This window comes from Phoca vitulina, unplaced genomic scaffold (genome assembly GCF_004348235.1).
Source record: "Phoca vitulina isolate PV1807 unplaced genomic scaffold, GSC_HSeal_1.0 scaffold4, whole genome shotgun sequence".
NCBI classification, from domain to species: Eukaryota; Metazoa; Chordata; class Mammalia; order Carnivora; family Phocidae; genus Phoca; species Phoca vitulina.
In genome coordinates this window covers 26,443,897-26,515,985 of record NW_022589707.1, presented here as the reverse complement: position 1 = coordinate 26,515,985, position 72,089 = coordinate 26,443,897, and the positions used below count along the sequence as shown (strand labels likewise).

Below are 72,089 nucleotides of genomic sequence, written 5' to 3'. Positions count from 1 at the left end.
AATATGATGGAAATTTTATTGCACAATTTACTTTTCACATATCCAAAAAGAACATGCTGGCCTTATTTGGAGAATCTCTCACATCATTATTTTGACTAATCCATTTGTTTAAATGATAGGTGCCTAGAGTTACTACATCCTCTTATGGTAGAAGCAAATGCCTTTCAGAGGAATGCTAGGCTAGGTTTTTATCCAGGGATTAAAAGCCTGAGTTTTAAGTGAACAAAATCTACATCTCTTTCAAAACTATAATTGATTTTCCTCTTTACCCAGCTATTATAGTAAGCACTACACTAAAATAGTCACCAAAAGACTGGTGCCATCCCTTTTTAGGACTGATTCAACTTATGAAAAATAAATTAGTAGGTTTTGTCCACACTGAGACTTACCAGAGACTCATATTTATATTACAGTTAAGAGGCAATCTTAAAAGTACAACATTTCCATTAGCAGTAACATATTGGGCTCTCAGGAAATGGTATACTCAAGAAAAAGCAGTTTAAAAATGCAATCTTACTTAAATTGTTAAAGTAAGAAAATTTATTAAATGACAATATAATGAATAGAAGAATGTTTTACTGTAAAGTAAAATTACAGTTTCACTATTAAGTAGTAATTAAAGCAAGGTGTCCTGTTATAATTAATGTGGAATTAAAATGTCTGTGAGCTTTGAGTTTGTAGGAACTATACATAGCACTCTGTCTCACATACAAGTCAACTTCTCCTTTTCTGCACTATAACACTGTACCGACTACTTACTGGAAAACCATAATTATGTTGTTTAGAAAACAAATTGCTACAATAGCTAAAAGAATGTAAGATAGTGACATTTGCTTCAACTTTGCAGTGCTTATCTTAGTCCTTTCCAGCTGCTGTAACAAAAATACCATAGACTAGGTGGCTTAAACAGCAATTTATTTCTCACAGTTCTGGATACTGGGAAGTCTAAGATCAAGGCATTGGCAGATTAGGTGTCTGGTGAGAACCTGCTTTCTGGTTTAGAGTTGACAGTTTTTTCTTGTGTCCTCCTTACACGAAGGGAATTCTCTGGGATCTCTTTTGTAAGGACACTAATCCCATTCATGAGGGCTCTGTCCTCAGGACCTACTCACCTCCCAAAGGCCCCACCCCCTAATACTATCACACTGAGGGTTAGGTTTCAACATCTGAGTTTTAGGGGGACACAGACATGCACTGTGTAGCAGTGCTCATGGTCCTTTATCCACAGAATGTTTCCATAGCTGTTTTGATTACTGAGCAAAACCAAAAAAGCCCTAACTGCTTAACTGCCTAAAAGGTATCCTTCTACCCAGGGAGCATGCTGCATAGACATAATTCCACAAATATCACTCAACACTCCCTGCATTTGCCCACAAGAAAATATTTGTTTTAGAAATGATGTGAAATTCTCCATTCCAAGACACACAGGGCTTCCTAGCCAATTACCTCAATAAACTGCAATGCTATAATGTCTCATACTTTTATTTTACGATCCTATCTTTTACATCACATTTTCCTTGTTTGCCTAGGAAAGCAGTGAGCATATACTTAACATTATTGTTAACATTTCACAGTGACTTGTGCAGGAAACAGACAGTATCTTTTCTTTCCGCTGTTTACGTCATTTCTAAATTCATCCAGCAATTCAAAAGGGATTATTCAGTGCTCTACGCTTAGGTTAAACATAAATCTAACTACATTTTGGTGCAGTATTATGGAGTTTTCTCAATCAAAATAACAAAACAACAAAAGTATTGTTCCTTGAATATAAAAATGAGTATTTTGTGCCAGTATTTGCCTTAAGATTATAAGGGACAGAAATAAATAAGGATACCTTATGTCTCCTCATTTTAGTAAAAAGAGAAAATTCGATTGATCATAGATCACGCCCAGGGTTTTTCAAACTTGAACTTGTAAAGAAGAACCTTCGTTTATTTGGTTACGAAAAATGTGACCTGGAACTCTCTGTAGGCACGTCCTCCATGATATGGAGAAACTGAGAGAATGAATCTGAAGTGCTACCAGAAGGAGAGAGAGAGAGAGGGAAAGAGGAAAGAAGAGGAGAGGGAGAAGAGAGAATTCTAATAGAGTCAATAACCCAACAGGTTTGAACTAGTTCAGACTGTGTTTCTCCCATATGCAACTAGATAATGACAAGACACTGAGAAGTTACTATCTGGAAGTGTGTGTTGCAAAGGAAAGACCTTAGAATGTGATTCTGTTGGTTGAGGGAGTCTATGATGAGAAAGCAATCGTTTGAAAATGTTATTAGGAGCCTTGGTTAAATTTCTTTCCAGTTTTCTGTTAGGACACAGCCCATGTACAACAAAGCTATAACTTAGGAAGATTCCACAGCAAATGTCAGGGTGTTGGAGGTGTTGGTGACTTCTTACAGCCCCCAATAAATTATAAGAGAGAGAGAGAAAAAGCCTAAGATCCAAGCTGGCTAATCTGAGAGGAAAAGGGTCCATTGGGATCAATCAACAGTTTTGTTAAGAGAAGCCCTTTCCACCAGTAGCCAGAAATACAAAGTAGTAGAAGGTCTGCTGATTACAAAGAATGAACACTGTCTTTTACTAAATGTAGTATGTTGGTTTGGACTGGTGCTTTCAGAAGGAGTCAGAGAGATGCGGAAGGTATAATCTCCTGTGATTCACCAAATTATCTGCTGTGTACTCCCTGCCTGACCACCTCTCCAAACCCCTCATTTCAAAATAGAGTAACCTGGGATCAGCTCAATGGCAGGGTGAAGGTTTTACTATCTCTGGCTATTTTAGGACAGTGGCCTACAGCAGGCAATTAAATTGAGGATGGATAAGGTAAAGACCCAACTGGTTGCTATGGTTTAGAATTTATGCCTATGGCAGATTGTATTTTCTAAAGATGGCCACAAAAATATCTTCCATACCACATTCTTACTATGTGATATTGATGTTTTTCCTATTGCACAGTGAGGTCTATGTCGCCTTAGACCTCTGTGACTACCTTAACTGACAGAATTTGGTGATAATTATGCCATGAGACCTAGGAGGCTAGTTCAGAAAATGCCATTGACTGGAGGCCTGGGTGGCTCAGTCGGTTGAGCGTCTGCCTTTGGCTCAGGTCATGATCCCAGCATCCTGGGATGGAGCCCTGCATCAGGCTCTGTGCTCAGCGGGGAGCCTGCTTCTCCCTCTCCCTCTACCTGCCTGTCTGCCTACTTGCGATCTCCCTCTCCCTCTCTCTCTGTCTGTCAAATAAACAAATAAAATGTTTAAAGAAAAAAAAAAAGAAAATGCCATTCACTTCCACCTTGCTCTCTTGGGATACTTATTCTTGGAACGCAGCTACCATACATGAAGCAGTTCAAGCTAACCCAGGCTGAAATAATACATGGAGAAGCCATTTGTAGATGTTCTTGCTGGTAGTCCTGGTTAACAGCCATCACCAACCAGACATATGAAGGTAAATTCAGATGATTTTAGCTCCCAACCATTGAGCCACCCCTAGGTTTCAGGTCTTCTAGCAAAAGCTCCAGACATAATGGAGATTTATGAAGCATAATCTTAAGATCCTTAGGGGCCTTCTGTCTGTAAAAGTTATATATGAGTCACTCCTCTAGCTCTTTCTGAAATCTCAACAAAGGCTCCTACACACCACTCTAGATTTAATCTTTTTCTAGAAGTCTTCTTCTAATTCTTAATTTAAAAGTCATTTGCCTTATGGAAATGCTGGGTACAAGAAACAGTTTTACTTTTCAAGCCAGAAAGTACCAGTCCTTTTTAATATAACAGTGTCAGAATTGTATAGTTCATCTCTCCTCTCACATTTTATCATAGGCAGTAGAAAGAAGCCAGGGGGAATTTTCGATATTCTGCAGTCATCAAGTTCTAAGGATTTTGTATTTTCTACCTCACTTCAGACAAGTCTTGGCAACCTATCTGCTACTACTTAGCAATTGCTTCTTCTTCTCCAGCTTCTAGTAACATGTGCATACTTTTCTTTGAGCCCTTCTGATAGCTTCCCTAAAGTCCTTCAATTTCAGCTGTCTCCTAGAAGCCCTTTAGATTTTCAACTAGTATCCTCAAGTCCCTTTGAGTTTCTTCTCACTTCTGCCCAAAGCCAATGCCACGTTTTAGATTTTTGTTGTTGTTTTTGTTTGGCAGCACCCTACTCAAAAGCTGTTGTAGTATTTATTGTTTTATAACAAACCACCCTGAAGCTAGTTGCATAAAACAGTCATTTTATTAGGCTTAGAAATTGTGTGGACCAGGAATTGGGACAGATCATAGTGGGAGAGTCCTGTTCCATGACACTGGGGCTTTAGCTGGAAGTCTTGAAGGTTGGGGATTACAAAGTGGCTTGTGATCAAAATCCTCTGGAAGTGTCTTCACCATGTCTGGTTGGGGATAGCTGTTGACCAGGACTATCAGCAAGAACATCTACATATGTCCTCTCCATGTGTTTTTTTCTGCATGGGCCAGTTTGAACTTCCTCACAGCACGGCAGCTGAGTTCCAAGATTGCAGAGAGCAAGGCGGAAATGCATGACATCTTACTGAACTAACCTTCTGCTCAGTAGAGGGATAAACCAGCAGACCTGGGTTGTTCAAGACTTGTGCATCCCAAATGTAAGACTGGTTCTAACTGGACACTAGGAGAGACTTCTAAACCCTTGATTTACAAGTAATTATAAAAGCTTGGACGGAAGGGACAGAGTTAGTGCAAAATGCAAAGAGGGTTTTGGACTTCCAATTTTTGCATGTAGGAAGCAGGTTGAGAAAATGACTCAGATGCAAACATGAAGTGGTTTTGATGGAAAAGGAAGAATGATTCAGAGAGCAGAACCAAGATCACAGAGAGTGGAGCCAAGATCTGTGAACAAAGAATAGAAATGAGTCCTAATCAAGAAAGGAAGAACACGTAGCTAGCTGAATTTCAGAATTGCTATGGAACAGTGGCTTCCTGTTTTACTCATTTTTGAAAGGGATTGTCTATAGCAGATATTCTAGGACTTCCCCCACTATATGTTGCTTATGTGTGAGAGAGAGATAACTTTTTTCTTTAGTCCAGAGTCTTTCAGACCAAGACGAATAAGTATTCAAAGAGCTGCAACCATTTAACCACACCTGAGGAGCATCATCCACATCTGGACTTAATTTAGGTGAGAGATACTAGACTTTGAGGAGACTTGAAGATCCTAGAGGGTGAAATTATTATATTTGGCATGTGGAAGGGATGTGAATTTTTGTGACAGTAGGGCAGGTGGTAGAAGATTATATTTTCCAAAGATTGCAACAGTATCTCCCATCCCACATACTCTTCTTAAATTGTGATTTTTGACACTCCTCTCATCAAAGTGGGGTCTATCTCTCCTGCCTTTAAACAAAAGTAGATCTTTTTGACTACCTCAAATAATAGAATATGATGGGAATGACACTACATGACTTTCCAAATCAGATCATCAAAATGTCATAAATTCCACCTCATTTTCTTGGAACACTTGTTTTTGTTGTTGTTTGTTTGTTTATTTTTAATTTTTTAATTTGAGTATAGTTGACATACAATGTTACATCAGTTTCAGATGTACAACAAAGTGATTCAACTTTTTTTTATATCTTATGTTGGGCTCATACAACTGTAGGTACCATCTGTCACCATACAACGCTATTGCAATATCACTGACTATATTCCCTGTGCTGTACCTTTTATCTTCATAACTTATTCACTCCATAATTGGAAGCTTGTATCTCCCACTCCCTTCACCCATTTTGCCCACTCCCCATCCCCCTTCCCTCTGGCAACCATCAGTTTGTTCTCCGTATTTATAGGTCTGATTCTCCTTTTTGTTTATTCATTTTTGGTTTTTCAGATTCCACAGATGACTTTTTGAAACCCAGCCAACATACTGTAAAGACGTTCAAGCAGCTAAGAGAGGCCTACCTAGAGAGGAACTGGGGACTCCCACCGACAAATATTATTGGGGTCCCAGCTGACAGCCAGCACCAACATGTCAGTGATGAAGCCATCTTGCAGTACCCCTGTCCAGCCATCTCAGCTGAAGTTATATGCTGCAGAGACAAAGGATCCTTGCCTTTCCTGCTCAAATTGCTGATTTGTAAGCAAAATAAATGTTTTTTGTTGTTCGAAGTCACTAAGGTTTGGGATGGCTTGTTAGACAACAGTAGATAATATATTGCTGGAATCATTGAAAGCGGTAGTTCTCAACTGAGAATGGTTTAGCTCCACAGAAGACATTTGGCAATGTCTGGAGACATTTTTGGTTGTCACAACTGGGGCAGAGTGGTACTGGCATCTAGTAGGTGAAGACCAGGAATACTGTTAAACATCCTGCAATACACAGGATAGCCCCCTACAACAAAGAATTATCTGGGCCAAAATGTCATTTGTATCATGATTGAGAAATACCGATTTAAAATTCCCCTGAAATAAGCCTGGCAAAAGTGCCCTATCACTCCTTTCTTTATGTTATCCCAAATACCCCAATCCTCCAAAAGGGTGCTCTTATGGTAGGACAGCTCTCCAGAAAGAATATCTCAATTAATGCCTTTCTAGAACTTCACCTTAGGGGACAATGGATAAGGAAGATCTTCCCCGAAGTAACAATCCGGTGTATCTAAAATGAAAGGTAAGTTAAAGTTACTACCAGTAAAGTTAGTTTTTATATTCCCAATTCTGCAGGAATAGTGTTTGCTGTGGAACAATGACCACAGATAGCTTCTGCTTGTCTGTTTGTTTTCCAAGTAGGAGTGTTATTGTGGCCATGTTGCTTTTGTTGCCCCACTTCACTAGGTCAAATAGTGTCCCTCCAAAATTCATATCCACCTGAAACCTCAGAATATGACCTTATTTGGAAATGGGATTTTTGCAGCTATAATTAGTTAACATGAAGTCATACTGGATTAGGGTGGGCCCTAACTTCAATGACTGGTCTCTTCATAAGAGAAGGAGAGGGAGATTCAGACATAGACACACACACACAAACACACACACAGAAAACAGCCATGTGAACATTCCTCAGGAAGGGCTCACGAGAACTATATTTCCTGAATTCTATGTTGCTAAAAAGTTTGTGCCCTTTAAACTTGAAAGTCGCTTCATATAAAATCCTTGGCTCACACTATCTTTCTTGAATATCTTTAATATGTTACTCTTTCTTCTGATCTAGATTACTGTAGAAGAATTCTGATGATAATATAATTTTCTTCTTCTTAAAAGTCATGTGTTTTTTAAATCTAGATGTCCAAAGGACTCCACCCCCACCCCATTCTTCAAAGTCCAGCAATTTTACAAAAATATGTCCCGGTGTTGGTTATTTTGAGTCAATTTAGGGACATATTATGATCTTTCAGTATCTAGTTCCAAATATATATTTTTGAACTCAGGAAAGTTTTCTTGAATTATAGTTTTTAGTATTTGTTCCTCTGATCTGATTTTCTTTGTCAGGGACTCCTCCCTTTCATATGTCCATCATTTTATCCTATTTTCAATATTTTTTACTGTCTCTAGAATATTTTCTCTTTTTTCCTTCATTTCCTTTTGAATTTTTAGGAAAAAAAAACTTTTTTTACCTATTTTTCTCAGGCATCAGTTTTGCCCTTGTATTTTTGTTCATTTAGTCTTCATTTTTGTAATATTGTTTTCTTCATTTCTAATTCTTTTCTAAGTTCTATCACCTCTCTCCTCAGTTTTTCTAATTCTGCTTTGTGTGATTTTTTTCCTGACATGTGTTAACTTTTTAATGTCTTTTAGCTTGTTTTGAAATAATTGCTTACAGTTTTGTTTTGTTTTGTTTGTGGACACATCTTTCTGATGTTCTTTCATTATCTGTAGGGAAGTTATTCTGTTCCATTTTCTTTTTTTTATGATTTCTTTTCTTTTTTCTTATAACTTTGTATTTAATTTGACCTTGATAATTTACTGTTGCTCATTTTTATGTGATATTAATTTTCCTAAACTTTTACAAACAGGCAGTTTTCAGAAAATTGTGCCCCAATTCAGAGAGCTCCATCTTTCCTTGTTTTTATGAAGCATTAAAAAATACAGTAGTGCTTTTGGATTTCCTGATTATGTTCCCCTCTCTAGCTGTTGAGCACTTAAAATATGGTTAGTGTGACTGAGGAGCTGAATTTTAAATTTTAATTTATGTTAATTAAATTAATTAACATTTAAATAACTACATGTGGTTCCTGGCCAGCATGTTAGAGAGTGCTTCTCCAGCTTTTCACTTTTCAATATCTGTTCTGCCCCATCTTACTCAATTTTGATTTTCTTCAGTGTAGTTTCTTATTGTGGGTCCTTCTACAAGGGAGTCCTTGAGGGTCAGTTTTGAAGTATCATGAGGGTGAGATTGCTTCAGCCCCTTTAATCATTCTTACTGTGTCAATTGCTGTTATAAAAGCCCTGCCACGTTTTAAAATGAATAACTGGAAAAAAATAAAATGAATAAATGGAGAACATCTTGAGTTCTTTTGTCCATCAGACACCACCCTATTGTTCCCTCCCTCCCTCCACAAAATTGTTTATACATACATGTCTTGTGGCTCTTAGTGGTTTGTCCTCACTGCTTGTATTTTGGGGTTTATGCAGGTACCTTATCACCTAGTTTTATTGCAAAGGTTGCCCATGGGCTTTTGGTTTGCTAACTAATTTGTTTTTTGTTTTGTTTTTTAATGTGAGTTTTCAGAGAGATTGAAAATTACTCTGTCACTGTCCCATCTTCCTAAAATGCTCTGAATAACATTTTTAAAGAAGGTTTTTCCATTAAGAAATATGTCATGCTCATCATGGAATATTTTTTTTAAAGGAAGGAAGGAATCCCCACGGACCCACCAATCAAAGACAAACCACTACTGACATTTTAGTGTATTTTCCTCATGTTCCTATTCTGTGCAAGGTATTTTTGCATAGTTGTGAGCATAGTGTATATATATTTCTATATTTTATTTTGTTCCCACAACATAATTGTTCACTATTACAAAAATTCTTAAGTATTATAATTTAGAACCTCTAATAAATCTATCATATGGATCATCCATTACTAACTTAGTCAATGCCCAATGTTTGGTCAATTTAAAAAATTTTATACTTAATAGTTTACTCTGAGATATGTTGGTATATCCCTGCAGAACAATGTGTAATCCTATACAAGCAGCTAATGAGCAATGATAGCCATACCAGTAGTACAGGAGTTCCTCTAACGTGTGTTAATAAATGATTGACATTTCTAAAGAGGACTTCTGGGACAACATGAATAATTGAGGAGAGAGGTGTAATCATCTCCATCTTGAAATTTTACCTCACTTGTGTAGAAAACTTTCCTTTCCCTAGTGTTTATAGTATGCTTACTGTGTGTGCTGGTTTATATGCATGTATGTATATGTATATATGTATGTGTGTATGCCTGTGTATTTATAATCAGCCATCTGAATCTCTAGCCCACATCTTTCTTTGGATCACCAGACTCAATCCAACTGCCCTCAAAAAATCCACATACAAAATGCCCATTATCTTTCTCAATCTTCCTTTTTTTCTGTTTCTTACCTTATTGAGTGAGTTAGATCTACCATACTGTTCACCCAAAACAGGTTCCTAAGAGTCATTCTAGACTCATCTTCCCTCCTTTCAAACCAATCAATTCCAATATTCTCTACCTCCTTACTATCACTCATTACCCTTTCTAACTCTCCATACCCTTTGCTACTGCCTTACTTTGGCCCTCATCCTGTTTCAAGTGTGATATAGCTAGCATTTCCCAAGTTTGCCAATGATTTTCTTTTTGTTAAATCCAATGGGGATTCAACCCTCCTCTACAATTTGACATTGTTGACTAATTCCTTCTCGAATTTCCTCTCTTGGTTGCTGGAACTCTACTTGAAATTTTTTTCTTACATTCTAATTGGCTCTCATCTCCTTTCTGTGCTTCTCTTGCTCAGCTTTGCTCAATTGTAGTCATTGATACTCTCTTTTATTTTGCCATCTCCCATGCTGATCTTACTCTATCCATGGCTTTCAGTGATTTAACTATGTAGGCTATTGAGTCCTAAATCACCATTTCAGTCCAGCTCTCATCTCTAAGATTTGTATTTGGATACTTTGCTTCATTTCCCAACCTCAAACCGCCAATATAGTCAGAACTGAACCCTTTATCTCCACCATCCCCCAAAGAAAGCACAACTAAACAAAACCCTGACCTTCATCATATATTTTATCTTTTCCTGAACCATCTCCATAGGTGATCAAACCAGAAACATGTGTGCTGTTTTCTATTCATTTTTCTGTCAGTTACATTTAGTCAAGAGTGCCAGTTCTAACTCTTTAAAATCTCTCTAGCTTAACACTTGAATTGCTAAATGAAGACTCACAATCTAATCCTCCTAACTTAATGCTTACCCACCTCTATTTTTAGCTTTTATAATATTGGCACAGTAGATTCCAGATAGAAATCAACTTACATCCTTGCTAGTGATACAAACACAAAATGAGGCTGGGAGGGCTGGGAAGAAAGAGAAGAAGGCAGAATTTGATGGCTAAAAAAAAAAAAAAAAGTCTCCAGATCTTTTTCTTAGTGTCATCTCTGAAATCCCACCAAATAAGCCCAAAATTTATGTCATGACATTTGTTTGATGCCTTATTTAAACTGTTTTATTGGACATTTTCCATCTCTTAAGCTCCCTGAAAGAGACCAAATTCCCTTGTCAGAGCTAAGCTTCCCGTTCAGGGAGCTTATGCCCAGTAAACGTTGTAGGGGCCCAAATATTTTAGGATGGTTTGGGAAAATGGGATGGGAAAGTTTTACTTCAACTGAGAATGAAAAATTCACGATCCATTTTGGTCATTCCATTCTTAGTTTATTAATAGGATGAGGAAAATATGCACAGTATAAATCAATGCTCTGTTGAACGATGCTAACAATCAGCCAAGTGAGCAAAGGGTTGAAAGTGTTGACCAACATGAGTTTTGGCTGCTTTCAGTTACTAAATTTTCAGAGGTAAAGTAAGAGACATCTGTACCCAGATATCTACATTTGTGGGGAATTTCTTTTTAAAAATAGATGCCAGATTAAGTCACCTCTTGTCTGTGCATTATACTTTTTTGTCATTACCACAAACTGGAAAATAAATGGACTCTTCTCTCTCTTCTCTTTTACTTAGTCAATACAATGTGTCTATGCTCCCAAACATGCTGGAGGCACTGCCTAGACTCATGAGCACTAGCTCACTAAGAAATCGGACAGATCTCTACACCTCTGGGGTCCTCCGTTTCCAGAAAAATGAGAAAGCTAGACTCAGTAATCCCTAGGATCTCTTCCAGACCCACCAATCTGACGGTATTCATTGTAATCGCTCCAGAATGAGGCCATGAAATGGATCCTAGCTCTGGTGCTGCTTGTTACGCCTATGAAACTTCATCAAGGCACGAGAACATGAGTAGCAGCCTCATACCATTTCACATAGCAGGGACAAAGGACAAGCCTCTACTTCCAAAGGAATGACACAACCTGTCTCTGAAGTGATTCACATCATCCCTGTTTTCGAACATTTGAATGCTCAGAAAACATGTATAAACTTGTTTATAGAAATTAAGTCTGTGAGATGAGGTTCTTTGCCAGTGCTTGGGATTATGGAGCAAAGCATTTGAGAAACGGCCACCTCTACAACTCAATAGTGAAACTGGGGGTGCAATGACCATCACAGAAATCCTTAACAGTCTCCACAATCTCATGTCTTTCTCTTTGCTCTGAAAATAAACCAAGAAGCTAACGCAGTGAGATAAGGACTCCCCAGGACACATATCTAAGGTCCCAGGCAAACACAGGTACGAGCTGCCAGAATGGAAAGGGTTCTTCCTCATCTCCAGCTGGAGGCTGGGTGGGTTTCAGTTTCTTCTCGAGAGGCTCTGCAGACGCACAGGGCATGGACGGAGACCAGGTCTGCGTTACCAGAACGCGACTCCGCCCCTCACCTTGCCTGCGACCAGCTCGGGCCGCGAAGGTGCGTGCGGTGCGGCGCTCGGTGATTGGCGGCTGGCCGGCGCTGCCCCGCTGCCATTGGCTGCCTGGGCCTCTTTGTTCCCGGATCCCCGCTGCAGGCTGGCTGCTGCCGACTGGGCGGCGGAAGTTTGACGGCGCCGGGCGAGTGGCTCCGGCAGCGGCGCTGGAGTCCCCGCAGGTCCTCCCCAGTACCCGCCGCGAAGCCGGAGGCCAGGCGATCCTGGGCGTGAGATCCTGGACGGGAGAGGAACTCCTTTGACACACAAACATGGACCTGGAGGCCAAAGTGAAGAAGGTAGGGGGGCGCGGGCGGCGGGCAGCAGCCGCTTCACCTGCGCGGGGAGCCGCCCCCTGGCTGCGGGCGGCTGGTGGGGCTCACGGGACGCCCGGCGCGAGCCGGCTCCGGGTCTTCGGTGCCGCTGGCCCAGGTACCCGCCTCTCCCGGTAGAGGGGGTGCCTGGCAGCCCCCCTAACTCCTGAAATCCGGGAGCGACGGAGAGTCGGGCGCGAGAGCGGGAGCGGGCGCGGGACATTTCTCCCCGTCTAACCATGTCCAACGGTTGGAGGTGTTTGAAACTTTCCGTAGTATGTTTCAGCTGCGCCTGTGCCTCCCCAAAAGAGAAGGATGAGGGCAGGGCGAGTTCGGGCGAGATCGTGACACTTCTTCCTGTCTCAGGAAGTTCAACTTTACTGAGCCTTTGTGGTTTAGGAGCACTGATGTGACTTTGACAGCTCAGACCTCCTCCCCTCCCACCCTGGCTGCCCACGGCTCTCAAAAGTGAGTGCTGATTTAACGCACTTCCTTCGCACTCGCGGCTGCTGATAGCGTGAGAAGTGATTTTTTTTTCTTTTTTTCTTTTTTTGGTCATTATTGACTTCCCATGCACTGTCTCCCTCTTAGTGCTTTATCTCTCAAAGAAAACGTTCTTCCTCTTCGGCAGCTAACCCCAAAGGGGCTATTGTCACTAGTGGTTTAGCGTCAGGAGACGTTTCCCGCCTGGCTGTCCCCCCCCCCCCCCCGCCCCCTCTGCCGCCCCCCCCCCGCCCCGGGGCTTCAGGACCCACAGCCCTACCTGAGCTGCTCCCTGGTTATGGGAGCCTCACGTCTCCTGAGAGAAGGGGTGGGCACCAGACTGTGACTCAGAAGGAATGCTGATGTCACATTCCAGTGTAACATTCTTTGTGAAAGGTCTCATTCCAGGCAATTGCTCCTATTTACTTTGCGGTAAATTTAAGCTAGCTGTCCCTTATCAAATAGGGAAGGAAGTTTTGTGGGGAGAGAGAAAGGAGAGAAAAATAGAACTTAATTTTCTCTCTTGTCCATTATGATTGCCAGTATTGCTATTATTTCATCTTCTAAAAGACAGAGTTCTTGACTTGAGCATTAATTCTGTTTCATGCCCAGAATTGGATTTTTGAAAATGTAGACGAATGCAAAATATTAGGTTAGAAAGCTGTTGAAACATAAAAACTTGCAGTAGAAAAACAGTTTATCACTTATGACTAGAACCAGTACTCTAAAGGGAATCTAATTACAGGAAAACATAATGTAAATTTTAAGAGTAATGTGATTGCATTCTATTCTCTTCCTTTTTGGTTTCTTATTCTTGTGCTTTTAAATGACACATTTTTTGTTAATCTTGCTTGCCACTAGGAAAGCATTTTGCTGCTTAGTTAGCCTTCTGTTGCTGAACACTGCTTATTTTTTCAAGTGGGTAAGCGCTACTTAATTTAATGCCTGTCTAAAATTTGGGAGGTCTTGACTGTGCTTATAAATATTGATGCAAAAACTACTTTTTAAGAGTCAGCACCCTTTTGGGGAGGAAAGGATGAATAGGTGAAGCACAGGATTTTTTAGGGCAGTGAAACTATTCTGTATGCCACCTACAATGGTAGCTACATGTCAGTATATATTTGTAAAAATGCATAGAATGAACAACACCAAGAATGAGCCCTAAAATAAACTCTGGACTTTGGGGGATAATGAAGTGTCAGTGTAAGCTCATCAGTTGTAACAAAGGTACCTCTTTAGTGTGGGATATTGATACTGTGGGAAGATATGTGGGAGATAGGGGGGCAGGGAGTTATATAGGAACTCCATACCTTGTGCTCAATTTTGCTGTGAACATAAAACTGCTCTGAAAAAGGAAATGTACTTAAAAGGTGTGGGGGAGTCAACATTTAAAAGTGATTTTGAAATTATTTGAGATAAAGAAGAAGTAATTCTGAAGAAGAAAGTCCAAAGTTAAGAATTAATGTCCTTACAAGGGAAAAATTCAGACATTATTTATAAACAATTTCCTTAGTTTTAAAATGTGGATTATGATTTTAAAAAAACCCTTGATATATGGTATAATTTTTCTCCTTCATCTCCCCTTTAGTTTAAAAGGCTGTCTTTTCATCCAAGAATCTTACCCGTTTCTCTAATCCTCCTTCTCTCCTTCCTCTACCCCAGAGGAAAAGGATTGTATAAATTTAAAGCTCTTGCAATCCCATGACAGTAACAAATCTTTGTTTCACTACCTTGTCATCGCTGCTGCTCCTCAGGGCAGAGTCCTCAACCAGTAAATTGGAAACTACTAAAGGACCCTGAAAATGTCCAGTTTTACTGCCAACCATAACCCTCTCTCTGTGCCTTTGTAGGACCCTTGACAGGCTTGATGTTCTATGGGTTTAACAAAAAGTTTCCCGGTACAAAAAGTTTGGAGATTCCAGGAATAGATTTCATAAGTTTAGCCATAATCTCAGCAACTTGCATTCCTTGTGGAAATTGTTTTCTAACACACTGGGAGAAGGAAACAAGATTTTATCTCTGATCTACTAGCAGAGCCTCTCACCTTATTTTGGTAGCTAGTTTTCAAGTCTCCCTTCTTTTTGGCTTGGGTATACAAGTAAAGTAATAGTTTGAACGTACCTTTAAAAAAGCCAGGTTGGAAGCTGGAGCAAAGACACAACCATTTAAATAAAACTGTTTTGACATCAATTTTAAGATATGTGGCATTTTTTTCCTTCTAAAACTCTTACACTCTTGATTTCATGACAGATTTTCCCCAGGCAGATGAAAAATGTTACCTTTTTTTCCCATTAACATTTTGTGTAAAAAGAATTAAAGAGGGTTGTCCTTAACAACTTAGGCAGATGATACTATTATAGGATTCTTGGTTTATAAAAGGAGAACTTGGGTGTCCACATCATTTGCACAAATTTAGAGTAATTACCAGTTAAAACCCACCATCACAAAAACAAGGGATTTTTATAATTAGATTTTGCTATATTTTGTTTTGTTTGAGGCAAGCGAGCTGTTGCTAGGATGTGAAGCTAGTTTGGTTATACAGAGTTTTTGTTTTAATAATATTTTAGAGTGGAATTTGACTTTCATGTCTGTGCCCTGTCTTCTGAGTTACTTGTCTAGATCTCTTCCTTATGTTTTATGTCTCTTCATTGTAATTGACTTTGTGTAATAGAGCCTGGGTCTGCTTGGAAAAAAACAATGGCCTCTGAGAAGCAGAAACAGAGTCTCATTTTGGGGTGAATGGTAAATCATGGCCCACAGCCAGCTCTTTTCCTCTTTCCTTTCTGTGTTACTCTCCCATGAGAATCACTTTTTTTTTCCCTTTAAAAACATACCAGAGAGAAGGAGAAGTCCCATAATTTCCCTTAGGCTGCCTGGAATTGCTGCAGAGCTTTTCATTTTACTCCTTATTCATTTCTCGCCTCCTTTCTAACCTTTGTCTTTTGATCCTTCCTAACGCCTTACATATTTTTCCTAGGACTCTCTTCCTTGTTTCTTTAATTTTATTTTAAAAAGATGAGATGCACTTTTACAATCATAGGTCACGAAAAAATCCCCTTTCTCAGCATCCAAACTTGTTTTGAAAGCTGCTGTCATTAGCCAGAGAAACACAGTGAAACCACGTGGTTGCAGTTGGCAAGAGTACTGAACCACAAAGATGATTTCCATTAGGAATTAGAACGAGACTTTTCTCTTAGGTGGCCCTTGATTGCAGCAGAAAAGGCAAGTAAATGGTGACCTGGATGTTCAAATCTACAGTTGGATTCTCGGCTTGAAGCCATTCTTGCTGAGAGAATCATTGGCAAAGCTGGGGGTAATGGGAGGGCAGGGTACTGCCAGGGCTCTGCCTTAGAGGCAGTTACTCGGTCTCTCAGAACAAGTACAGAAGAAAGTGAAGTGGTCCTCAGCTGGGCTTTTATCTCTGCTAACCCATGGGGTGATTCATTACATTAATTGGATATGAAAAGTCACTTTCTCTAACTTGCCCTGAATATTGGTTTGAATAGAACTGTAGTAGGTTTTCTATTGATTTTGTTCCTTTATGCTCTCCTATGAAGTAGAATTGGGGATTTATCTCTGCTGGCTGTTACCGGGTACCATCACCTCACCCCTTGACTTCGCTTTCTCATCTACAATACTAAATATTACTCATCCTTCAAGACACTCCCCTCCTCCCCACCATGCCCTGTCCCCCAAGAAATCTTTCTTCTTGTTCCTAGCTAGGTGCAATATCTCTTCTGAATTCCCAAAGCGTGTTATTTCTAACTCTTAGGACATTCATTCCTTTCTCCCTCTAGATTATAATTTTCTTCTTACCTAGATTGCAAGCTTCTTGAGCAGTGAATTCCTATCCTATTTATACTTGTATAGTTTTGTTTGCTGTCCAAAGCAATCTTATGAAGTAGACCTTACCTTCATTTTAAGGACAAAAGAAGCAGGTTTAGATAGGTTCTGGCAGTTTCAGATTAACCTATGATCTTGAACCATAGTCTTCAGAACCATGTTTCTCCATCATCTAGCCCCTGAGTCCTCTTATATCATTGCCTTGTTTGCTAAATATGTTAAATGAATTACCCTAATATAAAAAGAGAAATAAAGTGCATTTCAAAATTTTTGTTTTAAGGAATTATTTGGAGGAAGTGGTTTCTATTCCAATAAAATTACCACCCTACTGGTTTTCTATATTTTATTTATACTTTATCCATGTTGTATATTTGCCCTTTAGTGTAAGTTGCCATAGACGTCCTTTGGACAGACACAAAGTCTAAATAAAGTAAATGTATTGTGAAAAGGGACTTCTCAGAGACTTTTACGGGCAAAGAAATTTATAAGGTCCAATAATATCCTGGACCATAGCCTCTAGGATTCTTCCAACTTTCCAACTTTTATTGGGAGCAATGGTAATGCTGCCTCTTAGCTACTTAATATGGTCCTTGAACAATAGTGACCCAGCATTTGGCTCTGTGCTTGGGGATATCAGTGACGTCTGGAATTGTATCGAGGCACTCATGGGTTGGGCTGTAGAAGAATCATCTATCTGCTGAAGCTGAGTTGATAGAAAGCCTCATACATCGCATGATAGGCTAAACCTTTCTTTCCCCCAGTAGCAGAGTGCTCAGAGTGCCACTGGACCAGCAGACCAGATAGCTAAGAATAGCTCAGTTTAAAAAAGAAATTAATCAGTGCTGGGAGGAGAACTGTTTGTTGTTGTTGTTGTCATTTTCATTATTGTTTTAAATTTCCCATTCTTGATACAAAAAGATCTATTAAGAAGCAATGGGATGCCATGGTGAGCACTATGAATTGTGGAAGACTGATGAATCACAGACCTGTACACCTGAAACAAATAATACATTATATGTTAATAAAAAAAATTAAATAAAAGAAGCAATGGGAAACACCAAAATGATCAACTGTTTCACGAGGTTCTCCATGAGCTCTGGGATTATACCAGCATAGTGAGCATGGAATTAACCTCATGGACCATCAGAGAGCAACAGGGGTTACTCTGAGAGGCCTACTTAGTAGGGAGAGAATGATAAATTGGCTCAAGAGGACTACTTCCGATGTTCTTTGTTCTGAGAACTATAACTAGGAATACAATAAAAGTACGCTAATTTGAATATAAGTTTTTTTTACAAACCATATACCACAGTGTGTTCAGGAAATAGAAAAGGTCAGTAAGCACCCAGTATATGTAAAGACCTGTTGTGTATGAAGAGATCTGTAGTATATCAGCTTTCTCACTTCCATTTATCAGTATGATGTTGATGACATCACTCTGAACTGAGTTAGTAGATATGGTCCACTCTACCTTTTGTGATGTTGGCCACTTTGGTTCTTAGTTTCCATATCTATTAAAATCAATAGGGGAACCAAGTGATTTCTAAGATTTCTTCAAACCCTGTGACTCTTTGTGACTTTGATAAATAGTAGTAGTAGTCTACAAGTATAATAATGTTCCACAGTGCTTAAAAATCACACAAACCAAGAATATGTAAATATGTGTGATTTTAATAATAGTATGATGTATAATGTTATGCAGTTCTGTGAATTCCATGAGGAAACCAATAAGTTAAACAATTTTTTAATAAATCTTAGCTATTTTCACCTTGTTTTTACTTAATTTACCTTTATAAGATTTGTGAAATATTTGAAGACATTAAGTTTAATTATTTTAAATGTGTAGTATGAAGTTTCAAATACATAATAAATTGCTCCATTAGCATAGGTCAGATAATCCTAGGTGTGATATGTCACTTTCCTCAATATTTAATTACAGGGAAATGAAAAAATAATGGAGTTTTTATTGTCTTTAAAAGTTATCTCTCCCAAAATAAGATGATTTATTTAAAAATTATGGTACTTCATGTGCCAAGCACTGTTCTAGACTTTGTGAGTATAGTATGAGCAGAAAAGGTAAGGTACCTTGTGTCATAGAATTTACACTCTTAAAAGGAATGATAGAGCAAAATAGTAAATATCAAAATAACTGATCAAAAGCACAACTGGGATTATACCCATTAATATAATAAAATATATAATATAAAACTGCTTATGGGTCAGCAATACGCTAGAATTCTAACATAGAGAAGAGGCATTTTTAGTGGTAATTCATAGTATTGGTTCCTGGTTTTGCAAACTTTGTAATTAGAAATTCTTACTTATTTATCTTACTGGCAAATGTAAAAGGAATGAGAAAGCAGCTTTTATGTGTTAGAATGTGAAAAAGCTCATAAATGGATAAGGCTATAATTAGTTACATTACACTTATAAAGTTACACAAACTAAGTCTTCTTCCTGTTTACAAATGCCCTACAAGAGTCATTCCTGGATTGTTTCTTTCTTTCTTTCTTTTTTTTTTTTAAAGATTTTATTTATTTATTTGTCAGAGAGAGAGAGAGCGCACAAGCAGGGGGAGCGGCAGGCAGAGGGAGAAGCAGGCTCCCTGCTGAGCAAGGAGCCCCATGCGGGCTCCATCCTAGGACCCTGGGACCACGACCTGAGCCGAAGGCAGATACTTCACCGACTGAGCCACCCAGGCATCCCTGGATTGTGTTTTCTGTTTGCAGTCATTACTAGTCTTTGTTTGGTAACTACTGCCATCAAACTATGATTTTTTAAAATCTGCTCATTAGATCATTGATATACAATACCTACAGGAAATTATTTTGCTCTTTACAAGGTGGTGAGATTCAGGGAACATTATATAAATTATGAATTATGAAATCAACTTTTTTGAGGGAGGAAAACAGGCTAACCAAATTGAAAACAGGTTTCAGAACGTCATAGATTTTCAAGATTTTAAGGGAAAATAACTTGATAAGTTCACCCCTGCTCTTTGAGTAAATGTCCATGTATTAAAATTTGCCTTAAGCATTGTTATTAGAGGATTAAGTGTAGAGATTATGCTTTTCAGCTGTCCAGCTCCAGTCTTTGACTTTCCTATAAAAGAGCTCCAGTCATATTTAGAATTGTTTCACCTGTTTTTTTCTAAGTATCCAATCTACTCAACTCCCTACTTAAATAATAGGGAATTAGAGAGAGAAGAGTATGCATGATTATAATTTTCTAATGCAAGTTCATGCTGTGCCCCTAAAATGACTTCTTAATTGCTTTTCTCTTCCTTCTCAATCAACCAGTATAATCACTACTCATTGCCTATGACAAAAATATTAGGAAAGAACAGAAGGTGATAGAAAAAAGAATCACAAGAAACTCATGAGGTATATTTTGAGAACATGCTATGGAAGTACTTCGTTTCTGTCACACTGAGTAGTACATAGCTATAAAAATTAGTTGATTCCAGGTATTGCTGCTTTTATTTTGGTTATATTCTAAAAAGCAGAGGAGCATAGTTTAAGATTCCCAGTTTGTCTGGTCCTTGTGTAGTCTAAGAATGCAGGACTTCTCGGGTTTGACCAAGGCATGAAGGGGAAGCTGTATGCGAAGCCAGGCATTGAGGACTGCTGAGATCTCATCTGCCACATGACAGAGAGTCTGCTGCTAACAAATATATTTAATCTCTGAAATGCTGGATCATCCTCAAATCACAAATGATTCAGCCTTTGTTTATAACTGACATTCTGGCCACCGTGCAAAACTGTAAAAGAGGTTTCAGGTGGTCTGTTGCATAGCTTCTTATCTAAGCAGCAAGCCTAGCAAAAAAGAGGCCAAAAGCCCAGCACAAATGCCTTGGTGCTGAGTCCATTCATAAGTCTGTAGCCGCAGTGAACTTGCCCTTGCTTTGTTTGAATATAAAGTGATAGCATGTTTCATTGCAAAATGATCTTGCATATGTCAGGTGGATTTTTGTTTCTATAAGTATAACCTCTGAAAGTCTTGATAGAGTGAGTCACAAAGTAAAGGTAAAGAATATTTTTTCCTTGATGAGGTACGAGCCTACAATAAAAGTAATTGGGGGTTAAACAAAGTTACCCTCTGTTTTTCATAGAGAATATTAAAAGGGCAATTTAAATGTAAGGTTACAAAAACTCCATTTCTATCAATATCACCTGTTGAGTTTGTATCCCCAAAACACTCTGATGTCAGCTTTGGTCGATAAAAGAAGGCAGGCAGGCAAACTGAACAGATGTGTAGGGCAGATATGTAAGTTAACTGCAGTGTTGGGTAGAATGAAGTAAGTGCTGTAACACTGGGTTGCTCAAAATAGCTGTGATGAGGAACCATGTTTTTTTAAACTCTGAATCTGTCATGGGCCAATATTTAAAAAAAAAACAATAAAAATGAATTATTAAAAGAAAAAAGACAAAGACAAGGCCAATTAAAAAAATTATTAACTGCATCAGCCATAAAATTACTGCTGATAAGTCCTCATAGCTTTTTCTCAGTTTCTTTATATGTCTCACCACAGACTAATAACCAGTAGTAGTTCACAAATTGCGACATTTTTGAGTAGCACTGCAATCACAGGAATGCAGACAACTATTGTGAAGTCTCCGAAGCAGAAGTAATTAACTTGGGTGGATTTGGGAGTGTTTTATGGAGGAAACAGCATTCAGACTAACTCCTATACAATGAATAAGGTTTCATTAGGCAAAGAGGGCACTGCAGGAAGAATAGCATGAACGAAGGGAAAAGCCAGTGAAAAGGGAAAAGTCAGTAAACATTTGTTATCCACACCATTAACATTTTCAGTTTGACTCTTCTAAAATAAAGCCAAGGTGCATGATCTGCAGTGATTTCTGACTTTCCTATTACAGGTTTAAATTGAGGAAGTGTGTTACTGAGTCTGCTAGCTGTTAAGGATCTGTTTCTCTATCCTAACCCTGATTGTTACTTATTACACGATATCATCTCTTGAAGTAGAGGAGGAAATTTCACACTGGGGTCTAGTTTGTGTAGGCTGGGTTTGGCTCCAGGTTGTGGACTGGGACTACGTTGACTCCATGTATCTTTCATCCTCTTTAGATCACGGGATCCCTTAAGCAAAGGCTAGAGCAGTAGAGGGCATGCCCACCTGTAGGATCACATTTTACGCCTCCGCTTGTGCCACAGCAGCCATGTGTCCAAACTCAAGTCAAAGAGAGGGAAGCCCGTTCTGGTGACTGCAAGCTTATGGCGAGGCTGTGAATGTTTAATCCTGCTACCGGACAGTGAACAATTGGGATCATCACTTCAGTCTAGCACACATGCCGAAGTGGGATTGTTGAATTTTGTGGGCTGAAGTATACTTTTCTGAAGATCTCTCAGGTATCAGAGTCTATTCTGAGAAGATATTCTACACAGTATCACAGACTACTGATATTTCAAAGGCTCTTTTGAAAAATTATAAAGGAAAATTAACCTTGCAGTATCCCTTACTTGATTTTTAGAGGATCCTTTTCTCATTCTACTCATTCTTCTGTTAGCTTTTAGACTCAGCCCTCTTCCAATTCACTCCACCTAAGTCATGTGATCTCCATGCGAAGAAATGGAGGACTCATTTTTTTGGAAAATGGCAAGTTGCCAAAGGTTTCTAAGATGAGTTATAGATTTTGACCTAAAAATAGGTTTCACAAATATTCAAATGTCGCTGCGTGTTAGACTGTGCCAGTGGTAGAATAGAAAATTAACCCAAGAGAAATTAAAGGTAAAGAGAGGCAAGACAGATTTTGATGGCTTAATATCCATATTGCTTTTAAGATGTCACAGGCAAAAACAATAGAGATGTTATTTGTTCGTACCTTCTCATGGACCAGATGGAAGTCAAGCCAGAGCATAGGATCATCCTGTGGCCCACTGTTGCCCACTCTGGTGGAGCACAGTTAGGGACTTTAGAGGCCGCAGAACAGACTTTGATGGCTCCAGACAGAGGTTTGAATCCCAGTTTGATACTCCCCTAGACATTTGGACAAGTTTCTTAGCTTTCTTAGCTTCAGGGAGCTTATCTATAAAACATGGATAATACTTCCTTATTGGGTTATTGTGTCATTAAATAAAGCAATGCATGTAAACACTTAGCATAGTTAGCAAGTGCTTAATCAGTGTTAATTATTAATGCTGCGAATGTTCCCTGATCGGTTTTGTTTAGTTAACTAGACTTTGGCATCAATAAGTAAATGTTTGGAGAAGCTGAATTGCAGCAGTTATCAGCTTTAGAATCCTGGGTTCATTTCTTCACCCTGGCGCTTACAAGCTGGGTGAACTTGGCAAAGTTACCTAACACTCCAAACCTTGGGATCTTGATCAGAAAATGGGTTACAACTATCTGTCTCACAGGGCTGCAAGGATAATTGAGATAAACATTTTAAAGCACAAAGTATGGTGCCTGCACGTAGACAATAAATAGATGTATCATGATCATTATCAAGAAATCCAACCTAGAAGGAAGAAAATTCTGCATAGAACTTCAAACCCTTTAACAGGCACCTGAATATATCATCAAGAATTTTGTGACAACATGCTTTCAGGATATTATTGCTACTGGTGCTTTGTTGCACACAAGAAATACTTAAAGTTCAATAATTGGGATGTATTAAATTACTGCATTTAATTGGTTTCTTTTTTTAATTTTCCAATTGTTTTGATCTTAATTTTTTATGATAAAAGTAAACATTTTTAAGTAATCATTTCCAGTACTTGTTTGAGTAGGTACCATGTGCTAGTCACTATGGGAAGGATTCAAAGCTATATTAACTAGGTTCTCTAGAGGGGGCACTTGATTTAACATTACTAGGTATTCTGGCCCAATAGAATGGGTATGTTTTCCTAAACAGAATCTTCCTCAAAGATTTTGTGGTAAATTGCAAAAATGGCCACAATTCTTTGCAACACCTCCCTTTAAGAAATGGAATCTTTTTCCCTACCCTTTGACTCTGGGCTGCCAATAGAGTGTGGTAGAAGTGATGTGTGTGTGGACCTCAAGAGGCCTTGTTCACTTCTAACTACTTTCTCAGAACCTTGCTGCTACCATGGAACTAGCCTAGCCCCACTGGCCGGTGGATGAGAGACCACATGGAACAGATGAAATATCTCAGCTGAGGCTCCCCTAGACCAGCTGTCCCGAGTTGACTTGAAAAGTGACTGCAGATGTAGTGAGCCTAGTTCAGACTAGAAAAACCATCCAGCTGAACCCAGCCCAAGGTGCCAAACTGAAAAGCCATGAACAGAGTATCATGATCATAAACTACTTTTAAGCCAGTCTATTTAAGAGTAGTTTGTTAGGCAGTCAATCATAAATTACACCCCCTCTGTTGCTAGAATGTAAGTCTTCTCAGCCTCCCACACTGAAAGCTGGGGGGAGGAGAGGGCCTTACAGAAGGTTTTTTCTCACTTGAATTACCTTCATAGCCCTCTGTCCATGTGAAAAAATAAAGAATCAGGACACTGTAGCTTCCCTGACATCACTGGTCACTTGAGAATGGGTCCTGTTTCTAATCTAGTCAAATCTAATTTTGATTTATTTACTTGTTCTATCAAGATTAAGGAAACTTAAGTTTATCTGTACCTGACATTTGATCCTAGTTGTAAAACGGTGGTGATATATGCATGTGTTTTTCCCCCGAACTCTAGACAAATTTAAAATGATGTCTGTGTACCTTTTGTAGTGCAGAAATCTTTGGACTGTAGTCTAAATATAGAACAAAAAACATAAATACAAACCACTTCTGTAATAGATCAGACATCAAAAACTGGATCAAAAATTAGTTAAGGCTCTTATGTTTACACAGCACACCATGTAAACATAATTCTTTTTTTTTTCCAGATTAAGGGATGGTGTGAAAAGACTAGACAGTAAGTAAATAAGCATAAAGCCTCTGGAATTAGGGTTTCTTGCATCTCTTCCTGCCTTTCCCAGTTTCCAAGACCCCTGTGCTATTAGACTTTGTTTTTGTTCTAAATGCCCCTGAACGCCAATCCTGGGCAAAAGTAGAAAATGAGAAGACTGTCTTTTTGTACTTGTTATCCTCCCCATCCCTCTCCTTTTCTATGCCTTCTCTTCATTGGGCTTGACTCTCTAGGTTCCCTTGGATCCTCTTGCTCCCCTGGGCAGCCTCTTCAATGGTTCTCTCAGCCAGTGCCACAAGCCTTTCCCTTCATTCTCTGCTCTGTGAAAACACACCTGTACTGCTCTCTTCCTGCATGTGTTCTGATTAGATAAGCAGTTAATGGCAATAAGTAACACAAGTATATAGTCACCCTCCCCACGCCCTCACTCATCTGTTATAACTTACAAGTTACTCCTAAGGAAATAATATTATAGCCCTTAGCCCTGGCAAAAATGATGGCAACACTCAAGTTTTAGGATATTCAGAGTCTTAATAAGAGCCTCTCAAGATACAGCCATGTGTGGGAAATACTCTTTAGAGTCAGCTGTTGAGGTAGTGACACAGGACCAAATTAGGATTGCTTGTTATGATCTAAATTATTTTAAGGGACTACTGCAGATGCCTTTTGGAATCACGTTTTTAAAATCCCTTTTATAGCTAATAATTGGGAGGCTTTGAGGGCTGTGTATAAAAGCACATGCCACTGCAGAGTCCTTCCATGGAGCCAGAGCTCAGCCAGTCCTAATTAAGAAATCATTTCAGCAGCAATCATAACTTGTTAATTGTGACATTTTTATAGCCTGGATTGTCTTTCTCAAAGTAGCAGATTGAGGATAATGCCTTTTTTTTGAGAGTCTGCAGAGGAGGTATTCTATTGGTGAACATTTCAAGCAACTTCCTTTAAGCAACAGTATAAAAATAATTTGATAGTAGTCAGTTTGAAAAATGTTTATAAGGAACTAGGATAAACTGAACACACAATACATTTTTAATCATTTGTTTACCTAAAATAAGTGATTTTTTAAAAAATCTAAGTTATTTTTTCCCTAATAATACTTTGAGGAGGATACATTAGGCTTTGAATAGGTAAGCAGTACAGGAAAAGTAGTTAGGAACTGCTGACTATAAATACTGTCTAATTGGAATCAAGTAATTTGCATTCTGACATCACAAAGAAGTGCTATAATTTTTTTATTTTACTTAATTCCATCATCAGATAGATTTATGTAATAAAGTTTATACAAATCTTTTTTCCATTTTTAATGTGTTTATTAAGGAGGACTATGGCATATTATAAAAATAGTGAAATTTTTCTCTTAGATTTCTGAAAATTTCTTGCTAATCAAACTTGACATTTTGCATTCTAATTTATGATTGTGTTCTAAAACACAAGCAGTATGTATGTGTATATATATATTACCAAAAGTATGTATATATGCTGAGATCAATGGAAAGTAAGACTTAGAGACTAAAAATCATATTCTACCCTATCTTCTGGAAGACTGTTCCCTGCACCTGACTGAGTGAACAGCTAACAAATTGAGAGGAATAAGAATATTTATAAGGAAGGAGCAAAGTTCTGTTCCCTATGCCCATTTGGGTGAAGAGACATTTAAACATTTGAAATGGAAAAAAAATAAAGACGAGTGGTAGATAAGCACACCCTATATCCCTGCCCTTTGTAATATGTCTCTCATCACAAATCACTTAGTCTTTGGATTTAAAATTAAAACAGAAAAGAGGTTGTGGAAGACAGCTTATTTTTTTTTTTAAGATTTGTTTATTTGAGAGAGAGCAGGGGGAGGGGCAGAAGGAGCAGGGGGAGTGGCAGGGGGAGAGAGAGAACCTCAAGCAGACTCCACACTGAGCACAGAGCTCAATGTGGGGTTCAATCTCACGACCCTGAGATCATGACCTGAGCCAAAACCAAGAGTCAGATGCTTAACTGACTCAACTGAGCCACCCAGGCGCCCCGAGGCATCTTCTAAGATGCCCACCATTGATTCACAACTCCTAGAATTCATACCCTTGTGTATTTCCCTCCCCTTGAGTGTCAGTTGGACCTGGTCAACTGCTGCCAAAGAGTTTAACATGGCAGAAATGATGGTATGTCCCTTCTAAGATTAAAGGCCACAGCTTCTGTCTTGGGTGCTCTCATTCTCTCTGGGATCACTTGCCCTGAGAAAAACCAGCTGCCATATCGTGAGGCGCCCTTATGGGAGTGCTTAAAAGTGGGTCTTGGCCCCAGTTGGGCCTTGTGATATGACTGCATCCCTAGCTGACTCCTGATTGCAATGTGGCAAGAGGCCCTGAGCCATTTCACCTCGTTAGGCCACTCCCAGCTGGCCTGACCCACAGAAACTGAGATCATAAATGTTTATTTCAGCCCCTAAGTTTTGGGGGTAATTTGTAACCAATACAGACATTTTCCATTATAAATCTAGAAATTTAGTGATTTGAAAAAAATGAAAAGTATTATTTCAATTTTTGCCTCATTATATTACCCCTGGCCACTATATGGTATCTTCTATATAATGTATGGATATATAACATAGCACATAATTTTCAGTACTAACGTTAAGTCTACATATTTTGAATAAGGATCTTCCAACTTTGAGATTTACTTTGTTCATCTGTATTTCATTGTTTTATTTATTTTATTTTTTCCAGGAGGTGATATAAATATATTTTGGATTCATTGTTTCTCTTAAAACATTTTTTCTCTTGATATAACATTGAAAGAGACCTATTTTGCCTCAGGACCCTGGAGATTTTGCTTGACTCACACCCCATTTTTCTGTGGGCCCTCTTGCATGTGTGAATAATCACCTCAGGGCCTTCGGTGTTAGTGCAGCTGGTGTGCAGACATTCAGGTTCCTTATAATCAGTCTCATATTTGTCCAGGAAGGAGGAGCTCTTGGCTAGTGAGGAATTGGCAGTCGTTCAGATCAGAACCTATTGTTCCAGAGAAGTTACAGATGAGGAATATTACTTATTTAAATTATTATTTATCTTCAAGCTCTCATTTTGGACAAGAAAAATGCTGACTTTGGAGTAAAGAGCTCAGGATTTGGAGTTATAATTGCTAAGATTCAAATCTCAGTTCTGCCACTTGCTAGCTGGGCAGTCTTGGACAAATTACTCAATCTGTCCCAGTCATAGTTCCCTTATTTGTGAAATAGGGAAGATCACACTTTGCCGTAGGTTGTCTGGAGAATTGAATGGGATGGTGTACCTATTGTGCCTGGCAGTGATAACATCTTAACAAATGGTGGTTGAGGTACTTTTACCTCCATCTCCACCATCGCAATCACCAGTGCTCATTAAGAAAAAGCATAATTAGAAATGTTTCAAGGTATCCTACCAGAACTAAAATTCATTCTTGTTTCCTAGAAAAAAGCAGCAGGATCTACTTCTGATCTTTGTCAAAAATTTACCAAATTTATTGAAGTCATATAGATGTCTTAGGAAATCTGCTGTCACCTGATTACTTCTCAGACTGAAGTAGACAGATTGCCTTGGTGACATTCCGTGTGTCGCTTACCTGATACTGGTACTGCCTTAAGAAATGTAGGGACAGATTGAGTGGGAGTTCTCTACTTAATTTGTTAAAGTTCCAGGAAGAGTGACCCAGTACCTCCAGAATAGAATTTATTATAAACTATTGAGGTTGAACGATCACTTGTTTCCTTTTCTTTCCTAACACAGTAATCTATGTGATGGTTTACTACTGTGTGTGAACAAAAAGAATGTTGGTCCTTTTGGCTCACAGTGAATTTTATGATACGGATTCATGTAGGGCTCTGGCTTTGTACTTATGGCACTAAAAAACTGAAGGAATATGGAAATGAATCCTAGAATCTACAATGAAGAGTTTTATTCCCATTTGCTTCTGTATAAGTGGTATCTTATAACCAAAGACCCTTAATTGATTATTCTCTTCTTGAGCTATAATCCTTGGTCTCAAGTTAAATATTCTATTTCTTTCTATTTTTAAAAAACTAAGTAGTTAACCCAGGATCTTTCCATGTTCATGGCCTACATTTAGGCACTAATGGTTAAGAATGGGCATTCTGCAATGCAGACGACCTGGTGCAAGTTAAAAATTCTGTGCTCCAGTTGCTTCATCGGGATGAAAATGCAGATGATAATTAATAGTATCTCATAGACTTACATAGGGGTGTTGTGAGGATAAAATGAGATGATCCATCTTAGAACCATGCCGGCAATAACCAGCCCTACCAGACCTTTTTTTTTTTTTTTTTCCTTTTTGAAATGCAATGGGAGTTCCTGGGGTAAAAGTACTATGTGAACTCATGGGATAAAAGTAGTATGTTAAAGTTCATTAGATAATTAAGACAAGCATTAAATAAATAAAACTTTCTGGCATTTCTGTCAAGCTGTGGCAACCATCAGGATTCAAATATGAACAAGAAACTTGTAGTCTAATGGGGTAAACTGAGGTTCAACCGTCATAGCATAATAAAAAAGGACTAAATAATAGACTGATGGGGATTTAGCACTTGATTGAGAATAGTCCAAGAAGGGCATTGCATAGTAACTGATGTTTGAGTTGGGTCTGTACAAAGTAGGATTTTGCCAGATGGAGGAGAAGGGGAATGAGATCCAACAAAGGGGAGAAGCTCCCCTGGGAAGCAGAGCTTTGTGAGGAAGGGAGTGGAAGGAACAAGAGTGGTGTGGATTGAAAATGACCTCCTCTGTATGTTAAGACTTGTGGAATTCATTGAACTCAGTAAAAGCATCTAACAAGGGGAATGTTGTGATCATCTTTAGGTTTTATTAAAGTAATTTTGAGAGTGGCAAGAGGATGCCATCAAAGGGAGCGATCATCAAGGAGAGTGATCCTAGGTTGACATGACAGAAGTGTGAACATTGAGCAGTGGAGTGGAGGTGAGGGGAATAAACCATGGAGTTTTTAGAGGAGAGACCAGCCAGACTTGGAGCATAGTAAGCATGGCTAGGCAGGGACAAGGAGGACTCTGGGCCCCAGTTTGTGCGACCAGGTGGGTGGTGACGACTTTTTCTTCATTCTTCCTCCTATGTATTTCAAACTTAAATGAGAGATGGAAAGTTTTTGTTCTTATAAGCAAAAAAAAAGATATAGCAGTTTTGCTAGAAATGATTAATAGTAGCTCTTAATCATAATAAATTATTTCTTTGTATTCTCATCTAAGAAATTTGCCAAGCTACATAAAAGTTGAAGGATGCCTCTGTTTTTATATTTAAGTCTGGTTTTCTGTGTAACCTAACCTTTTTCTGGGGGGTGGGAGTGGGTACTGCAAATCTTGGTAGAGATTGGGAAGCAGGCAATGAACAAAAAATCTAAAACAATTTAAATTTTTGTGTCACCGATGAATCAAATATGTTGATTCAGGTAGGGGGAACTTCCCAGATCACATCAAGTTTCTAAAAGAGCCATGTGTTGAGAGGAACTGTTTTTTGTTTTTTTTTTTGGAAATGTCATTCCTTTGTTCAGAATATTTATTTGTATAAACGAGGTCTAAAATGCTTCTTTAAGAGTGTAATATGAATATATGTATGTCTGCATGTGTGATAAGTAGGTAAATAACATGCACATGTACAGAGAGAATGAGAAGATATGTATATTTCCTATAATCTACCTTGGTCTGCTTCATTCCAAAATAATTAAAGAAGTCTTAGTAACACTTGTTTGTTTAGTAACCACATATGATTCTTTGCTCCAGAGGGAAATTTGGTTATGAAAACAGCATGAATCAGATGATCTCACCCTGAATACTGCATAATATCTTCCAGACTCAAATTATCTCCAAATCAACTCAGACCATGTTGAAATACCAGATGTTTCCTACCCTTCTTTCCTTTTTCTTTAAAGTATCTGACATGCAGTACCTTTTCCTGGATCAGCAGGGTCACTTGAAATGTTGCCAACCTATCTGGTTACCTGAAATTATGAATATGGAGAAATTGATTCCATTCCCATTTCTTACCCTAGAATAAGCAGGGGACAAGGGGTGTTTTGGGGCATAGATCATGGTAATGTAAGTTCAGTATCTGGAACCTATAGTTAAGGATACTTTAAAAATTTTATTTGTCTAGGACTAGTATTTCAGGAAATATACTATAGAGTCATTTTTATTTTTTCAAAGGACTTTGATAGGTATTCCTAAAGCCTGGCTGTAGTTTTTCCAAATATAGTCAATCCAAAGGATCTGTTTTTTGGACACTGAAGAAGAAAAATTAATCTGTCATATCCTTGTATTGATGCTGGCCAGAATGTGTTACTAAAATTATATGAAGTAAGTAGAGAGCTTTGGGACCTGTGCACTTATGAAAAATATATGTTTTTAAGGCACCAAGTGTTGACTCTGCAGGGAATACCATATCACATTTGCTGCTAAAATAATTACGTGCATCAGAACTGTGTCTTATCCCTCAGAACTTAAATTTTTTGTTTCCTTTATAAACTACTCTTCCAAACTGAACTCCAAATGATTCTAACGTATATGAGCCAATAATCTATTAGCTCAAATGACTATTGTCTATTTAGTGTTTAAATGTTGAGCAGAAGACCATGCCGAATAACAAACTCAGATCAAGTTAATCAAAACCTGATTTGCAGTCATAATTTTAGAATTAAAAGGTTTGTTAGAACTGATCTAACTCAATTCCTTCCTTATCTACACGAAGAAGCTCAGAGAATAAAAATGAGTTCTGAAATCACTGGACTTGGCAGTGACACCTTGGGACCAGGTCACAGTTTTCCTGACTCCCTTCAGTGCTCTTTCTGCATTTTCAGTTCTCTGTTTAGCCATGTAGATCTTGATCATTTCCTTAATACCTGGTATAGCTAATTCTCACAACATATTATTACATATGAGCACATATATCTTGGTGTTTGTATTAGTCCAGGGATCTGGACTTCACTTAGCTTCACTTGCCTTAGCTGAGGAGCCAATACTTTCTGGGTTCCCCCTCCCCTTCACCACTCCTTCCCACGTTCCCCTGCACACACCCTGGGTATCATTAAATAACCCCTTCCCCGTTCTTACCCCTGCCTAAGAATTCTCAAGCCCAGACACCTGGGCAGAATCTAACCTATACGATCTGGCTATCTAAGAGTCCCAGCCAGAGCTCTTGAGGACACAAGATGCTAACCAGAGGTGCAGCCTGTGCTGAGGATGAAGGGGACAGAAGAGGTATAGGGAGAAGAATCTGGGGTCCTGTGCTTCCGGGAATCCTGACCACAAAAGTGAAGGAGGGAGAGACATTGGCTGAGGGCAATGGAGTTCCAGACCCTTGAACTAAGACTAGGAAGAGTTGGGGAATCCCACTCCTGTGACCTCTGCCCGAAAAGGCCTGGGAATAGGCCCCAAGAAACTGTGCCTGGGGCAGCTCTGGCTCTGAAACTCATTTTATTATTGAGTTGAATGAGCACACTTTCCTTCATCTGAAATATGTTTGACTTGTGAAGATGCCTAAATGCCTAAGTTGTGGTGGAAACAGAAACAGAAGAAGTTTGCCTTACACCAGTAGAGATATGTCCACTCTGGTGCAATTTTATTATATAAATTGGATTAACAGGATTAGAGAACACATTGCACTCTAGATGTGGACCTGGGCAAGCACTAGCATGAGAAGTACGTATCTTTGTTATTAGTGGCATTGTGCCTTTCTATCCTAACAGAGGTTGATAACGAGGGTAAGAATATGGAAGAAGTTCTCACCCAAGAAGAGGCATAGGTTAGAGATCTTCATTGCTGAGTTTCAAGGAAGTTCAAGTTTTATAGCTATACACTTATTAAAATATTTTCTTTTAATGAATATAAAATAATTTCTTTTAATGAAATTCCTCTAGGAAAACAAGTTTATTCCCAGTCTGAAACTCTCTAATCACTTTAGCTACAAACAATGGTTTTGAAAGCTAGGTGTCTTTTCGTTTGTATGTTTATTTTTAATTAGAACTGCTTTCATTGAATTATGGCAGGAGAGTGTATCATATTGCCATGATCTCATTCCACTCTCTTTCATTTACTCGTTCCCTCTCTCTGATATTTTGAGAGTCCCCTCACTCCTTGTGTCTGAGCATTTGGGGAAAATGAAAGTGCGTGTGTTTGGAAAGGTGGAAGGGACACTTTCTTCAGGTAGTCATAAACTGTACTGAAGGAACCTAGATGGAGATTTCGTTGGCCTTCTAGGCACGCCAGTGGGGCAGGCAGGGAGGATGGAAGAACACTGGAGCAGTGCTTTCCGAGCTTTCTGGGGCAGGCTGCAGAGCTGTTTGCCTCAAATGACTGCTTTTTTTCGGAGTCAGGTTCCTGGTCTCCCCAGAGGGGGCTCTGTGGCGTGGCTACCAGAGCTTGAGGGGTGCTCTTGCTCCCCCATTCCCCATCCACCCCCTCCATTGCCTGCATGGCTTTTCTCGAGTGCTTCTTCCTTCCCAGTCTCATCCTCAGAAGATTATTTCTTCCTTGAGAAAAGGAAGAGAAAAGGAGAAAGACAAAAAAGCTCCCTCAGCCTCTTGCAAGCCTGATCCGATCACCTTTCAAATGCCCTAAGGTGTCCCATCTCTAACAATGTCCTCTTCTGCCACAAACCTTGACATCAGGTGTCCCCTCTGCCTTAAATGTACTTTTTTCCTCTCTCTGCTGAGTCAGGTGCTGCTCATCCTTTCAGCTCAGTTCAAGCATCATTTGTTCAAAAGAGCCTCCCCAGCCTTCCTGACAGATTTGTATCTTCCCATTCTACACCTGTCAGTCATTACATTTAGAGGCTTGTAGTCCTTTCCCTTGAAGCAGAAATGGGCCCGGGAATCTTGGGAAGACTGAAGGGATTGCACCCGATGCTCTGTGGAGGTCAGCCCCACAGCACAGTGGTAGGTTAGCAAGCTCTTGACTGGCTGTGCGATCAGGAGCAGAACGGCCCTCCTTTTGATTTTAGTTTCCTGGCCTCTTACACCAGGGGGATGCTTAGGCCTGTCCAGCAAGAAGAATATGTGGGCCACTTTAGAAGACGCGTTCAGGAAATATCACCAGTTTTAATAATTCTAGTAGGTAAACTGATCACTATTTTAAGAAGATAAAAAGCAGGTAGGAAGGAAAAAAATTGCCCCTTTCCGATGCTGACTTTATAAATTGGCAATGAGGGGTTCCTGGGTGGCTCAGTCGTAAGCGTCCGCCTTTGGCTCAGGTCATGATCCCAGGGTCCTGGGATCGAGCCCCGCATCGGACTCCCTGCTCCGCGGGAAGCCTGCTTCTCCCTCTCCCACTCCTCCTGCTTGTATTTCCTCTCTCGTCTCTCTGTCAAATAAATAAATCTTTTAAAAAAAAATAATAAATTGGCAATGAACTGCACTGGGCCTTAGTGTAAAACCTCTGCTGACTAATTGGGGTTCTAGTTATATTAGCTAAGCTTCCAGGTTCCATTCAGAATTAGAGAATGAGATGCTATTTTTCCAGTATGCTTGCAGTATTTTATTAAGGCCAGTGTTGCTCAGTCCAGGTGATTCAGATTTGAAGGCAGGTAAGAATTTGTGGACATTTAATTTAATGTGTGTGTGCATATCTCTGTCATGAGATAAAATGTATTTCTTACTGTGAATTATATACAAGAGAGTTTAGAAGCAGCTGATTTAAGCTAAACTATGTGATTAAGCCTTAATGTCATCTTAATTTTCATTTGGGATCAGAGTTTGGTAGGAATGCATGAAACCACCTATGAAGGAAATCCATATACCAGGTAAATTCAGGATTGTTAACTCTCCTGTAATGGAAAGCTAGAAAGAGCTTAAAAAAGAATATCCTTTTTTAGATTTGCCATTCATTTTAGTCTGGATATCGTAATGGAGAAAACTCTTTAATTACATTCCTTACAAAAGACCAGAAAGCTCAGGGGCGCCTGGGTGGCTTAGTCAGTTAAGTGTCTGCCTTCAGCTCAGGTCATGATCCTGGGGTCCTGGGATCGAGCCCCACATCAGGCGCCCTGCCCAGCGGGGAGCCTGCTTCTCCCTCTGCCTCCCTCACCACCCCCCTCATGTTCTCTCTCTCTCAAATAAATAAATAAAATCTTAAAAAAAAAAAAAAAAACCTCAAATAACCAGTTTCTCTCTCTTTTGCTTAACCCACTTTATTTCTGTACTGTGAGCTGTGATCATCAGTGACAAGGAAACAATTTGACTCCTTAAAAAAAAGCAAAAAAGCAAGAAAGCAAGCAAGCAAAAAAAGTGTCACCTAGTATTAAAGTATACAACTTCAAAATCTTTTTAAAATTGGTAATGGGGACATGGCAAAAGTGATGAAGTTTAGTTAATACTGGACAGATTTTTATCACCTTTAGAGAGTATGCTTGAGATGGTCTGACTTAAAAATAATGTGGGTTCCCCTCAGCAGCTGGGTAGACCTTAGTTATGGTACGAGGATGTGGTCATTTTCTTCAGAAAAAAAAGGAAGGGCTTCATCTACACTTGAGGGCATGGTCAGACTGATCTTTCAAGGAAGAAGTAACAGTGTGGTTTAGATTGCATAGCAAAAACACAACTTGGTAAAGTTACAAAAGGGTGCCCTGGTAGAAAATCTATTATTTGTCCAGCTTGAACTCTTACTCCAGGCACTAGGTGGTAACAAATTTGTTAGCAATCACTGATGTGATATTTAAAATACAGAGTAGCCTGGTCACTGGTGATTTGCCCATGTGCTGATATAAGGTGGGCTGATCTTTTTTATTCTAATATCAATAGTTGGATAAAAGAGCTTACATTGCCTTCTTGTGTCCTTCCCTCATCTGCACCACCCCCTTTTCTGTTTACTAAGTCATGTCTCAGCAAGTTCCCGAGGATTATTGTTTAATATGATTAAAAACAATAGTTTGCTATAATAAGGGCAATAGTACATCCCCTCTCTGCCCACCCTAGGCATAAAAGCACAGGCTTCAGCGTCAGGAAGACCTGAACCCAGATCACTTCTCTACCATTTATTTATACTTTGAGCTTAAACAAGTTCTGTAACCTCTCTGAATTTCAGTTGTCATCTCTAAAATAGAGAATAATAAACGGGGCGCCTGGGTGGCTCAGTCGTTAAGCGTCTGCCTTCGGCTCAGGTCATGATCCCAGGGTCCTGGGATCGAGTCCCACATCGGGCTCCCTGCTCGGCGGGAAGCCTGCTTCTCCTTCTCCCACTCCCCCTGCTTGTGTTCCTGCTCTCACTGTGTCTCTCTCTGTCAAATAAATAAATAAAATCTTTAAAAAAAAATAAAATAAAATAAAATAAAATAGAGAATAATATTGCCTACTTTATAAGCATTTTGTGAGATTTTATAAGATTTCAATAAGTGCTTACTTCTGTCCCTGGCATTCAATATATGCTTGTTGTTGCTATTATTATTATACTTATAATAAATAATATTTTGAATATAATAAATATGATATAAATAATAAAATGGATCATCAATTAATAAAATAAATGAATAGTAAATAATAAAATGAAATAATACTATTTTAATCATAATCCTAAAATCTTTTTCATATTCCTTGTTTGCTGTAAAATATGTTAATAGGGGGCAGACTTGCTTCCCAAGCTCTGGCTCTCTGCTCCCTGTTCCTATTGTATATAGGGCGTATAGTGGCCAAAGAGAAAAATTTATGACTTTTTGCAACTTGAGGTATTTATAGTCTTCTACACAGTTGTATTCTGGTCCTTTTCATGAAAAAAGCAATAAGAATTAAAGGTATGTTGTGTAGGTACTTCCAGTCCCCATATCTATATCTGTCACCATTAACCAAACAACGTGATACTCGTAAAAGAGTTGTTTGAAATTATATCAACAGGAGTGGTAAGTGGAATTAGAAGTGGAATTTATTGAATTTTTAAGATTTTTTGAAACTGTTATAATACAAATTGTTTTCTCCTTAACAGATGGGCTTAGGTCATGAGCAAGGATTTGGAGCCCCCTGTTTAAAATGCAAAGAAAAATGTGAAGGATTCGAACTACACTTTTGGAGGTAATGTTTTAAAAAACTACAACCACATGAATAATTTCTGCTCTTTGACAGTGCTTCCTCAGGCAGTGGAGATTTCTTGCAAATTCTCTAGCATGGTTGCTAAGTTGTAGATCTGTCATATTCTTTTCTAAGAAATAAATAAAAAATAAATCTATACTGCCTTCCTATCATTAAGTGTGACTGAGCTAACTGGACCATAGTAACTATATTTGGAATTGTTTATTTGCTGTCCTTCATATTTCCTGAGTCTAGAATACTGAATATGTCTCTTTTCTGAGCAGCAAATAAGTTTATGGTAATCTGTCACTATTTATTATAATTATTATTCTTTTCTTAAAAATTGGTAACTTTGCACATCTTATCTGTATATTTGCAATAAATAATAAATATGGCTAATTAAGCATTCATGTGCTAGTTGTCAGGACATAGACTTGAACCTAAGGGCTCTTCAAAATTTTCAGCTATAAATTTACCACTGAGAAACTTTGAAACACTTAAATTAAAAAAATAATAATTCATCTCCATTGTCTTGGCTTGAATCAAGTGCACATACATGACAGACAACTGTTAATAGATCAAAAATGTGAATTTTGAAAACAAACAAAATGTGAATTTTGTGTAGATCTGATTTACATATTTTAAAGTGATAATATATCCTATACATCTAAAAATCGCTATTTTAAACCTGTTCTTATAAGAATATATGTTGTTCATCAATGGCTGTCAAGGACTGTAATGGTAGTTTATAAATCTGTTCAAAGTTAGAATCGGCATGTTATTGTTAGAAGAAAAAAGTTAGTCATCAACTATACATCATTAGGACGAGGAAAAATAGTCAGTCATCAACTATACATCATTAGGACGAGGAGAAAAAGTTAGTCATCAACTATACATTATTAGGACGGCAGATGCCTTGTTAGAATAAACCTCACTTGAGAACCTCTGTTCTCACAGTGAGAACCTCACTTCTGTACTGCATATTTCCATAGAAAACTCTCTAGAATAAAAAATTTCATCTGTTCTTGGGGCTGTGTACAGTGTAAGTTAAAGGAGAATGTAAACAAATAAAATTTGAGATATTAGCCTCTTTTAAAGGTTTATTTAGCAAGTTTTAGGAAACAAAGACAGTTGTTTTAAATAGTGAGGGCAACAGAAACCTCTGCTCGCCAAGAAATGACGGTACAGTTCTTTATTTGTAGGGAGCTAAAATTTTCCAGGGAGGTTTTTAATTATAAGACTTTCATGGCTCTTCCCTGTGCCCCCTTTTCAAGGGACATAGCAGTTAGGCAGCATGTCTGTCATGGTTTTGAAAGGTAAAGTCACTAGACACAAAATAGATTTCATGGATTAGACTATTTCAGCTCGGACGGCGCACACCACTTAATTGTGCTCTCAGTGGGCTGTGTAGAGAGTTGCACTGCCCTCTGCTGGGCATGGTTCTTACTGTGCAATCAAAATAATCTTTTTAGGTTGGCTATAGTTGCCAAAAACTGCTAATGACATTTTTAAAGCTTATTCCTAAGTGATAGCATCTTTTCTCTAAAGCAGAAGGTTAGTTTAGAGTAATTCTTATTTGTGCTATATTATTTTTCCTTTGCAGATCACTATAATCTGAGACTTTCAGATAAAAATGTCAGAGAAGAGCTGACTTCTGTGGCCTGAAAATCACTTTTTTGTTTTCATTTTTCCATTTACTTACCTTGGTATACTCTGAGAATTTGTTAGGAGTCATAAAAGACTAGGGTTTTGCCACAGCCTCCAGCCTCGCTTGGATTTATACAGATCGTCCAGAAGGTTACTTAGTAGTTCTGTCTTCTTCCTGGCATGAATTCGGACACATTTCTCTCTCAGAATTCTTGATAATTCCCTGACTTTTTCACCATAACTAGAAGGCGAGAGGGCAGGTGTCTTCGACTTCCAGATGAGCCATTTTTAGTATAGTCATTGAAGTAAAATATGCTAGGCCGGTTGTCCTCAGTATAATGAAGATTCCAGGTCTGGTCTAGGGCCATAGAGCTGCTGTGATTAAAATGGGACATAGAGTCCCAGGATCCTGTCCGCTGAGCTTCCTCTTCCATCTTCATGGTAACCCTTGACTTCTAGGACCCGTAGGGCTTCGTGGGGCACATTGTGAACATCAGAGCTAAGTTAATTATTCCCCACTTTTCAGCGATCTGACTTCCATGCAGCCATAGAATGGTCTTGAAAATGGATACTATTGTGTACTTCCCAATAGCTTAAGAACCTTCATTGCTTTCCCACTTGGCTTGATCCTTTAGGCAAAATGTTTGGCCTCAAACCTCAACATCTACTCCTGCTTGCTTGTCTAGTCTCCTCTCCCACTTCCCCTCCAAGCACCCTGTGCCTCAACTGCTGAGGTACATACTGTTCCCTGAAATACTTGTAGTGTTGGTTTTTTTTTTTTTTTTTTTTGTATGTTTCCTTTAGCTGGAAAGACCCTACATCTTACCATCATGAAACAAAAAGTCCTTCCTATTCTTGAAGTCTCAGTTCAAGCATTACCTCTGAGAACTCTTCCTTACTCCCTGTCTTAGCTCAGGCTCCCATAGCAAAATCCCATAGACTGGATGGCTGAAACAACAGAGACATATTGTCTTCTAGTTTTGGAGGCTGGAAATGCAAGAAGTTCAGTATCAGAGCATGGTTGGGTTCTGGTGAGAAACCTCTTCCTGCTCTGCAGATGGCCACCTTCTCTCTGTGTCCTCACATGTTCTCAGTGCCTGTATATGGAGAGAGAGATCTCTCTCTTCCTCTTCTTATAAAGCCATCAATCCTATCATATTAGGGCCTTACTCTTATGACCTCATTTAACTTTACCTCCCCAAAGCTCTGTCTACACATACAGTCACACTAGGGGTTAGGGCTTCAACATACGAATTGGTGGGGAGGCACAATTCAGTCCTTGGCACCCTCTTCCCTGCTTCTACACACCCCCAAGGAAAGTAAGGGGTCATTTTTGGCCTGAGCACCTTGTACACTTGTAGGAAGCCAGGAAATAAATCCTCAGACCTCACTATTCTTCACTTGGATTTCCTGCTGGCACCTTCCATTGCTAGGGACAAGGTAGCCCAAAGCTGCAGTCCTTACAGGTCAGCCTCCTAGAGCATGGCTCAGGGTACTGTGCAGAAGGGTGCAGAATGGATCTGGAGAGTGAATGAAAGAGATCCAGCAGGCATGATTGCCTGTTCAAGGTGTGTTACAACAGCTGGGAAAAAACTAAAAATGAATTCTTAGACTTATGGAAGTTTAGAGTGGAACTTGGAACTTAGCTAGTCAGACCTCATTTTTCAGATCAAAGACCTAAAACCCAAAGGAAGTTAAAATGACTTGTTTGAGCCTATTAGATATTAATAAGAAATATAATTTATGAAATTTCCTGTGGCGCACACTAATAAGCACTTATAATGATTTTCTGTTGCTGCATAACAAAATTACTACAAATTTAGCAGGTTAAAACAACACTTAGTAATGGATTCCATTTATGCTTTAGGCCAGAAATCAAGGCAGGCTTAGCTGGATTCTCTGCTTAGGATTTCAAAAGGCTGAAATCAGGTTTTGGCCAGGTTGGGCTCTAATCTGAAAACTGGGGTTAGAATTTGCTTCTAGACTCATTTGTGATGTTGGTAGAATTCCTTTCCTTCATTTCCTGTGGTTGTAGGTTGTCCCTGTTTCTTTGCCAGCTGTCAGTCAGGGACTGTTCCCAGCTTCTAGAAGCCACCCACATTCCTTGGCATAGGGCCACCCCTGCCTTCAGAGTCACTGACAGTGCTTAGAATCCTTTCTATGCCTTAAATCTCTCCGGCTTCCTCTTCTGCGCCCAGCCAGAGAAAATTTGTTTTTAAAGGGCTCGTGTGATTAGATTTGGCACACCTGGATAATCTCCCTTTGTCATATGTAGTAACATAATCATGAGGGTGACACCAGAGGGTGCAGGTCAAAGGGGCCGTCTTAGAATTCTGCTTACCACAACACTTCATGTCCCTGATTGTAACTAATCTTCATAATACCCTTTGAGGTAAGTGGTAGTATTCCATTTTATATATGAAAAATCAAAGGTTTAGGGAAATTAAATGACTTACCAGAGGCATGGCTTATAGATGGCAGAGCTCAAATTTGGACCCAAAGCTTGCCAAAACCTTCCTCATCACCACCTTTTACATGCAGAACAGAAATTAGAACCCATGTTCACGTGCTCATGATCAGTGAACTTTGGGGGCTGCATCAGGCTGTCTTCTCTACAGTGTGGTGCTTTTGTGACATATACGTCTTTGTGGACAATGATGCTTTAACTGTGAGCTCTGTCTTTCTTCACTGCATCAATAATGACAAGACTCGAGAAAAATAAAAGGTTGAGGATGCCTGATACTTACTAAATAAGAGCTGTTGTCTTCTGGACACACTTCCAAGTAATATCTAGAGCTAACATATTTATGAGATATTAAGACACACACCCAAGATTTTGAGTTTATAGTCAGTCATTTCATTTTGAAAGTAATATCATTAGGATAATAGTTATTCATCATATAAGTAATAGAATTAGTCTTTTATCTTTGATAAATCCTTCTAATAAAGATAGTAGTATTTTGTAAGAAAAGTGTTACTTGAATATAGCATACATCTGTCCAGAGAATTTCTGATTGGTTTAGGGCTGGCTGAAAACTAAAAATTTCCCACCATAAATGGATTAATCCTTGTGTGGAATCCTGTAACAGAGGCCCACACTTAAGTCCATATAAGTATATCCCTGTTATAAAACGGCAGCTTCCAACCGTTTTAAAATATGGTTTGTAGCAGTGCCATGACCATACCTTTAAATCACTGTGAATACGGGCAGTATGTCAAAGCACTCCAGTTGCTACTACTTGCCTTGTAAAAATAATATTTTTTACGAAGAGTGATACAAAAATAATTTCCCTTTGGGCGGGGATGAAAGATAGTTTCTTGACTGCTTTCAGCATGAAACTGTAAATCTGTTTATTTTTTTGAGACAGTGCTTTTGCTAAATTTTGGTATACCCTCTCCTGGATTTAACTCAAGAAATCCAAAGTTGAAATGTAAAAATGTGAGTGTACAGTTTCGATTTGTTATGCACATTAACCTTGTGTATGTGCTAACACCCTAAACTTTTTTGTACAAAGAACTTTTTAATACAAATAACCCTACTCCCCCATAACTTAGAGCTTCCCAGCCTATCAGATTACATTTGCATCTTTTTTTAGAAGTCATAAAAAAGACCCTTTTAAATAAACTTAATTCTGAATTCACTTCTTTCTTCCCCAATTTTTATTAACATTAACAATTTTGTTAACTTTTATTAACATCCTATGGAGAATTTGAGAAGTGCTCTATAGGAAAGACAGGTTAGAAGATTTAGAGATTTGGCAACTGTGCTAAGTATGGTAACTGACTTATAACTCCCTTAAAAACTGCTATCAAATTGGTATAGCTCATATAAATGTAGTAAACAAGCTGTTTGCATCTTTCATCAAAAGTTACTGGTGAAGCATCTGAGGAAAGATATTAAACAAACCTGACAAACATAGCCCCAGCACATGGGTACTGTGCTCACCCATGCCATTTTTGTTTTGTTTTAGGTTGGCATAAAATCAATTTTTTTAAAGTTCTTCATTTTCTTAAGAATAGAATAGAATCTGGGTTATTTTAGGTTGAAATTAATTATGTAATAAATGTCCTACTCATTCTCATGCCTTTTCTTGGGTACCAAGATAATGATATCCTTTGCTCCCCTGATTCCTCAACAAAATTTTCCTTTCAATAAACTTATTGGCTATCTTCCTAATGACTTTAAAAGTTCTTAAAAGAGGGTGCCTAGGTGGCTTAGTCGGTTAAGTGTCAGACTCTTGATTTTGGCGCAGGTCATGATCTCGGGGTCGTGAGATCCAGCCCCACACTGGGCTCCACGCTCTGCGCAGTCTGCTGGAGATGCTCTCTCCCTCTGTCCCTCCCCTGCTGACGTGTGTTCTCTCTCTCTCTCTCAAATAAATAAATACTTAAAAAAAAATAAAATAAATAAAAGTTCTTAAAAGATATTTGTAAAATATCTTGGCACCTGGCCCAGATTTATAGGTTTCTTTCTTGAACGGTGGTTTGTCGCTAGCCCTTTTTATTTTAGAAATGGAGCTCTAGGGTAAAGGGTCTCTAAGGGACGTGGTCACTCCAGCTGCTTAGTGATGACAACTTGAACTGAAAGAACCATTCCACCCTCTTGAGTCATATTCTCGCCAAGTGTTCTGTTACTGCTTTGCCACCATGCTGCAGCGAGGATGCAGATGAGGTTTATAATGTATCTGTGATTTTAAAAGCTATCATGAATCAGTTCATGGGTTTTCCACACTTAGAAAACTGAAAACTTCTTTTTCCCTCATCAACTGCTGCTATTGGTGTATTGTTTTAACCTGATTTTACCTACTTAATAAAGGTATGTTGGGTGGGGGACAGGGTGGATGGGGAAATTAGATATTCTCAGAATGTAAATCTTCCAAGAATAGCCAGGACACATAATAAGAAAAAGTAGAGAGATGGCTCTTGTATCATTGGTTAATATACCTTTTTATATATAATACTTTCATAGTAAATAGAACTTATTCTACAGCTTGTCACAGTGCATGCTTTAGAAACCAGCAGACTTTATTTCACATGCTTTTTTTGTCTTTCAAATTCTAAAATCTAACTCCCCTTATTTTATGGTGCACATGTTGTTCTGGTGTAGAACTGGATAATAAACATTTCCAAAGGAAGTCATATCCTTCATCACATATCCTTGTAACTTTATTAACTCCCTTCTTTAGTTAATCACTTTGCTGACTATTCGGATGCATGACATAGTTCACAGCCATATAAGGATCTATTTATCTATATTAAGAACTAACTTCCCAGCCCTAAAGAACTAAAGTCTCAGGAAGGTCTGATTTTAAACTTGAACCAAAAGCAATGTGATAGTTTTATGGATAATTATATTGTTTTTGTTAACTGAAGAACAAGAATGAAGAACATACTGTAGTAGAATAATATGCTCCTTTCCACGGGATGGGAGTATGAGATAACCAGATGTAAGAGTCTTTTATAGCTGAACTAGAATATGCAAACTCTTCAGCACATTCTTACCAAATAAAGATTTCTAACCAATGTGTGCACGAGGAAATTAGTTTGCCTCCCCACCCCCCATATCTCTGACTCTGTTTCTCTCTCTCTCTGGGACTGCACGAGTCAAATCTAGTATTTTTAGTTTGCATACCTCACCTTAAGAAAACAAAACACAAAAATCTATAATTATTTAATAATTTGTTATTTGGCAAAGAGATTCATTTAAGAATTTTTAGTTGTTTTTTCCTAATTTAGTAATGTAGAGAAATCCAATTTATTAATTTTAAATCCAGAAAACTTACTAAACTCTTACTGATGTTAATACATTTTTATATGATCAGTCATAGCGTCTGTGATTAACAGCAGTTTAGTTTCTCCTTTTCTGATGAATCCTTATAACTTCAATTTCTTTGATTTTTCTTACTGCTCTGATTAGTACCCACAGGACTGTGTGAGTGAAGTGATGGCAAGGTTGCTTTCTTGCTAAAATGAATGCACTGAGTATGATGTATGTTGAGTGTGGGTTTTTTTTCCCAGAAACCCTTCCTAAAATTCTGTCTAGTTTCCTTCTGGAGCTAAAACTACTAAGCAAAATGTAGTCAGAAGAGATGTTAAAATGTATTGAAATATATTGAATGCATTTTTTCCCCTGCATCTTATAAGAAGCAAACATTTGTTTTATTAGTTTCTGCTATTTTTATTTTCCTTCCATGTTCTTTAGTCTTATTCTCCATTTTTCATAACTTCCTGAGTTGAACTTACTCATATTATTCTCTTGTCCTTCTAACTTGAGCATGTTAGCTATGCCTTTTCTCCTAAGCACCCCCTCAGTTTTGTTCTGCATTTCAAGAAGTAATAGTTTTGTTTTCTTTTTTCCTTAAAATGTTATTTGGTTTAATTTCTATTGTGATTGTTTGTTTCAATATTGAATTTTTTAGGAGTCTTTCAAAAGTACTTTCTAGTTACTTTTATTAAAATTATGTTCAGTTAGCCAACATATAGTACATTATTAGTTTTTGATGTAGTTTTCAATGATTCATTAGTTGCATATAACACCCAGCGCTCATCACAACACGTGCCCTCCTTAATACCCATCACCTGGCTACCCCCTTCCCCCACCATTCTCCCTTCTGTAACTCTCAGTTTGTTTCCTGGAGTCCATAGTCTCTCATGGTTTGTCTCCCTCCCTGATTTCTTCCTTTTTTGCTGTTGATTTCTAACATAATTATATTCTGTTCAAATAATGTGGTTGATGGTGATTCCTTGGGCATTTCTTGAGACTTGGTCTATCAGTATGTGTTCAGTTTCCTGAAGTGTTTCAAATGTTCACAAAAAGAAGTATTCTTCAGTCACTGGATAGGATATTTTTTATGTGTCTGCTTGATCAGGATTATTGTGTTATTCAAATCTTTATTTCTAATTTTTTAGTGTTACTATAATGAGTTTGTCTATTTCTTAAAATTCTGTTATTTTTGCTTATATATTTTGAGTAGCTTATTAAGCTATATTAATTTTAGACCTGTTACATCATAGAGGTGATTTTAAACTTCTGTCACTATGTAGTGATTCTCTTTAATACTCAGTAAAGGAAAAAGCATTAAAGTCTAAAGTGTACGATATTAATATAAGTATCTAACTTACTTTTTGTTGGAATTTGCTTGATGTATCTTTTTGCATCCTTATGCTTTCATCCTTTCTTTGTCTTTAAATTTTAAGTGTCTCTTCCAAGTAGCATATAGTTCGATTTTGTTGTATTATTCAGTCTGAAATTCTTTGTCTTTTAACTGGAGCACTGAGTCCATTTATTGTGACTATTGGTATATTTGGATTATGTTAACCGTCTTACAATTTGTGCTTTCTACATGTCCTAATCTTCTAAGTTTCTTTATTCTCCTCTTATTGCCTTCTGTTTAATTACTTGCATTTTATATCATCATTCCATTTTCTCTAAGTTTAGAAATTATATGTAATATTTCCTTCTTTAGTTATTTAGTTAGTTTAATATGCATGCTTAACAACGTCTAATGTTAATCTAGATCTTCACTATCTTCCTGAACAATGTAAGGATATTACAATGTTTTTTTTTAAATTCTCAGACTCCTCCCTCTAATTTATATGCTATCATTGCCCTATATTTACTTCCAGCTTATGTTTTTAACACCACAAAGTCTCTCTACTTCTCTGTTTTCCTCGGTCACCTCTTCCAGCTTCTGCTTCTCTGCCAGACTCCTTCCTGAGTCCTCACCTCTTCCCTGTACTCTTGCCCAGGAGATGAAAGTGATCTGTTCAATTTATATGCAAATGTGTCATTCCCTGACTCCCAAATTTATATTTTCTACCAGGCTACAGTTTTTAACACCAGATCTACATATCCTACAATCTACTTGATATTGTAGATACTTGATACTGCCTACCCTGTTTTGTAGGCATTTCAAACTTCAGTAGTTGAATTTTGGAGAACTTTGATCAGCCTTCCCCCCAACTACCTCAAATCTGTTCTTCTTTTATATTTACTCTCTTAATAAGTTACGTTCCTTCTACCAGCTTACTCATCCTGAAAACCTGGGTTCATTTTCTGGCAGATTGGGCCTTCCCTTTACCATCACTACGTCCACAGCAACCACAAAATTTAGTCAGTTTTACCTTCGAGGAGATCTTAAATCTGTTCTTGTTTTTCCATCTCCACTGTTAAATACTGTAGTTCAAGCTATAACACATCTTACCTAGACCACAAAAATAACCATCCAAAATATAAATTCCACTTGCAAAGTAGTGATCCCTGTTACTTTGCAAACTGGATGCACCATTGACATGTTAATCGGTCTCCCTCCTTCCAATTATGTCTACCCCAATCCATTCTCATATAATAGGTGGTACAGTTTTGAGAATGATAGATCTAATCATGTTAGTCCATTACCTAAAAGCCTTCAGTGCCTCCTGCTTATTCTTACAGTAAAAACCAAATCCTTTAATGTGTCCTACGAGTCCCTGCATGATCTTATGCCTCCCTCCCTCTCCAACCTTGTCACTCCCCATTTATTTACCTCACTGCAGTCCCGCCAGCCCTCTCTGATCATGGGACCTAAGGGCACAAGCTCTTTCCTAAGTCAGGACCACCACACATACTCTTTCTACCCAGTGTTTGGAGGTTTTTCTTCTCTTTCTTTACCCCATCTCAAGTACACGCACACACACTTCATACTTGTTTCATTATCCCTCAGATCTCAACCTAAATGTTAGTTTCTTATGGAGTAATATTTTTATGGAGTCCTTTCCTCACCAATTCCAAGTCAAAATTAGGCCTTGTCAAATGACGTATCCTGTACTTTTCTTTACTATCACAAATGCAATTATAGGGTGTATCAATCTAAGTACATTGCTATAGTGCTCGCTTCGGCAGCACATATACTAAGTACATTGCTATAAGCTAAGCCAAGTACTATATATAAGCTAAGTACATTGCTAAGCACATGGACGTTTGTGTGTGTTGCATGAAAGAATGATTACCTGCTAGGCCAGATTGGGGAAGGGGGACATTTCATTTAGTGGTATCTTTTGTTTCATTGCTCTGAAAGTCCAAAGACTTTCATCTATCTGGTTTTTTATACATATGAAAGCACATAGTAAGTGGTCACTAAGTGTTTGAAGAAATAAAGGGAAAGGAAAGGAAGAGAAAGGAAACAGGAAATGAGAAAGGAAAGGAAAGGAAATTAGCAAGGGGACAGGAAAGGAAATGAGGAAAGCTGAAGCTGCATCTAGGATTATAGTCCTTGATCAGAAAAGTTATATCAACCTCCGTCTCACTTAGAAAAAACCCAAAAACAAAAAACTTAGGTAATGGCTATGAAATGTTACCATGCAATAAAATATGAAACCTCTTGCTGTAATAGTATTTTGGTGATTTTATTTACTTGTTGATTTAAGAAAATGAGGAATACCAGATGAGGTTTTGCTCAGATATGCTCCCTTGAGCATACACTTTTTAATTAAGACCTAAGTTTTTGAAGTCTTAAAATGTGAAGGTACATTTTTATGTTTCCTTGCTTAAATTTATGCATAGCTACTTGGAATCCCCCCACGCAATAGCTTGCCTTTCTATACCATTATATGGAATGTGTATAAAAGTATTTTATAAACTATAAATGTATGAGTATGCTTACTTATTTATTAGGTATAATTAGTTATTGTCAACTTATTTCCAAAATTATAGAAAAATATGTCGTAACTGCAAGTGTGGCCAAGAAGAGCATGATGTCCTCTTGAGCAATGAAGAGGATCGAAAAGTGGGAAAACTTTTTGAAGACACCAAATATACCACCCTGATTGCAAAGCTAAAATCAGATGGAATTCCCATGTATAAACGTAATGTTATGATACTGACCAATCCAGTTGCTGCCAAGAAGAATGTCTCCATCAATACAGTTACCTATGAATGGGCTCCTCCTGTCCAGAATCAGGCATTGGTAAATAATAAGGGGAAGGGCAGTCTCTTTGTTAAAGTTCGGGGGCTACTTCTTTAGGGCAGTCCCTTTAGTGACCTAATCAACCTCAAGTCTATTGTTTTTCTGGGGTTCCTATTACTTTGACTTTCAACTCCTATTGGTTTTTGAAAGTAAAATTAGATACCTCATAGAATTTTCCTGACTACTCAGGTATGTTAACCTTTTTCAGGGAATGGTCTGACATTCTTAATACTTACATGAAAAACAGATGTTTTGTATATATCTAGTAACTTCTAGCTTACTCTTGAGAAGATATCTCTTAAGATAGCAAAGAATATCTGAAAGAATAGAATTTCTATCATTTTTTCTTTTTTCTTTTTTCTTTTTTTAAAGATTTTATTTATTTATTTGACAGAGAGAGACACAGCAAGAGAGGGAACACAAGCAGGGGGAGTAGAAGAGGGAGAAGCAGGCTTCCTGCAGAGCAGGGAGCCCGATGCGGGGCTCGATCCCAGGACCCTGGGATCATGACCTGAACTGAAGGCAGACGCTTAACGACTAAGCCACCCAGGCGCCCCTCTATCATTTTTTTCAAAACTCAAAAAATGTTCAACAGTATACTTTACTGTGTAAGGCAAAAAAACAAAAACAAAAAAACAATAAACCCAGTAATTTTGTGTCAAACTCCTTTTACTGTTATAACAACCAAATATGACATTTGGATTTCTTTTAAGAAGATGAGTTAAGTCATTCAAGTGAATCTTACGATAATATCTTTTTTGTATAATGATAAAAATGCTGCTGATCCATAGGCCATTCTAAACATTTAAACACGCCTTCTAAAAATTTGTGTTCCCTTGCAATTATACATCTGTGTATATAGCACAGGTAAACATTAGTAACTGAAATCTTCTTATAAACTAAAAACAAAGGTTTAATTTCATGGAGAAAAATGTATTTATTTTTACTGAACTAAATCTATTTACAGTACCTTTTGTGATGGTGTTAACATCTGAAGATATTTATATTTTAAAGACTGTTACAAATGGATAAAACCCCCTTCTTTCTTAAATAATTTGCTTCCGATGTGTGTTATGAAATATTGCTTGTCTGATGGCCAAGGCATCTCGCGGTTAACGCTGGTCTCCCTGGGGCCCAGGCCAGGCGGTACATGCAGATGCTGCCCACGGAGAAGCAGCCGGTGGCAGGCTCAGAGGGGGCGCAGTACCGAAAGAAACAGTTGGCAAAGCAGCTCCCCGCACACGACCAGGACCCTTGCAAGTGCCATGAGTTGTCCCCCAAGGAGGTGAAGGAGATGGAACAGTTTGTGAAGAAATACAAGAGCGAAGCTCTGGGAGTAGGAGATGTCAGACTTCCCCGTGAGATAGATGCTCAAGGCCCCAACCGGATGTACAGCCCTAGTGGGGATAGAAGCACCACAGCAGCCGTGGGGGCCACGGAGGACAAATCGGCCGAGCACAGAACTCCATATGTAAGTACAGAGCTCCTGGCGTTGGCCCAGCTGGTCTATTTTTACAGGTTCTTTCCCGTTCTTTGAACATTTGGAGGGGGGGGCGGCATTCCTGTGTTTCCAAAAGGAGTAAGTGAAGGAAATAAATTAAAATTCAGTCAAGGTTTATTTTAGCGAATCATGTTTGTGACCTCTATCTAAAGCTGAGCTTTCTGATTATCTGTTGCCAAGGATAATTGTGAGTTTTATGTATACACGGTAGTTAGCATGGGTGTCATGCTGGAATACAACGTGCTCCTCTAGAATCTGCTTCTAAACATAATTTTGGTGTTAATTGTTTATTTCTTCCCATAAACAAGAATAACGTATGCTTAGGTTAATTCAGTTTTGCTTGTGAGAACATGCCTAAAATTCATAATTCAAATTTATGTGGATATACAGTTGACCCTGAAAAACATGGGTTTGAACTGTGCGGGTCCACTTATACACAGATTTTTTTTTTTTTATCAATACAGTATAGTACTGTAAATGTATTTTCTCTTTCATATGATTTTTTTTTTAAAGATTTTATTTATTTATTTGACAGAGAGAGAGAGAGAGAGCAGGAACACAAGCAGGGGGAGTGGGAGAGGGAGAAGCAGGCTTCCCGCTGAGCAGGGAGCCCGATGTGGGGCTCGATCCCAGGACCCTGGGATCATGACCTGAGCCGAAGGCAGATGCGTAATGACTGAGCCACCCAGGTGCCCCCCGTATGATTTTCTTAATAATAATTTCTTTTTTCTAGCTTACTTTATTCTAAGAATTCAGTATATAATATAACATACAAAATATGTGTGAATCAACTATGTTATTAGTAAGGCTTCAGATCAATAGTAGACAATTAGTTAAGTTTTGAGAAGGTCAAAAGTTATATGTAGATTTTTGATTGTGTATGGGGTCAGCACCCCTTACCCCTGTGTTGTTCAAGGGTCAACTATATAGTCAATCTTATTTTTAAAAAAATCTCCCTTAGAGAGGGAAATTGAAGTCTTTTTTTATACCTTGAAAGTAAAAGAGAATTGTGATACAGATGAACAAAACATAAGGGCTAAACTTAGTGTAATATAGTTCTCGTAGATACAATTGGCACGTTAACCAATAAGGCTTAGTCCTTTTAAAAATAAAAGAGAAAAGGTACTAATAAGCTCTAAGGTAACATTTTGAGAGAACCACTTAAAAATTATGGTGAAAATTATTGTTGCCCTTTTTCTGTAAGAGACTTGATTCAGGAAACAGTGCTCCGTTACCAGCAGGGCACAAGAATTAGGTTTGAAGAGCCCGGAGAAAGCCTAGAAATTCCATTTCCCGGAAGTACTGACATCTTATCGTCTCCGTGGATGAATTACTAATTTTAGTAGGAATTCTTTCCCTTGGAAGTTGTTTCTCTGAATTCCTACGACACTAAATGCCAGTCTTAACGATGACATATTGTTTTGGACGGCTTCCCTTTCAGTCCTGCTACTGCTGCAAACAGAGTATGAAGGAGGGTGACCCAGCCATCTACGCTGAAAGGGCCGGCTATGATAAACTGTGGCACCCAGCTTGTTTCGTGTGCAGTACCTGCCACGAGCTCCTGGTCGACATGATTTATTTCTGGAAGAATGGGAAGCTGTACTGTGGCAGACATTACTGTGACAGTGAGAAACCGCGATGTGCTGGCTGCGATGAGGTATGTTGTCCGCGGCTCCCGCAGGCAGGCTCCTTCTGGTGTCCCCATAGAGTCCGTCCCCTGACCATCCTCACCAGGCTGTCCTGGCAGAAAGCCCACATGAATTCACCAAGCATCAGTCTCTTTCTTTACATGCGGAGTTGAGTGGGAAAAGAACTTTTAACTTCAGTCATTCGGAGAGTGTCCGTGTTAACTGTGTTGACAATGCAAGACTGTCTAGGAACACAGAAGAGTGATTTGGACTAAACTAAATAATAACCTGAGTTTAAACATTAGGCTATTTTCAGACTTTGAGCCCAGGAAGGTGGGTTGATTTTACTTATGGATCTAAATCCCTTATTGGTCTACAGAACCTGGCTTTGTCATCTATAGCAAAAAGGAAAATACATGATTCCTCTTATTTTTGCCCTCTTCCCAGTTGATATTCAGCAATGAGTACACCCAGGCAGAAAACCAAAATTGGCATTTGAAACACTTCTGCTGCTTTGACTGTGACAACATCCTAGCTGGGGAAATATACGTGATGGTCAATGACAAGCCCGTGTGCAAGCCCTGCTATGTGAAGAATCATGCTGTGGTAAGAAGCATCCTGGGGTATGGTTGCTTGACCTGCTGCAGGACTTGACACTCTGCCTTTATTTAAGCCAATGAGAAACAGAAAGGACTATGCTTAAGTAGGAAACCTGCGATTCCTGCCATAGGGTGTTAAAATCCAGGTAACTCAGAAACAGTAATATGCATTGACTGTGAGCCACCTCAAGATTTCTATCTGTACAGTTTACACTATAGATTAGAAGTGCTACTTAGTCATCAAATCCCCACTAAAAAAAGTTTTTTAATGGGAATGAGATTGATTGGTTCTCATCGTACAGATCATGGTCCATTTACATTAAGATTTTTTAGGAGCTGTTTGCATTCTTTAGCTGTTTGAGTGTTTATGGTTTCTGTTCATGTTCCTAGAGCCCCCCACTGTGGCTTCATTTTTTTTTTTAAACCTGGAGATTGTACAATGCCTGTTTCTTAAACCCTCATTGAATTGATTGACTATAACAAAATTTGACCTGTGTATTTAGATTTATTTGTATCAGCCAAACATTCAAATATTTAATGTGAGAGTATATTTTTTTCTTGGCTCTACCCTGCTTACACAGAGCTGCTATTGCATAATGGCCAAGAGATAAGCAATTTAGATAAAGGGTAGATAAAGAAAGTTGACCATATATAGTCAAGTTCTTAATCCAAGGGATATTAAAATGATAGACATTTACTTCTTTATAAGCAGGAAAATATGTACTTAAGTTCCCCAGAGCTATCACATAAAGCAGGCTCCTGGCTAAGGAACACAGTGACGTGTTTATATCATTCTAGGGGTGCGGTACTATGCGAATAAGGTAACAAGTTTTGATGCCAGTGCCAGTTTTCAACCTTTATCCATTCGCTGAGTATAATTCGTCATTTTCTGTCAATTCTGCCTCATCCATAAATCTCAGATCCTCACAGTTACAACTATACTCTACTTCAGACCTTTATTTTTTATCATTTGGATTATTGTAGTGCCCTCAAATTTGGTCTCCCCACTTCCATTCTTCATCTTGTCCAAAGCCACCTTCCATAATGATGGAAGATAAATCTTTCTGAGATGCAAACCTAATCATTAAGCCTTTGCTTAACAGATCCAGCCCCTTCTTGCCTGTTCTACTAGTTACCCAACCCAAATCATATTCAACAAGTTACTCATTTTCTAGTTTACGCACCATTCTTGGTCTTCTACTCACACTAACTCCTTTGTCTCATGCACCCATTCCCCGTTTCACCTGACCGTGTATGTTCCCCCAGACTGTATGTTCCCCCAGACTCAGTTGGAGGCAAGCTTTTTCAGAATACCTTTCTTGATTTTTTTTTTTTCCGCCCCAAGTTCCACCCCTTTTTCTCTGGCTAGGATGCCTCTCTGTGCTCCCATGGGGCACATCTGTGTGTAATTAATACCACTCCTCTGTCTCCTCCCCTAGACTATAAGCAGCTGGTGGATAGAGCTTGCCTTTTTATTTCCATGCCCTCAGTGTCTGCCCTTAGGAAATGTTCAAGTGACTTCTTTGTCTTCTAATATTTCTCATTTGCTTTGGGATCAACATGGGCCTCCTTATACCTGGGAAAAGGATAATGAATCACCATGTGACCTAGTACATAATTTAGTTAAAAACCGCTTCTCTAAATATTATTGCTACAGTTTCTTTAAAGGTAGATGGTTATCATAATGTGTATTTTATTGTAGGGTTGTGTGACCTTGGTCTCAAGGACTAGGATGCAAATTCCATGCAGGCAGGGAATTTTGTCTGTTTTGTTTTCTATTTCTAACACTGGAACAACACAGTAGATACTGAATAAATACTGAATAAAGCTTTAAACAAATGAAGCTGCTTTAGGTAACTGTTACAAGCTTCTCTTCATTACATTGTAACTAACCAATAGAGAGGAATACCCAGAGATATTATTAAAACACAGAAAATTTGTAAATTATTTAGCTTTATAATGTGGCATGATTTCTTTTAGAAAGTTTACTTTCCCAGTAAGGTGTACTATTGCCCTTTCTATAAAATTAAAATGAACAACTCTCTCCATTGCCTGCACAAACCAGCTAATGGCAGAAAGAGCTATCCATGCCACATACTAAATGATGTAAAATTTTGAAGATTGTCTAGTTCAGGGTATCAATCTGCTTAGATCTTTTAATCTTCAAACAAATTGTTTGTAGACCTGAAGGCAAGAACTCAAAACAGGGAATTTCTGTGGGGGAAAAAAATAACTTAGAAAGAGGATAGTGGGAAATACACTTAGTTTGTCTCTGAATGGTCTCTGGAATTCTGGTCTCAAATGCCCACCCCCCTGAGTTCACATCTCTGAGACTTCACAGGAACCTCCTGCCAGAGAGCTCATTACAATAAGTGTTGTTAGTTTTTTCACACTGTGTATACAAATAAACTAAAAGAAGTAGGAGAAACTGAAGGAAATCAGAACGAATTGAAATATTAGAAGTTTAAGAACCCAGAAAAAATCAAATGCCAGGCAGAAAGTGGTAAAGCACATCATGTCCCAGACCTTAATGAGGCCTAGGCAACTTTCAGATTTATAAAGAATTAGGGGCAGTAAGTTTTAGCTGGGACTATATGTCAGACTTTGGGATGAATGACAAATTACTAGCAAAACTAAATTATATGAAACCACAAACCCTAAATTCCTATACCATTCAGGGTGTTCATTAGTTTCTTTTTTTTTAACCTAAGCAACTTCTTTAATTTTACATATAATTGAATTGTAGTTATCTCTTTTTTAAAATCACAAAAATATGAGTTTCAAAAGATATAAAAAGATCCACAAGTATTGTTAGAGGGCCGAGATAAAGAAGATAGGTCATGGTCGAAAAGCATGGTCTAAAAGCAATTTTTTCAAAAAAAAGTGAAATGCTCCTATTTTATACAAAAAAAGTTTAAAACATTGAAAAATTAATATGAAACAGAAAACTGCAAAGGACAACATTCTAAATATAAATCTACAAAATATGAATATATGCAAAAGCAATTGCTTGCATGATACAGCTACAAATTAAGAGCACATTTGTAATTAAAACACCCATTTTTGTTGTATTCAGGAATAGCGGTGTATTCATCATGGAAAGAGAATATCTCCCTTGCTTCTCGGGAAACACTAGGTAGACATAACATGGGAATTAAGCAGCTATAATCTCTGTAATTAGAAGCCATGTAGCTCTAAAAAGTATGGAAAGTTGGGGCACCTGGGTGGCTCAGTAGGTTAAGTGTCCAACTCTTGATTTCGGCTCAGGTCATGATCTCAGGGTCGTGAGATTGAGCCCACCTCGGCCTCGGCTCCACACTGGGCATGGAGCCTACTCAATATTCTCTCTCTCTCCCTCTCCCTCTCTCTTTCTCTCTCTCTCTCAAACATAAATAAAATCTAAAAAAGAAAAAGCATAGAAAGTATGTTGCATGTTTGAAGTAGATATTTGTAACAAGGCCTCACTTCACACTTCACATCCTAAACCAGTTTCCCCACTGAATAGCAGCCACATTTTAAGGTCTTTTCAAGTAAGGATGCTCAGGCTGAATGACCTATCCAGGTCAATTTGTTGCTTTATCTACTTGTTATTAAATACTTAAAAACTTTAGATAGTCACATTCATTCAGAATATGCACAAACAAGAAGACCTGTGGACTGTCTAGTGTTTTAGAAGTTTTATAGGGTAGTTTTGTTTTTTGCTAAAATATTGAGGATTATTCATTTATTTTCTTTATATACCTGTTCAGCTAAAGAAGAAAATCATGTGTGTTTGTGGATGTGTGTGTGTGCTGTATACTTATTTGTACATAACATACACTGAATTCCACAGAGAATAAAGTATTAATGTTTTACAATATTAGATTATACATAAATTATGACTTAGAACAGAAGCCAATTAACTACAAGTTATATTTTTAGTGCAAACTAATTATTCTCAAACACTGTCAGTATTTTTAATGAGTCCTTAATTATTTTGAACATGATTTTCATTTCATACTGTCTAGAAATTAGTGATGTTAATAATCTCATGTGTCAGAGGTAAGACTAGTAAAATTACTACTTCAAAGCTTTAATGAGTGAGGAAAAATCTTTTTTAAGACTATTTTTTTAAGAGCAATATTAGGTTTACAACAAAGTTGAGAGGAAGACACAGCAATTTCCCATATAACCCCTACACTTACACATATATAACGTCACTCACCTGAATGCTACATTTTTTACCAAAGATTAATCTACATCCACATATCATAATCACCCAAAGTACACAGTTCACCTCAGGGTTCATTCTTGGTGTTGTACATTGTGTGGGTTTGGACAAAGGTATAGAATGGGCAAATGACATATACCCATCATTATAATATTTTAGAGCATATTTTCACTGCCCTAAATGTCCTCTGTTCTCTACCCATTCCTCTCTCCCACCTCCCTATCCCACCACTGGCAACCACTAATCTTGTTATTTTCTCCATAGTTTTGCCTTTGCCAGAACATCATATAGTTGGAAGCATACAGTATGTTGCTTTTTTAGATTGGCTTCTTTCTCTTAGCAATGTGCATTTAAAGTTCCTCCATGTCTTTTCATGGTTTGATAGCTCCTATCGTTTTTTTAGCACTGGTTAATACTCCATTGTCTGGACGTACCACAGTGTATGTATCCCTTTACTAGCTGACGGATATCTTGTTTGCTTCCAAATTTTGGCAGTTATGAATAAGGATTCTCTGAATAACAATGTGCAAATTTTTGTGGGCATAAGTTTTCAGCTCCTTTAGGTAAATACCAAGGAGCACAATTTTGGATTATATGATGAAAGTATGTTTAGTTTTCTAAGAAACTGCTAAACGGTCTCCCAAAGTGGCTATACATTTTGCATTCCCACCAATAATGAATGAGAGTTCCTGTTGTTCCACATCTTCACCAGCATTTGGTATTATAGGAAAAATCATAAAACTTCTTTATAATTACTAAAATAGAATACACTGGAATGAAACTGCTTTGAAACTTGCCATCAAGACTTTCTGCTTCAAACACCATGGGGATATCCTGTAAGCACCAAATCACCTGTTCGGTCTTCACCTGTTATTTCTCACAGTGCTCAGCCTATAGACGCCCATTAACAGTGGTTGCCTAAAAGGATTAACTAGAAGGTCACTCTCAGTTACATATTTTTGAGGTGGTCATTCTCAGTTTAATTTACCATCTGAAAGAAAGGTACTGTTTGTTCTAACATGAAAATATTACCATCACAGTTTGATCTCTCATCCTCTTCTCTTATTTGTGTAATCGACTTAACAGGTATGTCAAGGATGCCACAATGCCATTGACCCTGAAGTGCAGCGGGTGACCTACAACAATTTCAGCTGGCATGCGTCCACAGAGTGCTTTTTGTGTTCGTGCTGCAGCAAGTGTCTCATTGGGCAGAAGTTCATGCCAGTAGAAGGGATGGTTTTCTGTTCAGTGGAGTGTAAGAAGATGATGTCTTAAGAGGAAAGTACCAAGCAATATTGAGCCATGGCTATCCTAAATGGTCTGCATTTCTACTGTAAAATGCAATTTGGAAAAATAAATGGAAAAAAAGAAACTGTAAAGGAAACCAGGAGATTTTGTTCAGTATCTTTCTTTGCTGTTTTTCCTTATCAATTTTTTTCATCTCAATTTTTAAAACCTGCTTTAAGCATTTGATTTTTAAAACAGTAAAGAATTTTATCTTTCCTTAGCTTTCCACATGTAAAATCTTGGAGGTGGAAGCTTGGGTTTAATTAATCTTCATATGCCCATCCCCCTGTGCCAAACAAAAAGTATATATATATATGAACACTTAAAAATTAGTGTGCTGAAATGGAAAGATGCACATTGCTAGTTCTATATTCTTCTTCCGCTCTTGTGTAAAATGAAAGGAAATTAAACTTGCCCTAATGCCAAGGCTCTGTGTTTATTGCCTTATCTTATTCACTGAACTTTGTAGTGATACTCAGTGAATTCTTTTGACAAAGAAAAGAGAAACGCAGCAGAGTACAGAGAGCTGTTATCATTCTAATGCCTTTGCTCTTTTCTCATTTAGGCAGAGGTAGCTTTATTGCATTTCTCTCTCTTTTTTTTTTTTTAACTTGCCTTACCTCGCAGCATTCTCTTTGTAAGCTGTTGACCTCTATCTGTGGCCTTAAATACTTTATTGTCACATGTGGCATCCGCTTTTTACTTCTGTAGATGATTTCTGGCTTGGACATAAAAGTCAAGCCATTCATTTATGTTTTCAATCCAAAGAACATGTATACTTTTTGTACCCAAGAAACTATAACTTGTACTGATTGCACTTGCCTACCATGGTTTGGATAGATTTTTTTTTTTTTGCATGAACTTATTTTCTAATGGATACTGTCGTGTATGGTGCTTCTAAACCTGTTCAAGGGTATATATCAAATGTCTTCTTTGCCTATATACTTCCATCCTTAGATATTTCTAATGTTTATTTTTCCCTATATACTTCCATATATAGCTATGCACTATAAAAATGAAACTGAATGAATGATACGTATATTCAAAATAAAGTCTCTTTCACCTCTGCAATGGTACCTTTATTCTTCATAGCCTTTCCCTTAGAGAACAACAAAAAACTCCATCTGCAGTTGAGCATTTGTCACAGCAGGGGGCGTTGTCTCCACAGATAAAGCCTCAAACAATAATAAAAGCTGTTTCTGACAAGACAGCTTTTCGTTATGATGAAGGGATACATTTTATGAAACTTTTTTTTTTTTTTGGAGAGAGAGAATCTCAAGCAGGCTCCACACTCAACGCAGAGCGCCACGCAGGGCTCTATCTCAAGACCCTAAGATTATGACCTGAGCTGAAATCAAGAGTCAGATGCTTAACTAACTGAGCCATCCAGTTGGCCCTTTTATGACACTTTTAAATAAATCAAGCAAATTTAAGTTGCTGGTTTTTCAATTCATGCAGGAGTTTTGTCTTTCAGAAAAGTGTCATTTTAACTGAAGTTTGGGTAAGCTATATCCTTTTGAGGTGAATCTAACAAATACTACTTTTACTTAAATTGTTTTTTGGCTTTCTAACAATTTTTTCCACGGCTACTTATTGTGAAAAAGGAAGCAAATGTGGAATAGTAGTAGATTAATTCTTCCTAGTTTAGCAGATCATGAGATTTCTTTTTCTTTTTTTTCAGTCTGAAGTATTCCTGTCATAGTGGGTGTAGTGGTTTTCTATGACACATACTCAGAATAATTTGCTTTGGATTTTTTTTTTTTCCCAGCTCATGATTATTTGGCTGATAGTGCTTTTCCTAAATTCCATATCCCATCCCACCACTCACATACTATCACTAACATACAGATAGACACATTTATTCCTTCTGCATTATGCCTTCCGCAGCCATGAAAGTATCTTGAACACATGTCACTTTATCTAAAGAAGTAATCTAATCCTGCATACAGTTTTAAATGCTTATATCACAAATGTCCATCATTGTCTATAAATCACTTTATGCTTGTTCTTTTTCCCTTTATCTCAAATGGCAACAAATACATTTTCTGTAGCATTTTTTCCACAAAGTTGAACAAGTTAACTTTCCCAGGCATGGCTAAGTGGGAATAAATTGAAACAATTCCCCTCTATATTAACATGGCCACTCTTCACATGTCTCCCTGCACAACCTAATTCCTGGGGCTGAGGTAGAATCAAGCTGTTTGGGGGATGTTAGACACCTAAGAAAACTGACCAAATCCATCATTCACTACCCAAGATATTGATTGCATGTATGTTAGGCATTTCCTAAAAGAATAAAGTACTTTGCCTGGGAAATACACAGCCACTGGGTTTTACCCTTTACCCTGACTTATTTTCAGTTGGGTCTTATAAGAAAATGAACTGTAATGAAATGTATGTAATAGAATAGAATGAGTGCTATTTTTAATTGTGAATCAGGTTGGGTTTTTTTTTTTTTGAAATAAAAGTCTTTTAAATACTTTGTCCTATAACAAGAGAATAAAATATTTACTAGATTCTCTAAGATTTATTTTTCCTCTAGCATTTAGGATATGCCCACCCCCTCACTCTCCACTATCATTTTATATTCTGCATTGTCCTCAGTTCTAAATAATGGTTTACTTGGTACAGGGACCAAAGTTAAATCCTCTCCTTGAAATAAAAGATAGGGAAGTAATAAATGGAAACCTGTATCATCCAAATCCCATTTAAGTTCTAATTTTCAGAGATATAGCTTATCCTTTCTGTAGTCAATATAGAAGTCATTAACTACCATAGTCTATGCAGTTAGCACTAGAGAGCTACTCTGGAAGGACTAGACTTGGAAGAGAATAGCAGAATATGAACCATGATAAAGGCACTACAGAGAATAAGGGATCTTTTTTTCCCTTCTGCAGAAGCCACCATCTTGGATATTAAAATGTATAGCGGGGACTTCTGATTCTCTTATGCCCTACTCTTATGCCCTACTCTGCAGTGGGTACTTGAGAACAGAGGGGTTTCTTTCCTGACCCAGGAAGTTCAAAAGATTTTGACACATCGGTTGTTGAAGAATACCGAGGTGAGGTAATACATTTATCATCCTTATTAAAAGAATCTGACATGTTAGAATGATTAATCATGATCTCATTCATAGAAACTGGACATATCCTGTTCATCTCTAAGTAGAATTTTGCTTGTAACCCTTGGATACAATAATAATTTTGAGAAATCAGTGGATTTCAGTTATTTGATCCCATTAAGAAATACGAGTTGCTTAAGAGACACACTAGCCTATTTGTTGTAGAATATCTTTTTTTTTTTTTTCTGAAATGAGGGCCTGTGAGGTTTTTTCTTTAATCAACTCTAGCTTGAAACTTCTGTAACTCTGAAATCTTAAAGCATAGATTTCCAAATCTGACTTTGAAGTATTTCAGCCCAATTCTACCGGCAAGAGATTCATTATTGACTTATTCTTAAGGAATTTCCAACATGCAGTGTTTAAGTTCATCCAGCTTCACCATGGTTACCAAAGAGACACCATAACCCAAGATCAGTATTAAGCCTTTGTCTCAAGATGCCCTGGCATATCTGAACTTGTCTTCTGGGCATTCGCTTAACTGTTCAGAAAACTTATGACTCCATCGATGTCTCCATAAAATAGCATTTTACCACAGATTCTTACTAGATATGCTCTGCCCCTTCCTGACCTCTCCTGATTTAAATGCTCAATGACAACTTTGATGATTGCACTGAATACTCACAGATATGAAAAGGACCCACTCTGCTGGGGTATACGGGTGTGTTTTGAGCACATAACCTGAAACACATGCTTTCTTCATTAATTGAATTTTTTTTCATATATTTATCAGATATTTACATAGCTTTAGCTAATTATTTTGTCTCTTCATGGGGAACAACATGTCATTGTAGCTTCTATTTAATCTGATAATGTATTTTGAAACACTCAAAACAAAATATCATTAACCTTTTATACTTGTTTTGAATGGCATTTTATGCTGACATTTATGAAGGCTGCTATTGATTTTTCTTCAATGATACTTTACCCCAGAATATCTTGACCTTCAGAAAATAACAAAACAACTTGCACCCAGTTATCTTTACTAGAGTCTGCCATTATTGAATGCAGAGACGTTAGAGTTGATGCCCCCATAAATACTGACTGTGAAGGCATCATGATATAGTTTAAGCGAGGGCTGGATTTAGGAATCTAGAGCTCTTCTGGCCAAGTCCCATTGATTGTTTCTCTTCTCACAGTTATAGCTGAGTAGGATGGGGGACAAGATCATTGGATTTGAGGAGTCTAAGAAATAATGGGCCGAAGTGTAGGACAGACATCTAGAAATATGTTGAAGTCACCAAGAATAACAATAGGGAAAATGGTTGAGAGAAGAATGAGCCAGAGGCCAAAAGTTATCAAAAAATGTGAAGGGGTATCCTAGAATTTGATTCAAGATGACAACTAAGGGTAGAAATAGGTAGTAAAGTCTGAGGCCATCTACTATATATACTTCAAAGAGCTGTGATTTTGTTAGGGAAAAAAAAGGAATTAGTGGAAATGCCAACAGAGGACGAGGAAGACACCACAGGCCCTCTGGAATGTCCGTATGAGAGCAAAAATAACTGGCCTCTACTAGAGAATTCTACAGAAGAAACAGCTTGAGGGGTAACTATCAGCTGGAACAAGGAGATGAAGCAGTTGAGAGTACAGGGAGTTTGCAGTTCACAGAAGTTGGAATTCATAGGACACAGACGTAAAGTTAGGGAGTGTGGGAAGGGATAGGGCCAGATTAAGGGATTTACAAAGCAGAATGGATATCAGATTTCCAAATGAGGCCAAAAAATCTAGACGCCTGGAGTAAACAGAGCTGAGAGACATACCAAGGTTAGTTCCGGTAGTTTGCTAGAGAAGAATGAGTAATCAACTAGGAATGCTTTTGGCTGTAAGTAAAAACAGGAGTGGTTTAAAGACAACACATAGGCTAGTCCAAATTTGGCTCAGAACAAGCTCTTTTTAATCTCTCTGCTCTGCCATCCCATACTCATTGCCTTCCATTCTCAAGTTTGTCCTTTCGCTCAAGTGCCAGTCCTTCACATAACAGCACCCAAAGTGTAAAGCAGAAGTGGGACAAAAGGGTATTTTACTCTCTTAACAAGGAGAAACATCTTTCCCAGGAACCCCCAGCAGACTTACCTACCCTTCCATTTCTTGGCTAGAACTAGGTCACCTGCTCAGAGAAAAAGGAAAGCTATAGGTATGGTTGACTTATCCCATCATAATTCATACCCTAAGGGCTGGGCACATGGTCACCCAGAACAAAATTAATTTGCTGACAATAGGAAGAGGGGTAATGGCTGTTGAATTGGCAAACAACTCAACACTATGGTGAATAATTATTTAGAGTTCAGAATCTATGGACCACTATGATGAATGATTAGAGTTCAGATTCTTTAGCTATAGGGTGTAGGGCTGCTGAGCAGCTATTTAGTTCTGAAGCTTGGGGTTTCTGTTGGCTTGTGAGATGAGACAGGGGCATCATTTGGGGTATCTTTCTTAGGCAGAATGCCAGAGAATGGCCAGAGATGATGTGGAGTTACAGCAAGAGATACTGTGAAGTTCTTGCAGTGACTGGTTACTAAATTTTTGCTTGGCTTTCTCCCCACTCCATCTCATTCTATCTATCCGATCCATTTCAAGTCACAGGTCATTGTTACCTCCTCTATCAAAGTCTCTCTCTCTCTCTCTCTCTCCCTCCCCCCTTATATCTTCTTCCTTGGTTCCCCTACCATGCTGACTTATCTGACCATCTGAAACATTTATTTGAATCTGTCTATGCCTGCCTCTCTAACACCATAACCAACACTGTAGTTGATGACCTCACTGTTTCTCGCCAGGGATATTGTAAGTTCCTATCAGGCCTTCCTGCTTATAGTCTCACCCTCTCACCCTCATGCTCACTCAGTGGTTCTCAAACTTTAGTATGCAGCAAAATCACCTGGAGGGCTTGTTCGATACAAATTACTGGACCCCACTCCCCAGAGTTTCTGAATCAGAAGGTCTTGGGTGGGGCCTGATTATCTGCATTCCTAAAAAGTTCCCAGGTGATGCTGATGCTGATATCTGGGTCCACACTTTGAGAAACATTGTTCTGATTCATTCTTTATTCTTCTCCCAGAGTGTAATACAAAGATGGAATTTCTATTCTCCTACTTAAAAATCTAACAGCAATCCAGCCTCTTTTTCTAACTGTCCATACATATACACTGTTATCTAGCCACACCCAAATGCTTTCTTGAAGTTAGCAACTTCTTTCATACATCCATGACTGCAAAGGTAGCAACCACTAAGAAGCTGATTCACGACACTCTCACACCCTAAGTTTGTGACCCATCCTCTGTGCTCCCACAAAGGTTTTGATCCATACTACTAGTTTACTTATATCATTGCCCTAATTGAGTTCAGGAATATAATATTATTCATGTTTTTTCCCTGGAACCAATAGCACTTAACACATGATATATGCCTCCAAAATAGTGAATAACAAAATGAATTAAGTGACATATGAATAAGTCATGAAAACCAGGTAAGAGTTTCACTAGTTGATATGGAATTCATTTGGTCAATTTTTTAAAAAAATGGATCAGTAGAAGAAATATAGCTCAGTAAGTTAAGAAAAAAATTTACTTGAATTTTTAAAAAGGGGTAACAAGGATCATAGTACATAGCACTGCCCTCAGCAATACTTATTAAAATTCCCACTCCTCTCCTGCCTGTTTTCTTTACACCTCCAGCTGCTCTCTCTCCACAATGCCCCCAAGCCTCAGTCTTACCAATTTCTCTTCTCTTGCACCCTGTCATGTCCACTTCTCTCCATTGCTGCATTCATGCATTCATGCAGTCACTCACAGTCAATCAATAATTACTGAACATCTGCTGTATGCCTGGCATGGCTGCAGCACTGGGAACGAAGTAGTGAACAAGACAAAATCCTTGCTCTCATGGTGCCTTATGTTCTAGAGAGAATAGAAGAATTCTAACACATAAAATTAAATGTGGCCAAATGGGGAAAATAAGATTCAAGATCAGAGAATATACAAATAGCAAGAGGTCAAAGCCATTAAAAATATTAGATAATAATGGCCTGCATAATCGCTATAATGAGGTTGTAATTGTTCTAAGATTCTAAGCATTGGCCTTTATCATAACATGTGAGAATTGGGATCCTCTTCAATAGACTGAGTGGGTTGAGGGAAGGCTGTGAACTCTCCCACAGGAATCATTTATACCCCACTGCCTAAGAAATTACTATTAGAGCTTAGTCCTGAAGAGGCTCAGAATGAGCCTCCCCTCAAATGCCACTTCGGCATGTGGATTATTTTGAGCCGAAGTTAATCAAGGCCCAAAGACTTGGAAAAGCTTTACCTTCCCCTTATCTGCCTAAAAGAATTTAGAATATGGGCCAGGTGTGGTAAGCTAGGGGTAAGCTCAGCATGGTCTAGAGATCAAATTCCTCTCTGTGTCCCATTGTCTCTGAATGGTATGGCAAACATTTGTTTACCAAAACATTTGTTCTTCCCATCTTCCTGTAATTTGTCTTCCTCCTCTTTGAAGTCTCAGACTCCCTACCCCCTTCTTAGTTCTGGATGGTATATAAACCTCAACTGCTTAACTGCCTGTGGGGTCTCATATTCTTATGGGGCTCCAGCACATCTGTAATTAAGTTTGTTTTTCCCCTGTTAATCTGTCTTATATCAATTTGTCAGCCAAAGAACATAGAAGGGTAAAGTAAAAATTTTCTCCCTAACAGTGCTACCAGGTTCTGATTCCAAATTCCCCAAAAAGAAAGTCTGACCACAGTTGTTTCACACTGGGCAAACCAGTTTATGCCTAGAGGTCAGAGTCATGCAACCTTTACAGAAAAGTTTAAAATCTCCCAAATGAGGTTCTGGGCGGCAGAGAACAGAATGGAAATAAAGGCAGGTAGGACCAGCAGATCTACAAGATGACTATTATAAATAAGTATATAGTTGAAAGGCTAGTGTGACATTGGCTAGATGATAACCAAACTTATCTCCAGTGGGACTGTATTTCCCAGCAAGAGCCTTCTAGGCTTGGCCATTAAAACTCAAGTTTCCTTAGAAGATGGTGGAGCCAAGAGATAAAGGAGATAAAGGAGGCTCTCTTCTCCACACTGTTGCACACTGGAACACGATGTGAGCAAGAAGTAAGATTTATTGTTTTAAGCCACTGAGATTAGGGTTATTTTTCATGGGAGTTAGCCTTTCATAACTAGTACAGATAAATAAAGCAGATCGTTTGCTAATTCTACAAACATACCTTGACTAGGTCAAGTGTTATACTGGGATACTGGGAAACTAAAGGTGAGTAAGGTAAGACTTCTGCTCTCAATTCTTCATAGTCTCATGGAGGAGACAAACAGGTAAACAAGATTAAAGTAATGACCACCTGGTCCTGAACGGAGACAACAGAAATGATCCTAAAGTGACTGAGATATTGAAGTATCTTCTCCAATAACAGAGGTTATTTTCATTATTTTCCTAGAGTAGTGGATAGATAAATAGAAGCATTGCAAAAACAGAGTGTAAAATACCTGGTCACAGTGGGATTGAAGGACAAGAGGAGTTAAGGACAACCCCAAAACCCCATTCCTGCCAATTGGAAGAATGGCAGTGACAGAAATGGAAAAATCTCCTTATGGAGGAGCTAGGTTGAGAGAAAAATGAATCTTCTTTGGAACACATTGAGTTTGAGACAGGTGTAGGGGTATAGTTTGGAACCTGAAATCTGAATCTCAGGAAAAACTGGCTAGAGATGTAGATAAAGAAGTCAATAAATAAAAGTTATGTTGGCATCTCATATTAACTTAAAAAAAGGTCCTAGTCTTCTTATGAAACATGACTATATGTCAATGATACTTTTGAAGAGATTTTCATGTTACTTTCTATTTTCCAGGGTAAAATTAAGACAAGTTTAGTATATTTTCTCTTTACCGAAGAATTAAAAATTATACTAGTAGTTTTGGTACTTCTGTTTGGTACAATAGACATTGAAAGCTCTGAACAACCACTTAACCTGTTTGTGTCTCAATTTCTCCTCTATAATATGAGAGTATCAATCCCTATGTGGCAGATTGCATTTTCAAAAACAACCCTAGTAATATTTGTGGTCTCACATGCTCTCCCAGAACCTTGCCACTCACCATCTGGAATCTATCTTCCCTCCCCTTGTGCCTGAGGGGGACTTTGTGACTACTAGGATGAACAGAATGTAGCAAGCATGCCTTCCTAGGCTAGCTCACAAGTATGACCTCTCTAGCCTATCTCAAGAGATGGGGCCCAGTCATTATACTGTGAGGAGGCCCAAAGTAGCCCACTTGGAGATTCCATGTGGGGAGGTCCATATGGAGAGGAACGGGGGCTCCCTGCCCAATGCTAGCATGAACTTCCAGACACAAGTGAAGGAATCTTCAAATGATTCCATCCCCAGCCTCAAGTCTTCTAGCAAAAGCCCCAGTGTCAGCCGAGACAAGCTGAACCCACTGTGTCCTGTCCATATTCCCAACCATAGATGCCATGAACATAATGAATGGGTGTTTTATGCCACAAAATTTGGGGGTAGTTCATTATGCAGGGCTGGTATCTGTAAGATCTGTTGAACAGAATTAGTTGACCCATAAAGGAGAAATCTTGCAAAACATGTAAATTTACTACAAAATGTTATTTATACAAATACCGTACTTAAGATTTTAACTCATCCTTCTATCTGCCCTTCCTCTCCCTTGGCTCAAAGATTTATACAAATGTGCAGTCTTAATAAACATAAGTCCATAAACTCTATCTGTAGAGTTTATAAACATAAGGAACATTCATAATAATCCTGACTCAGAAAACCTGGTGAGTACTGTTTTCAAGACAGTACATTCTGGAGGTTAGGATCACAGTCCTGGAGAAAATGGAAGGCCTATATTCCTACTGGAAGTTCTTGAATTCCTATACTGGACAAATGGAATCCTCAGCATTCCAGTTGCCAAGATGAGAAACACCTTTAGTGCTGCTAAGGATTCAGTGGGAAAGAATTTAGAACACAAGGGCTTGTTCATTCTCCAAGTTTTCTGAAATAAAAGTCATTTATTTAAGAACAATTGAGAGGGGTCCACAAGGTCCCAAGTACTATGGGTGTAAAACCATGTACAACATAAGCCTTGCCCTCAAGAAGTTCATAATCTCATATCTTATAAAGGAGATAGGTGTTCAATCCATTGTGATAAATGTAGAGATAAAATCTGGAGATTAGCCTGGAAGTCTGTCAATACTTATAGTTTATCAAAGAACAGTGGGAATGCAAGCTGGTGCAGCCACTCTGGAAAACAGTATGGAGGTTCCTCAAAAAGTTGAAAATAGAGCTACCATACGACCCAGCAATTGCACTGCTGGGTATTTACCCCAAAGATACAAATGTAGGGACCCGAAGGAGTACGTGCACCCCGATGTTTATAGCAGCAATGTCCACAATAGCCAAACTATGGAAAGAGCCAAGATGTCCATCGACAGATGAATGGATAAAGAAGATGAGGTATATATATACAATGGAATATTATGCAGCCATCAAAAGGAATGAAATCTTGCCATTTACAATGACGTGGATGGAACTGGAGGGTATTATGCTGAGCGAAATAAGTCAATCAGGAAAGACATGTATCATATGATCTCACTGATATGAGGAATTCTTAATCTCAGGAAACAAACTGAGCATTGCTGGAGTGGTGGGGGGTGGGAGGGATGGGGTGGCTGGGTGATAGACATTGGGGAGGGTATGTGCTATGGTGAGCGCTGTGAATTGTTGAATCACAGACCTGTACCTCTGAAACAAATAATACATTGTATGTTAAAAAAAAAGAAGAAGAGAGTAGGAAGGGAAAAATGAAGGGGGAGAAATCAGAGGGGGAGATGAACCATAAGAGACTATGGACTCTGAGAAACAAACTGAGGGTTCTAGAGGGGAGGGGCGTGGGGGGATGTGTTAGCCTGGTGATGGGTATTAAAGAGGGCACGTATTGAATGGAGCACTGGGTGTTATAGGCAAACAATGAATCATGGAACACTACATCAAAAAAAAAAAAAAAAAGAACAGTGGTATGTGAGTCATAATCAGTTTTTTACCCAATTTCTTACAATATTTTCTCACATTTAAAAATGAGCTACTTCCTTTGAATTGCAATTTATATACAATTTAGGGATCTTACCTTCAATGTAATTAAGCATATATAAGACTGAATTGTGGGGTGCCTGGGTGGCTCAGTCTGTTTTAAGCTTCTGCCTTCGGTTCTGGTCATGATTCCAGGGTCCTGGGATGGAGCCCTACATCAGGCTCCTTGCTCAGTGGGGAGTCTGCTTCTCCCTCTCCCTTTGTCCCTACCCCCCTTGCTTGTGATTTCTCTCTCTCTCAAATAAATAAATAAAATCATAAAAAGAAAAAAAATGAATCGTAAGGGGGTATGTGAGAGTTTTGGCAGTCCTGCTTAACAAAGGCATATAGTACATTATTTTTTTTTTCCCCACACATTTTCTCTTTCTTTCCTTGTTCCAAACGAAGTTCTGCTCATGGACTTAACATAGGGACTGGGAAGAGAAGCTGGAGGACCATATAGGACCACAGCGACTTAAAGTACTTTCATTCTGAATTGATTTTCCACACCCACCTCATTTTCTACCAAATGGCACTATACCCAGTATTTCCCTGTACAGTTTTGCAAAATCTATGAGGTAACTGTAAAGCATTATTGTTGAAATCATCATCACCATTTAATATTTATTAAGGATTCCCTCTGCCCTATGGTGGCGTAAGACAGAGCAAGCACATCCAGCTAAGCCCCTGCTGCAAGGGGTTGCATTCCGGAGGGAGGGTTCAGTATCCTTACTGAAGGTTGAGGATAATTCTTGCTTCTTATAGAACAAACATGGGAATTTCTATTACTTATTTCTAGCCAAAAGGTTTTTGGGGGGACGATCATAGAGGCTTTTTCAGAGTACTTAATGTGCATTTTACCAAAGGAAGAGTTAATAGCTTTAGAATGACATTTTCTAGGTGTGTGTGTGTTGGGGCAAGCATTATTATGTGAGAGCAAATTTTGGCCGAAACATTGTTTTAAACAAAGTTCATTCTTGGTCACTCTTTTTTTTTTTTATTATGTTTATCACCATACATTACATCATTAGTTTTTGATGTAGTGTTCCATGATTCATTGTTTGCATATAACACCCAGTGCTCCATTCAGTACGTGCCCTCTTTAATACCCATCACCAGGCTAACCCATCCCCCCACGCCCCTCCCCTCTAGAACCCTCAGTTTGTTTTTCAGAGTCCACAGTCTCTCATGGTTCATCTCCCCCTCCGATTTCCCCCCTTCATTCTTCCCCTCCTGCTATCTTCTTCTTCTTCTTCTTTTTTTTTTTTTAACATATAATGTATTATTTGCTTCAGAGGTACAGATCTGTGATTCAACAGTCTTGCACACTTCACAGCGCTCACCATAGCACATACCCTCCCTCATTCTTGGTCACTCTCTTTTTAAAGTTGCCTTATCATTCTTTTGAACAGCAGAGCTAGTCACTGTTCTAAATGCTTTATACATATGCACTCACTCCCTCGGAGGTAGGTTTTATTATATCATTTTACAGATAAGGAAACTGAAGACAATGAGATTGTGTAATTTGACCAAGGCCACAAAACTAGGAAGCTGAAGAACTGGCATTTGAACTTTGTCAATCCAGCCTCCCCATATTGCCATACTGACTCCATGTCTTTTCCTTTTCATATAAACTATACCAGGACCACATAAAAATAGTTTTCTTTTGCTTGTTTGCCCTTCCAGAGATTTCTTCCATGCACATTTGCTTTAGCCCATCTTGTAGAGAAAGTTCTCTCGTTACAGGGTTGCTCCGCATTGCATTGATTCTGGGTCATGCAACCAGCAGCAGCCCCATGTCAGCCCGTTAAAGACAAAACCCTTTCTGTTTCTGAACCAAATCCCTCATATTTTGAGCTGAAAACAAGAACTGCCCTGCTGAGATGCCAAGGGAAACATACTTATATTATGAAGTTTTCTAATAAATGTTTTGGAGATTTTAAAGGGGCAGCTTTCTAAATATCTGAGGCATATACAAACAACCCAGACACCCAGGCTAGCTTTGCAGCCCAGTCTTTGTTTCTGGGTTGTATAATCTTCCTGAAAACCAGCATGCTGTTGCAAGGCCCATTTATCAATTGTCCAACAATACCAACAAATGTTTTCTAGGCTTGAAGTAACCAAAATGGTGTTCCAGGTCTTTGATTTTGAAATGTGCATTGTGACTATAATTTTGGCATTCTTTCACAATTTCAAAGTGAAATCAGACGTTTATGTTTATAAAATTTATAATCATTCCACAAAGTTCAAGACGTTTGGCAGTACTTGGGAAACTTAGAAAGAGTAATAAAAGGTTACCACGAGAATTCAAAGCTGCCTTGTATGGTAATGCCGATTCAAACCAACACACACTCCGGCATTACAAGTTTCAGGGTGGATCAGTATGAATCTGCAGACATAGCTAAGGACAGCACAGTGGCTTGCCCGTTACACAATGAATAAGGGACTTCAGAAATTTTACAGTTAACGTCTCAGCTTTGATAACATATTAGGGAAATGAGAGAGGGAGAAAAAAAGGAAGGTGGAGAGACAGAAAGAGAGAGATTGTGTGCTTTGGGGGCCTCATTTACCATTTATTAGCCTCCTGGACTGTTTTTTAGCATCAGCAGCTCTGCCTTCCCTTGCAATTGTAAACCATGCACTTCTGCCAACCTGGAATGCACACTGTGTTCCTGCCCAGCCCCAGCTCAGGCTGAATTCATGCCCTCTCAAACCCTGCTAGCCCAAGCTCCTGATTTGTTGGCAGCCAGTAAAAGGGGTTTCCGTAGGAATCATCGTGTGTGGGAGGCTGAGTGGTATACCCTACACGGTGCCATAATCTGCATGGAATGTATCTGAAATAGAAGACAGAAATCTAGGGTTTAGTTCAACATCCTTCTTCAAGTACATTCTCAAGAAATTGGAGTGCAATACGGAAAAATCATGATGTTTCTTCTGCTATGGAAAAGTTTATTCCCATAAGTTTGTCTCCAAAAGGCCAGGACCCAAATTGCACACCTTCAGGCTCCGAGGTCTCTGATTAGGAAAGAGTCTGGTTTTTGGCCCTTTGAGATGACTCAGTTTTCCTCTTCAGGTAATAAAAGTAGTCCGTCCCTTGGTGAGCTGAAGTGGAAAGACACGTGGTTGAGATACACAGTTGCCGCAAAGACTTCCATCAATTCTGTTGAACAAATGTAAAGTCTGATGGGTCACATCTTTAAAGGCAAGAAGAAGGCTAAAGAATATTACAAGAGAGATGTGTTTTTAAAAGTCATAATAGACATGAGAACACTATTTTCCACCATATTTCTTCACTTGTTTACACTCAGTTGAAGAAAATAGGCTTACTTATCAGCAACATACACTTATCTGGCAAAATGAATTAAGACCACCTATCAAATTCTAAGTGTCATTTCACTTCAAAGAAACTAGATATGCTAACCAAATCTTTTTTTTTCTTCTTAATCTCATAAAATACCCAAATAATCTTAGATGAAAAAAAAAAAAAGACTGGTGAAGGCATTTTGAATGAATAGAAAAA

General features: G+C 38.4%; 1 protein-coding gene across 1 annotated transcript; it reads left to right on the top strand.

Moving 5' to 3' along the window:
• The first annotated feature begins 12,086 nt into the window (after window positions 1–12,086).
• Window positions 12,087–58,425, top strand: TES (testin LIM domain protein). The gene is made up of 7 exons (XM_032401728.1): window positions 12,087–12,286; window positions 36,465–36,550; window positions 47,886–48,138; window positions 49,277–49,609; window positions 51,081–51,296; window positions 51,715–51,873; window positions 57,163–58,425. The coding sequence occupies exons 1-7, from the start codon at window positions 12,260–12,262 to the stop codon at window positions 57,349–57,351; spliced, it is 1,263 nt and encodes a 420-aa protein (XP_032257619.1). The 5' UTR covers window positions 12,087–12,259; the 3' UTR covers window positions 57,352–58,425.
• Window positions 58,426–72,089: the final 13,664 nt, after the last annotated feature.

What these genes read in the sequence shown, in the direction of transcription:
- TES (XM_032401728.1), top strand. Translation starts at nt 12,260, where the DNA reads ATGGACCTGGAGGCCAAAGTGAAGAAG. An exon ending in CCGAGCACAGAACTCCATAT is followed by an intron (nt 49,610 to 51,080) that starts GTAAGTACAGAG and finishes CTTCCCTTTCAG; the next exon opens with TCCTGCTACTGCTGCAAACA. An exon ending in GATGTGCTGGCTGCGATGAG is followed by an intron (nt 51,297 to 51,714) that starts GTATGTTGTCCG and finishes CCCTCTTCCCAG; the next exon opens with TTGATATTCAGCAATGAGTA.